The sequence below is a fragment of the Cherax quadricarinatus genome, chromosome 63 (assembly GCF_038502225.1).
Source record: "Cherax quadricarinatus isolate ZL_2023a chromosome 63, ASM3850222v1, whole genome shotgun sequence".
In the NCBI taxonomy this organism is placed as follows: domain Eukaryota; kingdom Metazoa; phylum Arthropoda; class Malacostraca; order Decapoda; family Parastacidae; genus Cherax; species Cherax quadricarinatus.
In genome coordinates this window covers 15,735,928-15,808,016 of record NC_091354.1, presented here as the reverse complement: position 1 = coordinate 15,808,016, position 72,089 = coordinate 15,735,928, and the positions used below count along the sequence as shown (strand labels likewise).

General features: G+C 42.0%; 2 protein-coding genes across 2 annotated transcripts in view; both read right to left on the bottom strand.

Moving 5' to 3' along the window:
- Positions 1-6,471, bottom strand: part of LOC128698156 (uncharacterized) — a 542,913-nt gene extending 536,442 nt beyond the window's left edge. Inside the window, exon 1 of the mRNA XM_070098656.1 lies at positions 6,162-6,471. The gene's annotated coding sequence lies outside the window, so the exon portion shown is untranslated. The remainder of the gene's footprint in view (positions 1-6,161) is intronic.
- Positions 6,472-37,054: 30,583 nt separating this feature from the next.
- On the bottom strand, positions 37,055-67,232 carry Sys1 (Sys1 golgi trafficking protein). The gene is made up of 5 exons (XM_053790270.2): positions 67,120-67,232; positions 64,019-64,094; positions 56,926-57,018; positions 40,704-40,771; positions 37,055-38,020 (listed from the first exon to the last, which is right to left on the bottom strand). Exons 2-5 carry the CDS (start codon positions 64,085-64,087, stop codon positions 37,783-37,785), a joined length of 468 nt encoding a protein of 155 aa, XP_053646245.1. The 5' UTR covers positions 64,088-64,094; positions 67,120-67,232; the 3' UTR covers positions 37,055-37,782.
- Between the last annotated feature and the right edge of the window lie 4,857 nt (positions 67,233-72,089).

The following is a 72,089-nucleotide window of genomic DNA, read 5'->3' as shown; positions in this document are numbered from 1 at the left end:
GTGTAACATATGGGGAGTGTACTGTCTGTGGTGTAACATATGGGGAGTGTACTGTTTGTGGTGTAACATATGGGGAGTGTACTGTTTGTGGTGTAACATATGGAGAGTGTACTGTTTGTGGTGTAACATATGGGGAGTGTACTGTTTGTGGTGTAACATATGGGGAGTGTACTGTTTGTGGTGTAACATACCTGGAGTTTACCTGGAGAGAGTTTCGGGGGTCAACGCCCCCGCGGCCCGGTCTGTGACCAGGCCTCCTGGTGGATCAGCGCCTGATCAACCAGGCTGTTGCTGCTGGCTGCACGCAAACCAACGTACGAGCCACAGCCCGGCTGATCAGGAACTGACTTTAGGTGCTTGTCCAGTGCCAGCTTGAAGACTGCCAGGGGTCTGTTGGTAATCCCCCTTATGTGTGCTGGGAGGCAGTTGAACAGTCTCGGTCCCCTGACACTTATTGTATGGTCTCTTAACGTGCTAGTGACACCCCTGCTTTTCATTGGGGGGATGGTGCATCGTCTGCCAAGTCTTTTGCTTTCGTAGTGAGTGATTTTCGTGTGCAAGTTCGGTACTAGTCCCTCTAGGATTTTCCAGGTGTATATAATCATGTATCTCTCCCTCCTGCGTTCCAGGGAATACAGGTTTAGAAACCTCAAGCGCTCCCAGTAATTGAGGTGTTTTATCTCCGTTATGCGCGCCGTGAAAGTTCTCTGTACATTTTCTAGGTCGGCAATTTCACCTGCCTTGAAAGGTGCTGTTAGAGTGCAGCAATATTCCAGCCTAGATAGAACAAGTGACCTGAAGAGTGTCATCATGGGCTTGGCCTCCCTAGTTTTGAAGGTTCTCATTATCCATCCTGTCATTTTTCTAGCAGATGCGATTGATACAATGTTATGGTCCTTGAAGGTGAGATCCTCCGACATAATCACTCCCAGGTCTTTGACGTTGGTGTTTCGCTCTATTTTGTGGCCAGAATTTGTTTTGTACTCTGATGAAGATTTAATTTCCTCATGTTTACCATATCTGAGTAATTGAAATTTCTCATCGTTGAACTTCATATTGTTTTCTGCAGCCCACTGAAAGATTTGGTTGATGTCCGCCTGGAGCCTTGCAGTGTCTGCAATGGAAGACACTGTCATGCAGATTCGGGTGTCATCTGCAAAGGAAGACACGGTGCTGTGGCTGACATCCTTGTCTATGTCGGATATGAGGATGAGGAACAAGATGGGAGCTAGTACTGTGCCTTGTGGAACAGAGCTTTTCACCGTAGCTGCCTCGGACTTTACTCTGTTGACGACTACTCTCTGTGTTCTGTTAGTGAGGAAATTATAGATCCATCGACCAACTTTTCCTGTTATTCCTTTAGCGCGCATTTTGTGCGCTATTACGCCATGGTCACACTTGTCGAAGGCTTTTGCAAAGTCTGTATATATTACATCTGCATTCTTTTTGTCTTCTAGTGCATTTAGGACCTTGTCGTAGTGATCCAGTAGTTGAGACAGACAGGAGCGACCTGTTCTAAACCCATGTTGCCCTGGGTTGTGTAACTGATGGGTTTCTAGATGGGTGGTGATCTTGCTTCTTAGGACCCTTTCAAAGATTTTTATGATATGGGATGTTAGTGCTATTGGTCTGTAGTTCTTTGCTGTTGCTTTACTGCCCCCTTTGTGGAGTGGGGCTATGTCTGTTGTTTTTAGTAACTGAGGGACGACCCCCGTGTCCATGCTCCCTCTCCATAGGATGGAAAAGGCTCGTGATAGGGGCTTCTTGCAGTTCTTGATGAACACAGAGTTCCATGAGTCTGGCCCTGGGGCAGAGTGCATGGGCATGTCATTTATCGCCTGTTCGAAGTCATTTGGCGTCAGGATAACATCGGATAGGCTTGTGTTAATCAAATTTTGTGGCTCTCTCATAAAAAATTCATTTTGATCTTCGACTCTCAGTCTGGTTAGCGGCTTGCTAAAAACTGAGTCATATTGGGACTTGAGTAGCTCACTCATTTCCTTGCTGTCATCTGTGTAGGACCCATCTTGTTTAAGTAGGGGCCCAATACTGGACGTTGTTCTCGATTTTGATTTGGCATAGGAGAAGAAATACTTTGGGTTTCTTTCGATTTCATTTATGGCTTTTAGTTCTTCCCGCGATTCCTGACTCCTAAAGGATTCTTTTAGCTTAAGTTCGATGCTTGCTATTTCTCTGACCAGTGTCTCCCTGCGCATTTCTGATATATTGACCTCTTTTAGCCGCTCTGTTATTCTTTTCCGTCGCCTGTAAAGGGAGCGCCTGTCTCTTTCTATTTTACATCTACTCCTCCTTTTTCTTAGAGGAATAAGCCTTGTGCATACATCGAGTGCCACCGAGTTAATCTGTTCTAGGCATAAGTTTGGGTCTGTGTTGCTTAGTATATCCTCCCAGCTTATATCGGTTAGGACTTGGTTTACTTGGTCCCACTTTATGTTTTTGTTATTGAAGTTGAATTTGGTGAATGCTCCCTCGTGACTAGTCTCATTTTGTCGGTCTGGGGCTCCACGCATACATGTCTGAACCTCAATTATGTTGTGATCTGAGTATATTGTTTTTGATATGGTGACATTTCTTATCAGATCATCATTGTTAGTGAAGATGAGGTCTAGTGTATTCTCCAGTCTAGTAGGCTCTATTATTTGCTGGTTTAAATTGAATTTTGTGCAGAGATTTAAAAGCTCGTGTGAGTGTGAGTTTTCATCATATGGGGAGTGTACTGTTTGTGGTGTAACATATGGAGAGTGTACTGTTTGTGGTGTAACATATGGGGAGTGTACTGTTTGTGGTGTAACATATGGGGAGTGTACTGTTTGTGGTGTAACATATGGGGAGTGTACTGTTTGTGGTGTAACATATGGGGAGTGTACTGTTTGTGGTGTTACATATGGGGAGTGTACTGTTTGTGGTGTAACATATGGGGAGTGTACTGTTTGTGGTGTAACATATGGGGAGTGTACTGTTTGTGGTGTAACATATGGGGAGTGTACTGTTTGTGGTGTAACATATGGGGAGTGTACTGTTTGTGGTGTAACATATGGGGAGTGTACTGTTTGTGGTGTAACATATGGAGAGTGTACTGTTTGTGGTGTAACGTATGGGGAGTGTACTGTTTATGGTGTAACATATGGGGAGTGTACTGTTTGTGGTGTAACATATGGGGAGTGTACTGTTTGTGGTGTAACATATGGGGAGTGTACTGTTTGTGGTGTAACATATGGGGAGTGTACTGTTTGTGGTGTAACATATGGGGAGTGTACTGTTTGTGGTGTAACATATGGGGAGTGTACTGTTTGTGGTGTAACATATGGGGAGTGTACTGTTTGTGGTGTAACATATGGGGAGTGTACTGTTTGTGAAGTAACGTATAGGAAGTGTATTGTTTGTGGTGTAACATATGGGGAGTGTACTGTTTGTGAAGTAACGTATAGGAAGTGTACTGTTTGTGGTGTAACATATGGGGAGTGTACTGTTTGTGAAGTAACGTATAGGAAGTGTATTGTTTGTGGTGTGACGTATGGGGAGTGTACTGTTTGTTGTGTAACATACTGGGAGTTTATTCTTCGTGGTGCAACGTGTGGGGAATGTATTGTTTGTGGTGTAACGTAAGCAGAATTTGTGGCGTAACGTAAGCAGTGTTATTATTTGAGTAATGTAAGCAGTATATTGTTTGTGTGATGTAAGCAGTATATAGTGTAAAGTAGGTGAGGTCTTGTTTGTGGTGTAACGTAAGTGGGATATTATTGGCAAAGGAATACTGGTGCAAAGGAAGAAGTGTATTGTTTGTGGAACACAGAAGTGTATAGTTTGTGGAACACCGGAAGTATATTGTTTGTGGCATAACGCAAGAAGTGTATTGTTTACCGTGTAACCAAAGCCACGTGAGTGTAAAGCAAGCACTGCGTATTGTTTGTGATGTAACGTAATCAGTGTATTAAGTAAGTAAGTAAGTAAATTTATTCAGGTATACACAATACAGTTACATAGAATTATCATACATAGCAGCATATGTGTAGAGAACCTAGGATAACCCAAAAAAGTCAGACAGTGACTTATTTCCATTGTTTATGCTGATTCGTAATCAGTATATTGTTTGTGGTTTAACGTAAGCAGAATGTATGGCGTTGGTGCAACTAAGCAAAAGGTATTCATTGCTTGTGGTATGATGTATGATAACGCATCACATATGGCATGGTGTACTGTAAGCCGTGTAATGTAATTTCATCGTGTGAAACCAGTTGTGGGCTGACCACAAGGAAGTAATGTTTGATTGTTTTTGTGTTGATGCATTCAAATTCACTTGAGTGTTACACTGCCTTTGTGATTCAGCACCAAGTGTGATGCTTGTATGAAGTTAGGTATAATGTTAGCTGCGTAGTGACGATATCACCGGATTAGTGATGCTATCAGCACGAAATCACATCACCCAAGTATATTTTTGAATTGCGTCGTCTATTTTACGTATCACCAATAATGTTCTGATGTCACTGTCTTTATACGGTTAACTAACATGTTATAAAAACATTATCTGAATATGGTTAACTAACATTTTTCATACATTTTGTTTGCACTGTACAGGTAACGAACATGTTGCCATGCTGATATACATTGTCTTTAAACTGTTGCCACACAATTTTTTATACACAACTGTCATACGGAATCCTTAATAACTCCCAAGTTACTTCGCATATACAGAAGAGCATTCAGTAAAACAAATTACCAGACAAACTGCACATATCGCGGGATATATAGTATTTATTCTTTCAACAGTAAGTGTAACATTTCACAAGGACAAAGTCCACAATTCTCACACGTCGAATTACAGGTTTTATTAACAAACAAAATTTATTTTCAGCTGTGGAGTGCATAAAATTTATATGTGATAGGCGAACTTCTTTTCTGGATACTAATTAATGAAATTAATCGCCTTTTCCGTAACCTACACGTTCAATTACCACATAAATAGAATGCAATACCAACATGTTGATGAATAAAACATGTGTAACTCTAGTTACCTTTATTAACGAAAGGTATTGTCTGCGAAACAGGCTTTATTAGTCGAATACAGAGAGATTAATTATAATCCTGGAGACAGGAGACGAAGTGGAGATAGCCTGAGGTAATCAATCCCTCAACTGTGTTGACTAAGAGACTGATTATCTTCCAAATAAGCTGAGAGACTGATTACGCCAAACTACCTCTTCACTTTACTTGTCTTCCAACTATGCTGAAGGACTGATTACGACAAAGTACCTCTTCATTTTATCTACTGTTTCCCAACTAGGATGAGGAACTGATTACCTCAAACTACCCCTCTAAGGAATGTAATTCTCTTTGTAGTTGACTAATGAAACCTGCAGAGAAGCTGAAACCAAGTGCTGCACATGTATCTTACTCATCATGTCTAATTAACTCTTCAATAATTATATGGCCTAGCAGTCAATTTATTCGTTTTCTGTTGTCTAACAGTCATTTCAATTAATTTGACAACCAAATGATTATATTTCTAAATACAAATTTTTTTTTCATTGTTTTAAACTAGTGTATACGACTGTATATGTGAGGTGAATCATACCATTGCACTTCTAATGTTAGCAGATGAAGGTTGGTTATTCAATATTAAAAGGCTAATCGTTTACAAAAATCTTAACCCATAAATATACACATTCAATTTTACGTGTAAACGTAAGCTATGTAATGCTTCTGCAAAGATTGCATCCACTGAAATATTAAACTTTTTATATACTGTTTATTTATCTCTTGACATTTACAGAATTTTGGTATTTATGAAAGTTTTAGAAAACGTAGGTGACAGGCTTGGAGAGTACCAGAAACCCTGAGTAACAAGTGCCTATTTTGCTGTGAATATTGTAACAATTCTTGGGTAAACAGTGCTTACAGTACTTTGTAGTGAATGTTGTATCAGACTGAGGCGACGAGTTACTACATTGCCTGGGGAATGGGAGGCAATAAGGTTTGACCCACGGCAAGGAATAAGCCTAGTTCCTTGGATCACGAGCCCTCACCGATACCAAGGCATCTCCTTAGAGTTGGGGAGGGGATGCTGTAACAGAAGACCCAGGTGACGAGTGCCTACCTTTCCGTGAATGCTGTACCTGAAGTCCTACGTGACATGTGCTTACCTTGCTATAAATTCTGTAACAGTGGGTGGGCTGCTTGCCAACCTCAGATACTGCAACAAGGGCTTCAAGTGTTGCTGTGCGAAAATCCCTAATATACACCACCACCCTCTTCCTTCCTCCCCGGGCACTACGCGAGGACGGCAACTCAGAGAACATATAAATGCTCACACTGTGTATCACACAAAAACGAGGGATGAATGGGGGAAATAAATTCCACACTGAAAGGCAAGGAGCTCCGGGAGCCACAAGGCAGACAACCTCTCTCGACCACAGTACAACAAAGACTCTGCCTCTGCTCAGCTGAGACTCCTTCATCTGGCACCCAGGCTTCGATCTCCAGGCCACCACCAGCCACACTAGTGACCCCCCCAGGCCACCACCAGCCACACTACTGACCCCCCCAGGCCACCACCAGCCACACTACTGACCCTAGGCCACCACCAGCCACACTAGTGACCCCCCCAGGCCACCACCAGCCACACTACTGACCCCCCCAGGCCACCACCAGCCACACTACTGACCCCCCCAGGCCACCACCAGCCACACTACTGACCCTAGGCCACCACCAGCCACACTAGTGACCCCCCAGGCCACCACCAGCCACACTACTGACCCTAGGCCACCACCAGCCACACTAGTGACCCCCAGGCCACCACCAGCCACACTACTGACCCTAGGCCACCACCAGCCACACTAGTGACCCCCCCCCAGGCCACCACCAGCCACACTAGTGACCCCCCCAGGCCACCACCAGCCACACTACTGACCCTAGGCCACCAGCAGCCACACTAGTGACCCCCAGGCCACCACCAGCCACATTATTGACCCCCAGGCCACCACCAGCCACACTAACGACCCCCAGGCCACCACCAGCCACACTAGTGACCCCCCCAGGTCACCACCAGCCACACTACTAACCCTAGGCCACCATCAGCCACACTAATGACCCCCAGGCCACCACCAGCCACACTAGTGACCCCCAAGCCACCACCAGCCACACTAGTTACCCTAGGCCACCATCAGCCGCACTAGTGACCCCCAGGCCACCACCAGCCACACTACTGACCCTAGGCCACCACCAGCCACACTAGTGACCCCCAGGCCACCACCAGCCACACTAGTGACCCCCAGGCCACCTCCAGCCACACTAATGACCCCAGGCCACCACCAGCCACACTAGTGACCCGCCAGGCCACCACCAGCCACACTACTGACCCTAGGCCACCATCAGCCACACTAGTGATCCCTAGGCCACCACCAGCCACACTAGTGACCCCCAAGCCACCACCAGCCACACTAGTTACCCTAGGCCACCATCAGCCGCACTAGTGACCCCCAGGCCACCACCAGCCACACTACTGACCCTAGGCCACCACCAGCCACACTAGTGACCCCCAGGCCACCTCCAGCCACACTAATGACCCCAGGCCACCACCAGCCACACTAGTGACCCCCCAGGCCACCACCAGCCACACTAGTGACCCCCAGGCCACCTACAGCCACACTAATGACCCCAGGCCACCACCAGCCACACTAGTGACCCCCCAGGCTACCACCAGCCACACTACTGACCCTAGGCCACCATCAGCCACACTAGTGACCCCTAGGCCACCACCAGCCACACTAGTGACCCCCAAGCCACCACCAGCCACACTAGTTACCCTAGGCCACCATCAGCCGCACTAGTGACCCCCAGGCCACCACCAGCCACACTACTGACCCTAGGCCACCACCAGCCAGTGACCCCCAGGCCACCACCAGCCACACTAGTGACCCCCAAGCCACCACCAGCCACACTAGTTATCCTAGGCCACCATCAGCCGCACTAGTGACCCCCAGGCCACCACCAGCCACACTAGTGACCCCAGGCCACCACCAGCCACACTAGTGACCCCCAGGCCACTAGCAGCCATACTAGTGACCCCCAGGCCACCACCAGCCACACTAATGACCCCCAGGTCACCACCAGCCACACTAGTGACCCCCCAGGCCACCACCAGCCACACTAGTGACCCCCAGACCACCAACAGCCACACTAGTGACCCCCAGGCCACCACTAGCCACACTAGTGACCCCAGGCCACCACCAACCACACTAGTGACCCACAGGCCACCAGCCACACTAGTGACCCCAGGCCACCACTAGCCACACTAGTGACCCCCAGGCCACCACTAGCCACACTAGTGACCCCAGGCCACCACCAACCACACTAGTGACCCACAGGCCACCAGCCACACTAGTGACCCCAGGCCACCACCAGCCACACTAGTGACCCCCAGGCCACCACCAGCCACACTAGCGACCCTAGGCCACCACCAGCTACACTAGTGACCCCCAGGCCACCACCAGCCACACTAGTAACCCCCAAGCCACCACCAATCACACTAGTGACCCCTAGGCCACCACCAGCCACACTAGCGACCCTAGGCCACCACCAGCTACACTAGCGACGCCCAGGCCACCACCAGCCACACTAGTAACCCCCAGGCCACCAGCAGCCACACTAGTGGTTCATTAACAAGGGTAGATACATGGGAGGCAACGGCAGATACATAGGAGGCATGGGTAGAAGGCATGAGAGGAAGGGTAGTACATGGGAGGCAGAGGTAGATACATGGGAGGCATGGGTAGATACATGGGAGGCAGAAGTAGATACATCGGAGGGGTAAATTCATGGAAGGCGGGGGTAGATACGTGGGAGGCAGGACAGATACATGGGAGGCAGAGGTAGATACATGGGAGGCAGAGGTAGATGCATGGGAGGCAGGATAGATACATGGGAGGCATTGGGTAGATACATGAGGTAGGGGTAGATACATGGGAGGCAGGGGTATATACATGAAAAGCATGGGCAGATACATGGGATGCAGTTTAGATACATTGGAGGCAGGGGCAGATGCGTGGGAGGCAGGGGTAGATACATGGGAGGCAGGGGTAGATACATGGAAGGCAGGGGTAGATACATGGGATGCAGGTTAGATACATTGGAGGCTGGGGCAGATGCGTGGGAGGCAGGGGTAGATATATGGGAGGCAGGGGTAGATACATGGGATGCAGGTTAGATGCATTGGAGGCAGGGGCAGATGCGTTGGAGGCAGGGGTAGATACATGGTAGGCAGGGGTAGATACATGGGAGGTAGGTTAGATACATTGGAGGCAGGGGCAGATGCGTGGGAGGCAGGGGTAGATGCGTGGGAGGCAGGGGTAGATGCGTGGGAGGCAGGAGTAGATACATGGGAGGCAGGGGTAGATACATGGGAGGCAGGGGTAGATACATGGGAGGCAGGGGTAGATACATTGGAGGCAGGGGCAGATGCATGGGAGGTAGGGGTAGATACATGAGGTAGGGGTAGATACATGGGAGGCAGAGGTAGATACATGGGATGCAGGTTAGATACATTGGAGGCAGGGGCAGATGCGTGGGAGGTAGGGGTAGATACATGAGAGACAGGGGTAGATGCGTGGGAGGCAGGGGTAGATGCGTGGGAGGCAGGAGTAGATACATGGGAGGCATGGGTAGATACATGGGAGGCAGGGGTAGATACATGGGAGGCAGGGGTAGATACATTGGAGGCAGGGGCAGATGCATGGGAAGAAAGCAAAAGACTTGGCAGACGATGCAACATCCCCCCAATGAAAAGCAGGGGTGTCACTAGCACGTTAAGAGACCATACAATAAGTGTCAGGTGCCCGAGACTATTCAACTGCCTCCCAGCACACATAAGGGGGATTACCAACAGACCCCTGGCAGTCTTCAAGCTGGCACTGGACAAGCACCTAAAGTCAGTTCCTGATCAGCCGGGCTGTGGCTCGTACGTTGGTTTGCGTGCAGCCAGCAGCAACAGCCTGGTTGATCAGGCTCTGATCCACCAGGAGGCCTGGTCACAGACCGGGCCGCGGGGGCGTTGACCCCCGGAACTCTCTCCAGGTAAACTCCAGAGGTAGATACATGGGAGACAGGGGTAGATGCGTGGGAGGTAGGAGTAGATACATGGGAGGCAGGGGTAGATACATGGGAGGCAGGGGTAGATACATGGGATGCAGGTTAGATATATTGGAGGCAGGGGCAGATGCGTGGGAGGCAGGGGTAGATACAAGAAAGGCAGAGGTAGATGCGTGGGAGGCAGGGGTAGATACAAGGAAGGCAGAGGTAGATGCGTGGGAGGCAGGGGTAGATGCGTGGGAGGCAGGGGTAGATACATGGGAGGCAGGGGTAGATGCGTGGGAGGCAGGGGTAGATGCGTGGGAGGCAGGGGTAGATGCGTGGGAGGCAGGGGTAGATACATGGGAGGCAGGGGTAGATACATGGGAGGCAAAGGTAGATACATGGGAAGCAGGGGTAGATACGTGGGAGGCAGGGGTAGATGCGTGGGAGGTAGGGGTAGATGCGTGGGAGGTAGGGGTAGATGCGTGGGAGGTAGGGGTAGATGCGTGGGAGGTAGGGGTAGATGCGTGGGAGGTAGGGGTCGATGCGTGGGAGGTAGAGGTCGATGCGTGGGAGGTAGAGGTAGATACGTGGGAGGTAGGGGTCGATGCGTGGGAGGTAGGGGTAGATACGTGGGAGGTAGGGGTAGATGCGTGGGAGGTAGGGGCAGATGCGTGGGAGGTAGGGGCAGATGCGTGGGAGGTAGGGGTAGATGCGTGGGAGGTAGGGGTAGATGCGTGGGAGGTAGGGGTAGATGCGTGGGAGGTAGGGGTAGATACGTGGGAGGTAGGGGTAGATGCGTGGGAGGTAGGGGCAGATGCGTGGGAGGTAGGGGTAGATGCGTGGAAGGTAGGGGTAGATGCGTGGGAGGTAGGGATAGATGCGTGGGAGGTAGGGGTAGATGCGTGGGAGGTAGGGGTAGATGCGTGGGAGGTAGGGGTCGATGCGTGGGAGGTAGGGGTAGATACGTGGGAGGTAGGGGTAGATGCGTGGGAGGTAGGGGCAGATGCGTGGGAGGTAAGGGCAGATGCGTGGGAGGTAGGGGTAGATGCGTGGGAGGTAGGGGTAGATGCGTGGGAGGTAGGGGTAGATGCGTGGGAGGTAGGGGTAGATACGTGGGAGGTAGGGGTAGATGCGTGGGAGGTAGGGGCAGATGCGTGGGAGGTAGGGGTAGATGCGTGGAAGGTAGGGGTAGATGCGTGGGAGGTAGGGGTAGATGCGTGGGAGGTAGGGGTAGATGCGTGGGAGGTAGGGGTAGATGCGTGGGAGGTAGGGGTAGATGCGTGGGAGGTAGGGGTAGATGCGTGGGAGGTAGGGGTAGATGCGTGGGAGGTAGGGGTAGATGCGTGGGAGGTAGGGGTAGATGCGTGGGAGGTAGGGGTAGATGCGTGGGAGGTAGGGGTAGATGCGTGGGAGGTAGGGGTAGATGCGTGGGAGGTAGGGGTAGATGCGTGGGAGGTAGGGGTAGATGCGTGGGAGGTAGGGGTAGATGCGTGGGAGGTAGGGGTAGATGCGTGGGAGGTAGGGGTAGATGCGTGGGAGGTAGGGGTAGATGCGTGGGAGGTAGGGGTAGATGCGTGGGAGGTAGGGGTAGATGCGTGGGAGGTAGGGGTAGATGCGTGGGAGGTAGGGGTAGATGCGTGGGAGGTAGGGGTAGATGCGTGGGAGGTAGGGGTAGATACGTGGGAGGTAGGGGTAGATGCGTGGGAGGTAGGGGTAGATACGTGGGAGGTAGGGGTAGATGCGTGGGAGGTAGGGGTAGATGCGTGGGAGGTAGGGGTAGATGCGTGGGAGGTAGGGGTAGATACATACACAGGAAAGTTTTAAAACCGCAAGAATGGAAGAGCACCATGGAAACTGGAGGTAATCAGTTTAGTATATGGTATATAATATATGTTATACGGGTTTACATGTAACAATGGAGTATTATCAAGTATTTCTGATACTTGAGAAGAGATACAAATAATTATTATTATTCATACTATAGGTAAATATTATGTCAAGAAGCGAATACACTGTTGACATGATGACCCACACTCTCTTGTATCTACATACATAGCCTACTCTCTCTCTCTCTCTCTCTCTCTCTCTCTCTCTCTCTCATACGAAGCCTATACATACACTTAAAGGTTTACACAGGGCAGTTAAATAAGAAAAATTAAGGAATTCACCACACAACCTATGTGCAGACTTACTCTTAAAGATATATTTTTTTAATTTATGTTAATGTAAAAATTATTAATTTTGTACCAAAAGTACCTTAGAAAACTTACCTAACCTTATTATAACAAGCACAGTTTAATTTAGCCTAATCCAACTAAATATATTTTAGATAAGTTTGCAATAATTTAATAATAAACAAACACAATGAGATATACTTTTTTTCGTTAGGTTCAGAATCATTTTTGCGAAATTATTGCATACAAAAGTTTTCGCTTGCAAGAAGAGCGTTGCTGTTTAAGCCATAATCGCAAGTTTTACCTATTCGGCACGACACACACACACACACACACACACACACACACACACACACACACACACACACACACACACACACACACACATATATATATATATATATATATATATATATATATATATATATATATATATATATATATATATATATATATATATATATATATATTAATAACAACACTGCGACTAGCCAAGGAGTCGAACCCATGCTGCTTTGGCGTGCCTCATGGTGGGCGAAAACTCATGACGCCTTAATCCACGGGACCACACAGTCCTTAAGAGTAACGCATCCAGCGGAACTGGATGTTGTACTTGCTACCCAAGGACAAACAGGGAGTAGAATGAAATTAGCCTAGAGTCATCCACACCAACGTACGTCCTTGGGTAGCGAGTACAACATCCAGTTCCGCTGGATGCGTTACTCTTAAGGACTGTGTAGTCCTGTGGATTAAGGCGTCATGAGCTTTCGCCCATCATGAGGCAGGCCAAAGCAACATGGGTTCGACTCCTTGGCTAGGCGCAGTGTTATTATTGATCAATACCACAAGAGAACTACGGTGCTCTTTGCACCTACTCCTAGGTTGAGGGACTGATTACCTCATCTTCTGTATATAGTCCTACTGTCTTCAAGTTATGTCCTGGAATTTGTATTGATAAAGCCACTGGATGGCGAAACGTCTACAATAAAGATACCCAGATGTTGCACGTGTCTTAATTTCACATCGGACAGTAATATTTTTTACCCTTCTCAGTTTGTTTCGTGCCAATATGTATGGCTTCCGTTTTCCCGAGGTGTAACGATAGTTTGTTGACTACTAACCATGTGCTGCAAGACTCCAGTTCCAGTGTTATTACATCAGCTCCATCTTGTGGGTCTTTACCTGACACTAACAGAGCACTGTCATTTGCATACAGTAGGAGTTTGCACTTGGCAGTGATGGGCATGTCGTTTGCATAACAGGAATAATAAGGGACCCAGAATACTACCTTGGGGAATTCCACATGCTATCGTTTTGATAGTTTATTTACTAGGAAAAACCCTAACACAGGCCAAGGTGGAGTAGCCAATGGTTCTATAGTGGTTCACGGAAGCAGCGACCACTGGTATATCGGTAAGGAAATCAGTGATCTGTGTTAGAAGGTAGAAATGTTATAACCTGTATTACAGAAACATAACCTGATCAAGCCAGTGTAGATAGGCCGGGATGAGTGGTGCTCATGAGGAGTCTCTGGATCATATACAGGAAATCAGATCTCATATCCTGCAGTGGAAAGCCTCAGTATGACTGATTGATTTAATAAATCAATTTAATAGTTAGTTGAATATCTTTATTGTACATTCCATACTCATACTGTGGACGGTAGTCAAAAGATTACAGAGACACATAATAGGTCCAGGGACTGGGCCACAAAGTTTAGATAGCTAAATAAGTTAGAGTGGTAATGAACTATTTACATGTTTATATCTGGTTACAGTTGTAATGAGTTATTAATGTAGATATGAATTAAGTTACTAAAATATTACAATGTAACTTGTACGTGGTTTTGAATTATTTATATTACCTTATATTTTAGCAAGGTATGGCTGAATTTAAACAAGTTTAAGTGGTTATGAGTTATTTACAATAGAAAAAAGTCAGGGTGTTTTTCCAGAATGAATAGATATGCCACTGGGGATGAAATACTCTGACATTTCTTTAGCATTTCTGAGTGAGTTGTTTCTAAATTCATTATTTTTATCGCTTTCCAACACATAATGACGCAAGGTGTAACAATAGTCTATAGAGTAGTTTACATCTGGTTATGTCTACATCACCTGGTGATGCATCCTTCCAGAGGTACTGTGTGGTAGTGACATCCAAGAATCTACTTATTTTATTGGACGCACCACAGACAAGTGGCTCCTCCAGTTTAGAATGATGGCAGGTGGAGTGACTGGTGTTAATCACCTTCAGTCTCAAGTCAGTGCAGTTCAGTTGAAGCTCTTTTCGGTGTCCTGTAGCTTGGTTGGTAGCACACTCAGCTCACACATGAGTGTCCGTGGTTCGATCCCCGGTATGGGTGGAAACATTGGGAGTGTTTCCTTAAGACACCCGCTGTCCCTGTTCACCTAGCAGTTAGTAGGTACCTGGGTGTTAGCCGACTGGTGTGGGTCGAATAACCAGGGACTATCTATATAGTATGTCCTTGATGTCAGCTAGGTCTGTATAAGTTGTATCATATATAAGTAGAAATAAAGATTCCTCTTATTATTATTAAATTACTAAATGGCAGCCCAGGACTGTAATCTACTCCCTCCTTGAGGGCCTATGCCTTTGCCATTTCATTCAGCTATCAAAACTTTGAACATTAAAGTGGTATAAAATACCGACAGGTTGTTAGGTAAGACACATATGCAACAGTTAGGTATCTTTATTTCGAAACGTTTCGCCTACACAGTAGGCTTCTTCAGTCGAGTACAGAAAAGTTGATAGAAGCAAAAGAGACTTGAAGACGATGTAATCAGTCCATCACCCTTAAAGTTTTGAGGTGGTCAGTCCCTCAGTCTGGAGAAGAGCATTGTTCCAAAGTCTGAAACAATATGGAGTTGAAGTGACAGGATGGAGCCTTATATAGCGCCAGGAGGTGAGACGTAGGTCACTAGTAGAACGCAGATGTTGGGAGGTCAGGTCCCTCTCAAATCCAGCCGTTCTCACTAGAAGAGGTTGTCGAAGTAGATTTCAGGTCTGTACCAAGATACCCTTATGAGAGGGACCTGACCTCCCAACATCTGCGTTCTACTAGTGACCTACGTCTCACCTCCTGGCGCTATATAAGGCTCCATCCTGTCACTTCAACTCCATATTGTTTCAGACTTTGGAACAATGCTCTTCTCCAGACTGAGGGACTGACCACCTCAAAACTTTAAGGGTGATGGACTGATTACATCGTCTTCAAGTCTCTGTTGCTTCTATCAATTTTTCTGTACTCGACTGAAGAAGCCTACTGTGTAGGCGAAACGTTTCGAAATAAAGATACCTAACTGTTGCGTATGTGTCTTACCTATCAAAACTTTGTGGCCCAGTCCCTGGACCCATTATGTACCTCTGAAATCTTTTGACTACCGCCCACAGGATGGGTATGGGGTACATAATAAACATATTAAACTAAAACTAAAAGCATTTCATTAGTACTGTCATACATCTGAAGACCTATGTGAGATGGAATCCACAGAAGCTGCCCCGTGGCCGTGTTCGTGGTTCGAACCCTGTCACCAGGGCCCGGTGGCCTGGTGGCTAAAGCTCCCGCTTCACACACGGAGGGCCCGGGTTCGATTCCCGGCGGGTGGAAATTCCGACACGTTTCCTTACACCTATTGTCCTGTTCACCTAGCAGCAAATAGGTACCTGGGTGTTAGTCGACTGGTGTGGGTCGCATCCTGGGGGACAAGATTAAGGACCCCAATGGAAATAAGTTAGACAGTCCTCGATGACGCACTGACTTTCTTGGGTTATCCTGGGTGGCTAACCCTCCGGGGTTAAAAATCCGAACGAAATCTTATCTTATCTTATCTTATCTTGTCACGGGTGGTAGAGTTGGGTACGTTGCCTTATACTTGCCTCTGTTCACCTAGCAGTAAGTAGGTGCCTGGGTGTTAGTTGATTGTTGTGGGTCGCATCCTGAGGGTGGTAATATACCTTACATAGGGCTGGGCTTTCAAATGAGCTGAGGTAGGATAGTAGCTCTTAGCCTGTAAAATTAATATGTGTAAAACAAAAGGTTTACCCTGACTCCACTGTCTACAATCCCACCTATCTGCTTTTGGTTTACTGACACCAGCATGCCACAATTGATATTTAGGGAGTTTTGAGCATATTATAATTACTGTACGTATTATTATAAAGAATCAGTTACAGGTATTAAACTTTAGATACGTGGACGTATTTGAGTGCAAGGAGTATAGCAAACAACTCAGTTTGAAGCCCAATTATTGATGCATGCTCCAATTTCTAAAGAGATATCACAATAAATGGCAACATAACGCATCTTAGATCAGGGACGAACACTGCCCTGACCTGCAGGGCCGCAGGTCAGGGCAGGTATACAAGGTCCTAAGAATGTAACGCAACTAATGGAGAGTAAGTTACAAAATAATAATAATAATAATAATAATAATAATAATAATAATAATAATAATAATAATAATAATAATAATTTACATTAATGACCTTGATGAAGGGATTACTAGTGACATGAGTAAGTTTGCTGATGATACAAAGATAGGCCGTATAATTCACTCTGAGGAGGATATCAATGAACTCCAGGACGATTTGAACAAATTAATGTCTTGGTCTGAAAAATGGCATCAATCTTGTAGAATGTACAGCATAGGGCCGTAGACGTGGCTTATATACTGTAGTGAGGTGAGGTGAAGCAGGCGGAGGCGGGGTCATAGTGGTACCATCCACTAGTCGAAGTAGGTCTTCGTCCAAAGGTTGAACAAGTGTTGAAGAATTCTTTGTAACAAGATCCCATGATGCTGCAGTGTCTGACAGTTGTGAAGAATGGTTTGAAAAACCGACAAGTTGAAGATTGAGACACTGTTACAAAGAATTCTTCAACACTTGTTCAACCTTTGGACGAAGACCTACTTCGACTAGTGGATGGTACCACTATGACCCCGCCTCCGCCTTCTTCACCTCACCTCACTACAGTATATAAGCCACGTCTACGGCCCTATGCTGTACATTCTACAAGATTGATGGACTGAACACATCGACTCCAGGCTGAGGGACTGATTACCTCATACTCCTCCTCTCCTTACGCCTTCCTCTTTGTATTGGACTGATGAAGCCACTGTGTGGCGAAACGTTTCCTGAATAAAGATTCCCATATGCTGCATAAGTGTCTCAATCTTCAGGCTGAGGTGAAGAGCTGGTTTGGACGTCAGGTGTTGGGAAGGGTGTTGTGTGTTTGGCTACACTTCGCTGGTGATGGAGCCACTCTTGAGTCTTTTGAAGTCTCTCTTGGACATGTGGAATAGTTGCATTCTGAGGTTGGAGCAGTTCAGATTCGTCACGAGGTAAGATAGTGCGTTTTCAAAAGGAATTTGGTGAGGTTTGGTGCAGGTGTACTTAACAGCTCCTTCTTTCATTAAGTGGAGCATATCAGCTGCGCTCATTTCGGTTGGGAGGTTGGGGGTGGTGTAGAAGGTTAGAGACCCATTAAAGGCTTGGCTTAGGTAACGGTTGCCTGTGGTTTCTTCTTCGACTACTACTTTGTCGTTGTCCGAGGGTTGTTCATAATGTTCTGGTACTATTTCGTCTTCTGTGACTGTGTTGAGAGGAGGCAGGGAGTGTTGGTCGGTTGTGATTTGTTGGGCTGGTGGTGGGTGGTGAGAGGTGGCAGTAGACGGTGGTGTTGGTTCTGGAGTAGAGTCTTGGTCAGAGATACGAGTAGGACCAGGGGTTGAGGTGAAGTTAACAATATCTGGAATTAGCTTGAGGAGGTCTTGTTGAACATTAAAATGGTATAAAATACCGACAGATTGTTAGGTAAGACACATATGCAACAGTTAGGTATCTTTAAACATTAAAATGGTATAAAATACCGACAGGTTGTTAGGTAAGACACATATGCAACAGTTAGGTATCTTTATTTCGAAACGTTTCGCCTACACAGTAGGCTTCTTCAGTCGAGTACAGAAAAGTTGATAGAAGCAGAAGATACTTGAAGACGATGTAATCAGTCCATCACCCTTAAAGTTTTGAGGTGGTCAGTCCCTCAGTCTGGAGAAGAGCATTGTTCCATAGTGGGAAACAATATGGAGATGAAGTGACAGGATGGAGCCTTATATAGCGCCAAGAGGTGAGACGTAGGTCACTAGAAGAGGTAAGAACTCAGATGTTGTGAGGTCAGGTCCCTCACAACAGGTGAGGTGAGGTGAGACCTACGTCTCACCTCTTGGCGCTATATAAGGCTCCATCCTGTCACTTCATCTCCATATTGTTTCATACTATGGAACAAAGCTCTTCTCCAGACTGAGGGACTGACCACCTCAAAACTTTAAGGGTGATGGACTGATTACATCGTCTTCAAGTATCTTCTGCTTCTATCAACTTTTTTGTACTCGACTGAAGAAGCCTACTGTGTAGGCGAAACGTTTCGAAATAAAGATACCTAACTGTTGCATATGTGTCTTACCTAACAACAGTTAGGTATGAACATTAAAATGGTATAAAATACCGACAGGTCGTTAGGTAAGACACATATGCAACAGTTAGGTATCTTTATTATGAAACGTTTCGCCTACACAGTAGGCTTCTTCAGTCAAGTACAGAAAAGTTGATAGAAGCAGAAGATGGACTGATTACATCGTCTTCAAGTATCTTCTGCTTCTATCAACTTTTCTGTACTCGACTGAAGAAGCCTACTGTGTAGGCGAAACGTTTCATAATAAAGATACCTAACTGTTGCATATGTGTCTAACCTAACGAACAGTTAGGTATCTTTATTTCGAAACGTTTCGCCTACACAGTAGGCTTCTTCAGTCGAGTACAGAAAAGTTGATAGAAGCAGAAGAGACTTGAAGACGATGTAATCAGTCCATCACCCTTAAAGTTTTGAGGTGGTCAGTCCCTTAGTCTGGAGAAGAGCATTGTTCCAAAAATTTGAAATAATATGGAGTTGAAGTAACGAACGAACGAACGAAAGTTCAGGTAAGATCCCAAATGGGATGAGCGGGGAAGACGGGACAGACAAAGAATAGTGCTGGAGAGGAGTGTTCTTAGTCGTAGAAATAGAGCCAGGGCTTAACCCAGCAGCAAAGGCGATCGTGGGACAGATATTGAAAAGAGAAATTCAGGTTCTTCTGTTGGGACTTCGGTGGGGTGAGCTGGGAGTAAGGGACATGCGACGTTTAGAGCTAGAGAGGAGTGCAGAACTGAGCCATGTCTTAACCCAAAAATGCTAAGGCGAACGTGGGTCAGAGAATGGTACCTGTCTTAGAAGGTACCTGTCAGCGGATCCAAGGTTATTTGTAAGTAGGGTTAGGAGCAGGATCATGCAAGGAGTAGAAAAGGTTGTGTTGGTTTGTGGGTCTGCGAATGTCTTCGTCAAGGAGAGAGGTCCAGTAGTCATGTCGTGTCTCAAGTTTGTCTATCTGTCTGTCACTGAGCCTCTTCCAGTACAGATTCAGCGCAGGGATGTCTAACTGGGCATGGAGAGACTCGCTTGTGGCGAAGTCCTCCCATCTGACATCAAGCACCCAGCGCAGCGCCTTGTTCTGGACACGCTGCAGTTTAAGTAAGTTTGTTTTTGCTGCAAGAGAGAGGGCTAGAGGAGAGTAAGTTATCAGAGGACGTATTAGGGATTTGTAGAGGTTTAGTTTGGTGCGTTGAGAGGCATGTTTCAGCTTGTAGAGGCCAGCAAGGGCCTTACTAGCTATTGCATGCCTTGAGTGAATGTGTCCGTGTAAACGAAGAAGGTAGTCAAGATTAACGCCAAGGACAGTGACAGATTGTGTGATAGGGAAGTAAGTGAGGGTGTCAGCTGTTCTGAGTTCGACAGGTAATGGAGGATCACGTTTCCTGTAGTTAAAATACGTAATGCTGGATTTTGCTGCATTGGTTTTGATCCTCCATTTTTGTTCCCAGATGGCTATCCTGTCAACCTCATTTTGTGTTTTGTGTGTGAGTGTATCTATATTGGCATTAGTGATAAGTTGTGTAATGTCGTCTGCATAGGCTAGTGTGATGGAGTTGTGGTATACAGGTGTTGGAATATCGTTAGTGTATAAAATGTAGAGGGTAGGGGAAAGGACAGATCCCTGGGGTACTCCAGCATTTAGTGTGAAGTAGTCAGAGTAACAGCCTTGGAATTTGATTCTCATGGTACGGCCGTCTAGGAAGTTGCAGAGGAGTTTACGAGTATTAAGAGGCAGGTTGAAGTTAGTGCAGAGTTTGTACTTGAGCCCTTCTTGCCACACAGTGTCAAAAGCTTTTTCAACGTCTTTTGCAACCAGGGCTGTCCTGTTTCTTTGTTTTGTGTTTATGTGGATGTAGTTGAGAATGATGTTAATGGCATCCTGTGTGGATCTGTGTGTTCTGAAGCCAAACTGGCCATCTGAAAGTAGAGAATTATGTTCCAGGTATCTGCGAAGGCGATGATTAATGAGTTTTTCAAAGAGTTTTCCTAAAGTTTCGAGGAGGCTGATAGGGCGATAGTTTCTAGGGTCAGAGTGGTCTTTATTGGGTTTAGGAAGGAGGATAGCAGTAGCAGCTTTGAAGAGGGAAGGGAAGTATCCAGAGGCAAGGGAGGCATTGAGGAGGTTTGTGTAGGCAGTAATGATAGAGTCAGGAAGGTGTTTCAGGATAATATGGTTTAGGCCAGGGGCACCAGGAGCCTTTGGAGGAAGGTGTCTGAGGAGAGTTTTAATGTCTGTGTTGGTGAAAGGAGTGTCGAGTTCTTGGGAGGAGGTAAGAGTGTCTAGATGTATGTGGCTGTCTGGTGTTGTTTCTTGTGTGTGTGCAGTGTTCCAGTGTTCTATGTTCTGAATGTGTTGAATAACGTTAGGGCGAGGTGGGTGAGGGTGGAAGATGTTCTCCCAGATGTGTTTGAAGATGTTAGTAGCAGCCTGTGGGTCTGAGATGTGTGTGTTGTTGTGGGTGATGTGTTTGAATTTGTTGGTGGGAGTAGTGCCTCTGATTTTTTTGATAAAGTTCCAGAAGGCTTTAGTGTTTTTAATACGCTGCTTGTCTGCTTGTTGTATTAGTTGTGACCAGTGATTGTTGTGGTCTTGGTCTAGGCTGTGTAAAATGTTGTTTCTAAGGTAAGTGAGATCTAATCGGACTTGATTAAATCTATGTGTGTTGTAGAGGAAGCGGTTGTGGTAGCAGATAATTAGTCTTCTTGTTCTGAGTGACGGTTTGAAGGAATAACGAGTGGTGTGAGTTTTCTTTGGTATTGCGATGTTGGCTGCTTGTGTAATGGTGTCCTGGATGAGATCAAGTTGAGTATCGATGTCAGAGATAGGTTTGTTGTTGTAGTCATAGGTGAGGTTAATATTGCCTATGTGTTGTTTGAAAGCATCCCAGTCAGCGTTCTTGTAGGAGAATGAAGGTGTGGTTGGAATGAGGATAGGGTTGGAGATGTGTAAGATGGCTGGGATGTGATCAGAGCCTGTAATAGGGCCAGGTGAGATATAATGTTGAAATAGAGAGCTGGCTCGGTTTGCCAGAATGATGTCTGGTTTGCCTTGGCCCGTGTGGTTGAAGGTATTGAAGTCTGGGCCAAGATGAATTAGGTGTTTATGGTTTGTGAAGTTGAGTAATTGGTGACCAAGTTGGTTGTTACTGGTGTGATGAAAGGCGGTGTGTTTGGCATTCATATCAGCTAGTAGGTAAGTTGGTGTGTTGGTGTAGTTGAAGACTAAGGAGAGGTCGTGTATGTTGAGAGTAGTGTTTGGGCGAGCATAGGTGGTGAAAAAGATAAAGGGGTCAAGGTGGGTGTGTATTCTGACCGCAAGACAGTGTTGGTGAATAAAAGGGATTGGGAGAAATTCATGTTTTATGTTGGAATTGACAAGGATGGCAACCCCATCGTGGGGATCATAGGGGACTGTAGTGCAGTATAACCATAATGGCGGATACATTGAGGGGCTTTGAGGCAGGTACTGTTTAGCAAAACAATATCTGGCCTCTCTGCTTCAAGGAGCTCGGCCAGTAGGTGTCTAATTGTAAAGTAAGAACGTACGTTGAACTGAATCACCTTAAACGTGATTTAATGGTTTCGTCTTAGCAAAGTTAATGTCGGGGAAGGAGTTTGGATTAAAGCCCGTGATAGTGGTGCCATCAGTGGATGTGTGTTTGTAGGTACTACGGACCCGTTTCCTGGAGGGGGAGGAAGAGATGGATCTGTTTTTATGTTCTTTGGTCTGTCCGTCAGAAGTTGGGGCAGGTTTAGGTTTGAGTGGATTTTGTCTGGAGGAGGTGGAGTTGGACCTGGATGAGGTTTTGGTTGTGGTGGAGTGGGCGAAGGTGGATGCAGAGGAAGTGGAAGTTTTGGTAAGGTATGAGGAAGTGGAAGCTTTGGAAGGGGATGAAGTGGGTAAGGAAGTGGGGGGAGGGGTGGTCGTAGCAGTAGCAGTAGGGGTGTTGGTGGGAGGTGTAGAAGTAGTGAAGAGAGGTAGGGGAGGAGGAGAGCTGGTGGGAGTAGGAAGTGGGGGGATGAGAGAGAGGAAGGAGGGAGAGGTTGTAGGAGGCTTGGAAGAGAAGCAGGAAGGAGGGATAATTAAAGAGGGAAGATTGTTAGCAGACAAGATTAGGTTAAGGACATGTGAGTAGTCTGATTGGTAAGCTTGTGAGATTACCATCGCAGAGTGGGCAGCAGTGGCAAGTTGACAGTTAGTTTTGTAGTCTAGTGTGGGTGTAGAAGGAGAAGTGCTTGTAGCCTGTGTGTTAGTGTTTGATGTGTGTAGAGTAGAAGAGGTAGACCAAGTGCGTGGGGAGGCCCAGGCATTGGGGGTAGGGGAGGGAGGTAAGGAAGGGGAGGGAGGAGCAGGGAAGGGGTTGGGGAGGGAGGGAGGTTGGCTTGCTCTGAGGGAGGAAAGAATGTGCTTTCTAGAAGGGCAGGAATTTGCAACTGCAGTATGTGACCCGCCGCAGTTAGAACATTTAAGGGGGAGGTTGCAAGTATTCCAGAAGTGGCCAGTTGCTGAACATCTGGAGCAGACTTGTGTAGATGTGCATGTGTTTTTGTCGTGGCCGAATTTGTAGCATTTAAGACATTGTGTGATTGGGTGGAAGTTCGGAGTGAAGAGAGTGTTTGGAGGAATGCGGATGGTCTTGGCAAAGATTCCTTGACTGAAGAGTGTAGAGGCGTCAGCAGGAGTAGAACAGCGTATTTTGAGAATGGTAGAGTTTTCTGGTCTGTAAATATCGTCAACAGAGACTTTGTTCTTAGTACTGATATCTTTTATTAAGTCTTCTTTGTCTGTGTCATAGGCTTTCAGGAGAGAGTAGTCTACGTGTTTAGCAATGACTGTGCTTTTGGCACGGTGCTCAGGAGTCCAAATAATGGTGAAGCTTGCGTTGAGAAGTTTTTGTCTGGTATCGCTTGAGGTGTACGCTTCGTAGGAATGTTTGTCAAGAAGGAGTTTGAAGCCTGAGTTAGTTTTGAAGACTTTAAGTTGAGGTGCACCAGTGATCTGATATAATAAATTTTCCGGACAGATAGTGGCATCAGGTTTAGAAAATTTGAGGTTTAGCGAGAAGGAATTGGATTTAGAAGAAGCAGAGGCAGGTGTGGGCGGTTGGGGGGAGTGGCAGGAGGGTGGGAGGTGGAAGGCAACGAAGGCATCGTCTAATTACGAAAAGATGTAATTGGAGGTGACAATCGGCCAAAAAGTGAGAGTACTCAGCTAGGCAAGTACGTGTAAGTAGACACACGTACTTGCCTGGCGCAGGACACTGAGGAGGTGAACTGTAGCTTGATGGAGCACTGTATATCCTGAGTGGCGGCGAGACTGGCTGTATGGCGTGCAGTCAACAGGCGAAGAGAATTCAGGCAGCAAGAGGCTTCCTGCCCTTCGGTCGGCAACCACCGACGCACCAATCCTGATGGTGGAGAGGAAGACGAAGGTCCAGCAAGCACTACTCAAAGCACTACTCAACACGGGGTAATTCGAGAGAGGCGAGATCGTCGATGTGTTAGGTAAGCACACGTCACCACTCGAGCTAAGTCGATGACCACCCATGGAGTTGAAGTGACAGGATGGAGCCTTATATAGCGCCAGGAGGTGAGACAGGTCACTAGTAGAACGCAGATGTTGGGAGGTCAGGTCCCTCTCAAATCCAGCCGCTCTCACTAGTAGAGGTAGTCGAAGTTGATTCCAGGTCTGTACCAAGATACCCTTGTGTTGCAGTGTCTGACAGATTGAACATTAAAATGGTATAAAATACCGACAGATTGTTAGGTAAGACACATATGCAACAGTTAGGTATCTTTATTTCGAAACGTTTCGCCTACACAGTAGGCTTCTTCAGTCGAGTACAGAAAAGTTGATAGAAGCAGAAGAGACTTGAAGACGATGTAATCAGTCCATCACCCTTAAAGTTTTGAGGTGGTCAGTCCCTCAGTCTGGAGAAGAGCATTGTTCCAAAGTTTGAAACAATATGGAGTTGAAGTATGTATGTATAATGTTCGTCAAGACCGTAGTCCTGGCACGGGTCTCAATCTTGCGATGACTCGTCTCTGGCTCCCGAGGGAGAAAGGTTTCTACAATGATGCGACATATGCTGTTCAAGCACTCTTCTGGTCAGTTCAACTGGTGCATCTCATAAGCGACAACACCGTATGTACTCCTAACTATGGACACTAGCGAGGAGGAGGATATGTCGTTATCACAGGTAACAGCTTGTCTGGTTCGTTGACTCCATGGTACACTAGTGTGGCCGCAGTCATCTCTGGTTCCTCTTCGGGAGGGAATATCACTCCTAGTTGCCTGCGGAGTGTCTCAGTAACTTCGCACTCTAGAAGATAGTGTGTTAGGGGCCGCTGGACAACGTGCTGACAGTACTGGCACATCTCCTCAGCCTTGTCTACCATCATCTTGGCTGTGGGAAAGCCCAAACGAAGCCGATGGATGGCGGTACACTGCGCTCTGGACCAGCTTCTATCATATGGAGGGGGTTCTCCCTGAGTCGCTGCTCGGTACCACTGTTGAGATGGGGTATCACCTAAGACCTCCCCCATAAGTTTCATGGCTCTGGCAGCCACCAGTTTGGTCTGTCGTAGGCTGATTGGGACAGTAATCCCAACATGTGGATAGTCTGTTGCTGCCTTGGCTGCATCATCTGCCGCCTCATTTCCCCGGATGCCAGCATGGCTGGGGATCCAGTTCAATGTCGATCTGTTACCCTGAACTTCTAAGGCTGTCATTATGCTCAGGATCGATGTGATGAGGTGAACATTGTCCTGTGGTTGAGGATGGGAGAGGGCATAGATTGCAGACGTGGAATCAACATGTATGACAGGTCGGAGTCGATGTCGTAGGGCATGTGACAATGCCTGCTGAATCGCCACCAGCTCAGCTTGAAGGATCGTGCAGTGGTCAGGGAGTCGCCAGCCTTGTGTGTGACCATTGTGGTACAGTCCAGCTGCTGCTCTCTTCCTGTCAGGGTCGACAGAACCATCTGTGAAATACACTGCACATGTGCCTCCCTCTGCCAGTGCCATGCTTGTCTCAGCATGATTGCTGAGAGTGTCTTGACTGCACAATCAAAGGCACTTCTCAGAGCTAACAACAACGTAACTATCTTTAACTACAATATCAGATCTTGAAGCAAGCATTATGATGACCTCCTAGCATTACTAAATTCCTTGCATGCCAATATGTCCATCATTACACTAACTGAAACCTGGCTAAAGCCTGATACTACAGATGTCTATGCCATTCCTGGTTACACAGCCATACACAACTGTAGGCCAGACCAACAAGGGGGTGGCACTGCTATATACTACTCAGACCAACTAGAATGTATCACTAATACTTGCACAAGGGATGAACATGGGGAATATATAATAGCTAAATTCAAATCCAAATACCTACAAAAACCTCTCACAGTGATAAACATCTACAGAGTTCCACAATCAAACATTAGCCAATTTAGTCAAAACCTAGGAAGTATGATAACTGATGCACGCATGAACAAAAATCACTTACTACTCTCAGGTGACTTCAATATAAATCTCCTGCAAGACCAGGACCCAAACGTTACTGAATTCACAAACACAATGAGTAAGTGCATGTTGCTACCAACAGTAACAAAACCTACAAGAGTTACATTGACTAGTGTTTCCCTACTTGACCACATCTGGACCAACACCATATCCCCTTTAAAATCAGGCATAATTACAGATAATACCACAGACCACTACCCTACTTTCCTCATAACAACTCTTGGTAAAATACCCCAAGACACTACTGAAGTCACCTTCAGACTTCACAATGAGGCAGCCATTAATAACTTCACAACAGCAGTAACAAACATTGACTGGCACACTGAGCTAGAAATCTATACAGATATTGACGAATGTTTTAATAATTTTCTAAAAAAGACCCAATACCTTTATAACAAGCACTGCCCTAAAAAAAATAAACAGATGACAGCTAAGAGACTGAACAGTCCCTGGCTAACACCCAGCATTCTCAAATCCATAAATACAAAACACCGATATGAAAAACAGTACAGAATGGGTCACATAACCAGAGACCAAACAAAACGTTACTCGTCAATCCTAACCAGCCTGATAAGAAGGGCAAAAAAATTGTATTATGAGAACAGATTATCCAACTTACGAGGTGATATAAAAAAGACCTGGAAGACCCTATCAGAAATTCTGGGAACAAAAAAGATATCACGACATAGCGAAATAAAATTAGCAAAATCAGATGAACCCCAACAGAAACAGCAAACAGACTCAATGATTTCTTCTCCACTATAGGTCAAAACCTTGCCAATAAAATCCCAAGCTCAGATACCCCACCAAATGACTACCTCACTGGCAACTACCCAAACACACTGTTCCTAGCTCCGACTAACCCATACGAAGTCTCCCTTATTATCAACGCACTGAAAAACAAGGCAGGAGATTTAAATACCTTACCACCCTTTATATACAAAAAAGCGTCACAAGTACTATCACCAATCATTGCAACACTCTTTAACAAATCCATTGAATCCTCCACCTTCCCTACAGTTCTCAAAATAGCAAGGGTCACCCTGATCCATAAAGGAGGAGACCAAACAGAGTTGAATAACTATAGGCCAATATCCAATTTACACCCTCTCTCAAAAATCTTCGAAAAATTAATTCATAAACGAATCTACTCCTACCTCATCTCCCAAAACATTCTCAACCCCTGCCAATTTGGATTCAGGCCTAATAAAAATACTAATGATGCTATTATACACATGCTAGAACATATATACACTGCAATAGAGAAAAAAGAAGTCCCACTGGGGATCTTCATTGACTTACGTAAAGCTTTTGATACAGTTGACCATGACTTGCTCCACGTAAAATTGTCACACTATGGTATTAGAGGGCACTCCCTCAACTACCTCAAGTCTTACCTCAGCAACAGAAGCCAATATGTGTACGCAAATGGGGCAAGCTCTTCCGCACAACCAATTACAGTTGGTGTCCCACAGAGAAGTGTCCTTGGCCCTCTTCTCTTTCTCCTATACATAAATGACCTACCAAATGCTTCGCAATTACTCAAACCCACACTTTTTGCAGATGACACTACATACGTCTTCTCTCACCCGAGCCCAGTCACGCTAGCCAATACTGTAAACACTGAATTACAGAAAATATCTACCTGGATGAGGACTAACAAACTTACACTAAACATTGACAAAACCTACTTCATTCAGTTTGGTAACAGAGCTACAGATGTACATCTTAACATAACAATAAACGGATCACCTATCACAAAGCTAACAGAGGGAAAATTCCTAGGAATCCACCTCGATAATAGACTCAAATTTCATACACATATACAACAAATTTCTAAGAAAATCTCCAAGACTGTAGGCATACTATCGAAGATACGGTATTATGTTCCACAGTCAGCCCTCCTGGCCCTTTATCACTCTCTTATTTACCCCTATCTCACCTATGGAATTTGTGCATGGGGCTCAACAACAATTAACCATCTCAGACCACTAATTACCCAACAAAAGGCTGCAGTTAGAATGATAACAAATTCTCACTACAGGCAACACACTCCACCAATATTCAAAACACTCAACCTACTCACCATACAAAACATCCATACTTATTATTGCACCTATTACATACATAGAACACTTAACTCTGATATTAACCCTCCCCTCAAACATCTCCTTGCCAACCTCAACAGAACACATGACCATAACACAAGGCACAGATCACTCTCTGATGTTCCTCGTGTCCATCTCACGCTATGCAAAAACTCAATGCACATAAAAGGCCCTAAAATCTGGAATTCATTACCTGTAAATATAAAAGAAACACTACCTGTTTATAAATTCAAGTCTCTTCTCAAAGATCATTTACTCACTCAAAACCAAATAAATACTGAATAACTGAACCTTATAAATTGTATATCCTATATGTTACTCACAATTATATCACACAAATGTTAAACCTAGGACCCAATCTAACTTTATTATTTTTTTAAATACACTACCTAACAGAATACTCCATTCGACTGAATGTACAGCAATGCAAGCAACCATATGACCTGTCTTTGTAATACTCATTTGTGCTTTATAGTTATCTGTTTACAATAATGTTTTATCACTGATTTCATCATTGCTTAGTTAATCTTAAGTTAATTTTAAGCCAGCCCGTAATGCTATGCATATAAGTGGCTTTGGCATGCTGCTCTTACCTGTATTTTTTGTACCTCTGTTTGTATGCTTAAATTACTAAATAAATAAATAAATAAATAAATAAATAAATTCACTTTTAATTTTCTTTTGCACACCCTACCAAATTCATCCACCAATCTCTGCAACTTCTCTTCAGAATCTCCCAAGAGCACAGTGTCATCAGCAAAGAGCAACTGTGACAACTCCCACTTTATGTGTGATTCCTTATCTTTTAACTCCACGCCTCTTGTCAAGACCCTCGCATTTACTTCTCTTACAACCCCATCTATAAATATATTAAACAACCACGGTGACATCACACATCCCTGTCTAAGGCCTACTTTTACTGGGAAATAATTTCCCTCTTTCCTATGTACTCTAACTTGAGCCTCACTATCCTCGTAAAAACTCTTCACTGCTTTCAGTAACCTACCTCCTACACCATACACCTGCAACATCTGCCACATTGCCCCCCTATCCACCCTGTCATACGCCTTTTCCAAATCCATAAATGCCACAAAGACCTCTTTAGCCTTATCTAAATACTGTTCACTTATATGTTTCACTGTAAACACCTGGTCCACACACCCCCTACCTTTCCTAAAGCCTCCTTGTTCATCTGCTATCCTATTCTCAGTCTTTTAATTCTTTCAATAATAACTCTACCATACACTTTACCAGGTATACTCAACAGACTTATCCCCCTATAATTTTTGCACTCTCTTTTGTCCCCTTTGCCTTTATACAAAGGAACTATGCATGTTCTCTGCCAATCCCTAGGTACCTTACCCTCTTCCATACATTTATTAAATAATTGCACCAACCACTCCAAAACTATATCCCCACCTGCTTTTAACATTTCTATCTTTATCCCATCAATCCCGGCTGCCTTACCCCCTTTCATTTTACCTACTGCCTCACGAAATTCCCCCACACTCACAACTGGCTCTTCCTCACTCCTACAAGATGTTATTCCTCCTTGCCCTATACACGAAATCACAGCTTCCCTATCTTCATCAACATTTAACAATTCCTCAAAATATTCCCTCCATCTTCCCAATACCTCTAACTCTCCATTTAATAACTCCCCTCTCCTATTTTTAACTGACAAATCCATTTGTTCTCTAGGCTTCCTTAACTTGTTAATCTCACTCCAAAACTTTTTCTTATTTTCAACAAAATTTGTTGATAACATCTCACCCACTCTCTCATTGCTCTTTTTACATTGCTTCACCACTCTCTTAACCTCTTTCTTTTTCTCCATATACTCTTCCCTCCTTGCATCACTTCTACTTTGTAAAAACTTCTCATATGCTAACTTTTTCTCCCTTACTACTCTCTTTACATCATCATTCCACCAATCGCTCCTCTTCCTTCCCACACCCACTTTCCTGTAACCACAAACTTCTGCTGAACACTCTAACACTACATTTTTAAACCTACCCCATACCTCTTCGACCCCATTGCCTATGCTCTCATTAGCCCATCTATCCTCCAATAGCTGTTTATATCTTTCCCTAACTGCCTCCTCTTTTAGTTTATAAACCTTCACCTCTCTCTTCCCTGATGCTTCTATTCTCCTTGTATCCCATCTACCTTTTACTCTCAGTGTAGCTACAACTAGAAAGTGATCTGATATATCTGTGGCCCCTCTATAAACATGTACATCCTGAAGTCTACTCAACAGTCTTTTATCTACCAATACATAATCCAACAAACTACTGCCATTTTGCCCTACATCATATCTTGTATACTTATTTATCCTCTTTTTCTTGAAATATGTATTACCTATAACTAAACCCCTTTCTATACAATGTTCAATCATTTACACCTGGCACCCCAAACTTACCTACCACACCCTCTCTAAAAGTTTCTCCTACTTTAGCATTCAGGTCCCCTACCACAATTACTCTCTCACTTGGTTCAAAGGCTCCTATACATTCACTTAACATCTCCCAAAATCTCTCTCTCTCCTCTACATTCCTCTCTTCTCCAGGTGCATACACGCTTATTATGACCCACTTCTCGCATCCAACCTTTACTTTAATCCACATAATCCTCTTTTAATACCCTTGTGATTTTAGTCCACAGATTTATCTCATTTGGGCATACCCAAAAACACTTCCCTGTTTTAATACTGCTTGTAGCTAGTTCTTGGATATCTGCACAAGGGGCGTTACACCAATTTCCACAAAAATGACAATTTATCCATGTGGAAGCCCGTTTGTTTGATTGACTGCAGACTATACAGAGCTTCATAATGATTTGAATGGTTGATTTACTGTAATTCTACTAGCAACCTCTTGAATACTCTATTAATAACCTCCTTAAATGAAGCTCTAGCTATTTGTATTTCTATTTCTAACTGTACTTGTATATTGGACAGCTTACCGTGTAAGTTCCTGATTTATATTTATTGTTTGTGTTTGATAAGGGTGCTTACAACCCCATCCGTTTACAGTCTGCTTTATTGTCCAACGAATCCATTTGTAACCAGTCAAGGGTTCGGACCATCAAGGGTTCGGACCAGTCGAGGGTTCGGACCAGTCGATCTGATCTGATCAGTGGGTCACTTATTTAAAACATACTGGTCGGTGATTTGGGCTAACACATGAAGGATCTACTTGAAATTATCTACCCAAGTAATATGTGATTTGATTGATACAAAAGTATAACTTGCGTGTTGAAGAACCGGTGATTTCTGGCAGCTCCTACAATGACGAACGGTCGAGCCTCAACCCTTGTTTATCAATCGCTGTATCTAGCTTTTCTAGTTTTTTTCGTCTCCACCACAATAAATGCTATATTATCACTATAGTTGACTGGTGGAAATTTTGGAGGAAGGACGCTTTTTCTGTAGTAATAATTGCTTCTTCTTGTGTATATTGCGACCGCTGGTAACTACAGGTTATATGAAATTCACAGTACACGTCTGGTATTTCAAGAAAAAAGAAACTAATGAAAGTCACTCCACTCCACTAAGTACCATTATAATACTGGTTAGTTGCTACTACAACACTGTATTCTGCTATTCACTGGTATCACTAGATTATATGCGAGTACATTAGCAGGCCAGGAAGATTATTAAAACAGCTGACCACTGTGGCAAGATTCTGGCGACTTCTGGCACCTGCCTCTATAGGCTTATCACTTCATTTACAAATTCACCTATTTTCAAATGACACTTTAGCCTTTATCATCTATATACTAGGGAGCCACTGTAGTATACACTATACACTATGTATACACACTGTTATCACGAGCCTTTTCCATCCTATGGAGAGGGAGCATGGACATGGGGGTCGTCCCACAGTTACTAAAAACAACAGACATAGCCCCACTCCACAAAGGGGGCAGTAAAGCAACAGCAAAGAACTACAGACTGATAGCACGAACATCCCATATCATAAAAATCTTTGAAAGGGTCCTAAGAAGCAAGATCACCACCCATCTAGAAACCCATCATTTACACAACCCAGGGCAACATGGGTTTAGAACAGGTCGCTCCTGTCTGTCTCAACTATTGGATCACTACGACAAGGTCCTAAATGCACTAGAAGACAAAAAGAATGCAGATGTAATATATACAGACTTTGCAAAAGCCTTCGACAAGTGTGACCATGGTGTAATAGCGCACAAAATGCATGCTAAAGGAATAACAGGAAAAGTCGGTCGATGGATCTATAATTTCCTCACTAACAGAACACAGAGAGTAGTTGTCAACAGAGTCAAGTCCGAGGCAGCTACGGTGAAAAGCTCTGTTCCACAAGACACAGTACTCGCTCCCATCTTGTTCCTCATCCTCCTATCTGACATAGACAAGGATGTCAGCCACAGCACCGTGTCTTCCTTTGCAGATGACACCTGAATCTGCATGACAGTGTCTTCCATTGCAGACACTGCAAGGCTCCAGGCAGACATCAACCAAATCTTTCAGTGGGCTGCAGAAAACAATATGAGGTTCAACGATGAGAAATTTCAATTACTCAGATATGGTAAACACGAGGAAATTAAATCTTCATCAGAGTACAAAACAAATTCTGGCCACAAAATAGAGCGAAACACCAGCGTCAAAGACCTGGGAGTGATCATGTCGGAGGATCTCACCTTCAAGGACCATAACACTGTATCAATCGCATCTGCTAGAAAAATGACAGGATGGATAATGAGAACCTTCAAAACTAGGGAGGCCAAGCCCATGATGACACTCTTCAGGTCACTTGTTCTATCTAGGCTGGAATATTGCTGCACACTAACAGCACCTTTCAAGGCAGGTGAAATTGCTGACCTAGAAAATGTACCGAGAACCTTCACGGCGCGCATAACGGAGATAAAACACCTCAATTACTGGGAGCGCTTGAGGTTCCTAAACCTGTATTCCCTGGAAAGTAGGCGGGAGAAATACATGATCATATACACCTGGAAAATCCTAGAGGGACTAGTACCGAACTTGCACAAGAAAATCACTCACTACGAAAGCAAAAGACTTCGCAGACGATGCAACATCCCCCCAATGAAAAGCAGGGGTGTCACTAGCACGTTAAGAGACCATACAATAAGTGTCAGGGGCCCAAGACTGTTCAACTGCCTCCCAGCATACATAAGGGGGATTACCAACAGACCCCTGGCAGTCTTCAAGCTGGCACTGGACAAGCACCTAAAGTCGGTTCCTGACCAGCCGGGCTGTGGCTCGTACGTTGGTTTGCATGCAGCCAGCAGCAACAGCCTGGTTGATCAGGCTCTGATCCACCAGGAGGCCTGGTCACAGACCGGGCCGCGGGGGCATTGACCCCTGGAACTCTCTCCAGGTAAACTCCAGGCTACACATCGTCAGTGTGACTTTGTTTATGCTGGAGTGAACATTAGTCTCCCTACTCTTCCAAACATTTCACAATAATTCAGCAGTTGAGGCAGTGGTATTTAATAACATATATGTTATAAATAATAATAGTACATGTTATTATTATTAACATGTATGTATTTAATAACATATGTTATAAATAATAATAGTACATATTATTAATAACATGTATTATTATTAACATGTATGTTATTAAATACCATTGCCTCAATCACTGCCTCTACTACTCCAGTCACACTCAATCTACAAGCACCAAACACAGTGAATTATTGTGAAATGTTTGGAAGAGCAGGGAGACTAATGTTCACTCCAGCATAAACAAAGTCACACTGACGATGTGTCAACCACTCCCTCGTATTTTTGTACAATTTCCTTCTTCAATTATATCATATTTATTATTATTATTATTATTACTATTGTTATTATTAGCTGTAGCAGAAATGTTTAATTCTTTGCAGTGTTCAAGAGTAAACACATGATGTCACTGTCTAATACCTGTCCGAATAGCCATTCCAATATGCAGTCATGAATGAGTTTACATTATTTATTCTGTAGTTTAATAGCAAATAATGAACAAACAAAACACTCACCACACTGAGTGGTGGGAGGGCTGGCTGCCAGTTGAGGGGGTCGGAGGGAGGGTAGTAGGGACTCGCAGGTGGCGGGAAACTTAAATATGATTTGGCGGCTGGGAATTTGGCGGTTGGAAATTCCCGAATGTGTGAAGCCCGTGAAAGTTGAAAACGTGAATGTTGAGGGAGACCTGTACACTAATAAAAATCCTTCTTATTGTATGATGAGGACAGTGATGATTTACTGGGAGGGAGTGAGGAAGAGGGAGAGAATGAAGAAGTGTTAGCTGCAACACTAAGTACATGTATATTTTTTTTTCATGGTGCTTCTATATGTGCGTTCATTTACAGAGAATGGGGTTCTTTTTATACTATGTGCCATGTGGCTATCTGCAGCTGTTTGACATTATGGACCGCAAAAGTAAATAATTATCATTATATTCATAAGTAAACTCTAAACCCATAGGAATCTTATGGCAAAGGCAGAGGTAAAAAGTATGGAAAAAAGTGCAGGATTATGTGGAGCACCCAGAAAGTCAAGTTTTGGCAGATTTGCTTTTGGATTTATTTTATTAAATTTCAAATATAATATACAGCATATATAATAAAAATCTCTAATCTCGATGGATTTTCAGATCCTGGATATGACTGATTGTACCTTTACAAATCAGAATGAAGCCTTTCTATCAAATACTAGATGTGTAATACCTACACATTATTATTATGGCCAAAATATAATCACTTCTACATATAAAATGTTTTATTAAATTCACACAGTAATTTCAGCCTTAAATACCCAGTATATTACAAACTAATATCTCTAAACTTTCATAATTCACAAATAAAGATCATGATTCCCTGCATTATTCAGATTCTCAAAATACAGTGGTACCTCGGTATACATCCGCTTTGGAATAAGTCCAACTTGGTATATATCCTCTTTGGACGCAAAAATTTTTGCTTGGTATATGACCTTGTTTGGAATATGACTCGCATGCTAGAACTTGTGTAGGTCAAAATGAGTCATGACATCGCACACTACCCTTGTTTACCTCTCTCTAGAGACAAAGCCATGACTGCCCACTGGCGTCAGTATGCCCATTGCTACCATTCAGTGAACAATCCGCGCTGTAACTCAGTGAATTTTCACTTGAATTTGTGAGTGGTGATGTGGAGGAGTTAGTGGAGGGGCACAGGGAAGAGCTGACCACTGAGGAGCTGCAGGAACTTGAGGAGCACAAGACTAAGATGGATGCACTCTCTTCAGGCTCGGAAGAGGAGGTAGAGGAAGCCCCTACTTCATTAATCAAGAAAATCTTTGCCAAATGGATGGACGTCAAAAACTTTGCAGAGAAGTACCACACCAACAAAGCCCAAACAAGCTGTAATAGCATTGTCTGGAATGACCAGACAATGTCACATTTCCGAAACATCCTGAGGAGAAGGCAGAAGCAAAGTTCTTTAGACAGACTTTTAGTAAAAGTCAAACCTGGTGAGCTTCAACCAGGTCCAAATAGGAAAAAAGAGACAGAAAAGAGAAGGGGACTCTCCTTCCAAACAAAAACATTTCCTCCTCCTCTCTTCTCAGCACTATCCTAGTAGGCACTTGACTCTTTTCAGCAGAGTAAAGTGAGGTTAAATTTGCATTTATTTCATCTAATTCTTTTGTATTTATGTATTTGAGTACATATTAAGCAGTGTTTAAATTATTTTATACAACCCCATCAGTGTATAATATGCCAATAACAATAGGATTTTTTTGTCATGGGAACAGATTAATCATTTTCCCTATATTTCTTATGGGAAAATTCATTTGGTATACATCCTCTTTGGTATAAGTCCAAGGTCCTGGAACGGATTAAGAATGTATACCGAGGTACCACTGTACTTAATAAATAAAAACTTCAAATTGTACTAGTGTTTATGACATATGCATAGTTCAAAATTGGAAGCATGTACTGTATATCAATTTTAGCGTATTAAAATAAGCAAACTAAAAACTAAGACAAACAGTTTTATTGTTAATGCATTAAATCACAGGTTACATATATATTATGGGCACCCCATGAACATACATAGGAATTCCTGAAAGAGGAAGAATAAAATAAAAAATGTAAAACAAAATAACATTTTGCCAAAAAGAAATGATTAAGTCAAGTATGTCATGATTCAGGAAACCTGTATGGGTCATTCAGCACAGGGAGTGGAGGAGGATCAATCCTCTGTCTGCTCATCTTGGTGTGGTTTCTGTTCTGTCAGGTTGTTGGCCATAAATACTTTTACTTGATTAAGAAAGATTTAAACCTGGCAAAAACAGGTTTAGCTTCACTAAATATATACATTAACTTTCACGTAGAGTACTGATTAGTCTTAGTGTATGTATGCTCGGGAATGAACACACTTTATTGCTAAACTTTGGTATACATCATATTACTTTAGCATTCCCAACATTTCATTAAACTATAAACAAATGCTGAGCTGCACTGGGACTAGTTAGGCAATATTTCATCCAAATTGTTTTACACAACCTGAGATTGCAGTGTGACTAAATGCATAACTTTACCAAATGCTAATATTTCAATCTGTAGCACTGATTTTGGAAACAATGTCAATAGAGGTAAATATAACTGGCATAAATTAATTGGACGGGACTGCCCAGGTCTGCACAATTTTCTTCTGCTCTATTATGTTAACAATTTCATTTACATATTCACTGCTGAACAATTAATGGGATACATCAATAGTTTTCCAAAACCTAGCAGTAAGCATACAAATGTAAACAAGCCTAATACAAATGCACATGCCATATTTACAAAATTTTATTTAAATTCATAAGAAAAGCACACTGGCAGTATTGAATAGCACTTAATGGTAACAGTATGTACAGAGAGGCTGCCCCTATTGTAAGCATACAAGAATCTAGTATTTAATAAAAATATAAATCTAAGTTCGCTTTTCCTATAACTAGTTCCTGTAAAAAAATTACCGTGTTAAACTTCTGACAAGAACCTTACTGTTGTACAAAATATCTGTGAAGATCCATGACTTAAACATACACATTTAAGATCATAAAAAGAAAATACTAATTCCTACACTTCATGTTGCCACCTGGCAAGTGCACTGTCAAATTCTTATATTTATGATTAAATAATTTATTGAATACAATATAAATAATCGTTTAGTACTGCTATTTACAAAAATATCACAAGCTAGTAAAATTTATAAATTACATATCCATTAAATGATGATCATATGGACAAGCATGAATATATTTCATATTTCATGAATGAGTATAGATTTAAGAATGTAAGCTGAATTTATGATTACATTTTTTACAGTCACAACACAGATAAATGTAATAAAAAGCCAGAATATAATGAAAGTTTTACAAATCCACTTTGGAACTCATTACTGGAATGTGCTGCATTTCAGTTCTCATGCACAAGTATTCACCAAGAACACACATTAATGTAATGGTGACGAGATTCAGCAGCCAAACAGAAGGTTGTGAAGGCAGATGGCCATTATATATCCAGCAACCCACCAAGTGGAGAAAATGGGCTGTTATTGTGAAGTCCAAACATTGCTTTGTGCGCTGAACAACCTTCCATAATCCTAATGACCTGTGGAGTATAAAGGTTATACAAATTACTACCTAAAACTGACAAGAGCACTGATGAACAGTGCAAAATAATTCAGTGTCGCTGACATCAAGCCTCATTTAGTTACCCAGAGTATATGACACACTGATAAAAACAAAGCCATATTATAACATGATCTGGCCAGAGGATGTATTACTATAAGTGAAGAATGGAGGTTTTGATAAATTAGACACATGTGCAACACTTGGGTATCTTTAAAGATACCCAAGTGTTGCACATGTGTCTAATTTATCAACTTGTTAGTTCTCTGAGCCATTTATCTACATTCAATGGAGGTTTTGCTTTGATTTTCGTCTCTACTGAGACATTTATCAGTTTTAAAGAAAATCTACAATCGATATTTCTGCTCAACATAATTTTTTTATTCATTGCATAAGCTGTACCACATAAACTAAAATAAGTGTACTTTCTAATAACCATCTGCAACATTTCATCCTCAGGCCTCATTATTGCTTTATAAAAATTTACTAATGAAATTGATTTCCACATTATATTGGTTATTTTTACAGCTCAGTGCCAGATATTTTAGGTTGTTACTGTATTTACAAAATTAAAATTCTGACATCTGAGGATTCTCCTTGGAAAATAGACTGGATTTAGGTTATAAGGCCTAATGTTAATGGAAGGGAAGTCTAATTATGAATTACACATCACTAAAAACATTAATGTATTTATTCTTCTTCTTTTCTTTCAACACCCCGGCCGTATCCCACCGAGGCAGGGTGGTGACCCAAAAAAACGAAAAACCCAAAAAAGAAAAATACCTACTCCGCCTTCCTTACCCTACAGATTTATACGCTCTCCAAGTCATTCTACTTTGTTCCATTCTTTCTAAATGACCAAACCACCTCAACAACCCCTTTTCAGACCTCTGACTAATACTTTTAGTAACCCCACACCTCCTCCTAATTTTCATTCTGAATTCTCTGCATAATATTTACACCACACATTGCCCTTAGACATGACATCTCCACCGCCTCCAGCCGCCTCCTCGCCGCAGCATTTACAACCCAAGCTTCACACCCATATAAGAGTGTTGGTACCACTATACTCTTATACATTCCCTTCTTTGTCCCATCTATCTTTGCCTATATACTGTAAAACTGACACATTTATTCTACTCTCACTATACAGTGGAACCTCGAGTTTCGGCCGTAATCCGTTCCAGAAGTTCGGCCGAAACTCAAATTGTTCAAAAGTCAAAGCAATATTTCCCACAAGAAATAATGGAGTCCTTGTGTGGGTGTTTCTGTGGGGTGTGTTTGCCCTTCCTCCTTGGTCAGGGTCCTGCTCATCTTCATCATTGCCTCTCGTTCCTCCTTTCGTCTTTGTACCCTCTCTTTCAGTATCATTCTTGTGTTCTGATGTGATCGAGGTACACTCTCTGGTTTGTCCCTCAGTCATGCTTTCTCCTGCAGGATCCTGGTTCAAGCTGATTCTTCCTTGAAAATTACTTTGACAGGCCATTTCCTTCCACTTGCAAACCACCCAATTCTCCGAAAATTTGTCACCTGGGTCATAGTGCTGAATGACTGATGGAACTGGATGTCTGATTGCCGGATTTGTGATGGTGGACTTGTACTGACAACTCTGCATCCACATCAGTTCAGTAGGTCCACATTTCTCTTTCAAGAAACCCATACTACCACAGTGTATGATAAGTTATACTGTAATAATTATCACCTGATGCAATATGTTGTAAAAAAAAAAAAATGTTTGGAAAATCTGGAGATATGTGGAGCCAGACCCAATTTTTCCCATTTACTTTTCACTTCAAGCACTGCAATTTTTAAACTGCATGCAGATTTTCAGGAATGTAACCTGTGCACTGAAAGAGTTTATTTGCTTCTGTAATATTTTTCTTTGATACGAACTAAAGAAATTCTTTAGTGTACATCTACATTTATTTAAGTGCTGTACTTGTAACACACAGCTGAAACTTTCAGTCACCTGAAACTTGAAATGGTCAGTGAAAAATTATCAAAACATCAAAGGTTTTGTCAGTTTTCATAAACCTTAATGTTCTAATAAACTCTTCAATTTACTGAAGACCTTAATAAGGATACTCCAACAAACCTTCATCAAAAAAGTTGGTTTTCATTTCTACACCTTCCCAATAGTAACACTTAATGTACAGTATATTTCTGTAAGTATGGTGCCAGTAATTCATTGGAGAAGATGAGTAGGTCTGCAAATAGCTTATTTACATCAAGAATTCAGTACACAAATAACCCGCACATAAAAGACAGAAGCTTACGACGACGTTTCGGTCCGACTTGGACCATTGACAAAGTCACACAGTGTGACTTTGTCAATGGTCCAAGTCGGACCGAAACGTCGTCGTAAGCTTCTGTCTTTTATGTGCGGGTTATTTGTGTATCGTTCCAGTCACGGTATTGTGCCTTTTTGTTATTTAATCAAGAATTCAGTTTTTACAACACAAATTATCTGATCACTTTTCCTTTCAGGAATGTAGCAACCACAATATACAAAAATTTACTTGAAATACCATCTCACGAATCTGAAAATATTTGACATTTCTAACAATTGCAAACAAGTCATTATATAAGCAACTCAGATTAAAATTATTATTATTATTATTATTATAAACTAAACTCCAGACTAGTAGAGTCTATTATCTTACCCTGTGAGAGCATTCAGAATAAAAGCTGCCATTATGGCCCGCCCATGAACTTCCTTTATTTGGAGCTCCTGTAATTAAAATAATATCGAATTAACATTAGCACTCAAAACTTATCCATATTACATACTCTGGAATAAGCATTAAAGTAATCTGAACTAGTATTAAGGATTCACGGACAAATACTATTTCTTCTTTCTTTCTTTCAACACACCGGCCGTATCCCACCAAGGCAGGGTGGCCCAAAAAGAAAAACGAAAGTTTCTCTTTTAAATTTAGTAATTTATACAGGAGAAGAGGTTACTAGCCCCTTGCTCCTGGCATTTTAGTCGCCTCTTACAACACGCATGGCTTACGGAGGAAGAATTCTGTTCCACTTCCCCATGGAGATAAGAGGAAATAAACAAGAACAAGAACTAGAAAGAAAATAGAAGAATACCCAGAGGGGTGTGTATATACAGTGGACCCCCGCATAACAATTACCTCCGAATGCGACCAATTATGTAAGTGTATTTATGTAAGTGCGTTTGTACGTGTATGTTTGGGGGTCTGAAATGGACTAATCTACTTCACAATATTCCTTATGTTAACAAATTCGGTCAGTACTGGCACCTGAATATACTTCTGGAGTGAAAAAATATCGTTAACCGGGGGTCCACTGTATATGCTTGTACATGTATGTGTAGTGTGACCTAAGTGCAAGAAGAAGTAACAAGACATACCTGAAATCTTGCATGTTTATGAGACAGACAAAAGACACCAGCAATCCTACCATCATGTAAAACAATTACAGGTTTTCGTTGTACACTCACTTGGTAGGACGGTAGTACCTCCCTGGGCAGTTGCTGTTTACCAACCTACTACCTAGGACAAATACTATTGTACTACCAAAATAAAAAATAATGTTTTAGGATATTTATATCATATAAAGAATGGATTTTCACTTGGTGACTATCATAGCTGCAAAAGGCATTGCCAGAGTAAGAGAGTAATCTCAACAATAAATAACTATTACATTCATGGAGAAAGTGCTAAACCCATAGTGGTCATACAAAACTTGGGAAAATGGGAGGTATTCATAAGAACATAAGAAAGAACGCTACAACAGGCCTACTGGCCTATGCGAGGCAGTTCCAATTCTCCCACCGGCTTAAGCCAATGCCTTGACCTAGTGAGGTCAGACACGTCACTTAAGGGAGGAGCAGTGCATCCGACCTAGTAGCACAAGCTAGTCAGGTCCAACTCACACCCACTCATGTATTTATCCAACCTATTTTTAAAACTACACAACATCTTAGCCTCTATGACAGTACTCGGGAGTAAGTTCCACTTATCCACAACTCTATTACCAAACCAGTGCTTTCCTATATCCTTCCTGAATCTGAATTTTTCCAATTTAAAGCCATTGCTGCAAGTCCTGTCTATGTTAGATATTTTTAGCACGCTATTTACATCCCCTTTAATAATTCCTGTTTTCCATTTATACACCTCAATCATATCCCCCCCTAATTCTACGCCTTTCTAGAGAGTGCAGGTTCAGGACCCTCAGTCTATCCTCATAGGGAAGATTTCTGATACATGGGATCAACTTTGTCATCCTCCTTTGTACATTTTCCAGAGCATTTATATCCATTCTGTAATACGGTGACCAAAACTGTGCAACATAATCTAAATGAGGCCTAACCAAAGATATACAGAGTTGAAGAACAACCTGAGGATTTCTATTATTTATACTTCTTGCTATGAAGCCAAGGATTCTGTTAGCTTTATTGCAAATACTAATGCACTGTTGTCTTGGTTTTAGATTACTACTACCAGAACCAGGCTCAATCCAAGAAAAGGGGTAGCAGAAAGATATCTATAAAAAGAACCTTTTATGACACTTGGTACAGGTCCACCATCACAAATCCGGCAATCAGTTATTCGGTTCCTTCAGTTATTCGGCACTAATTTTGGCTAGCATAATTTCAAATTTCCAGGGTCGCCACACCAACCTGTTGGTACTGTTTGGTGGCGCTACTTGCTGCATAAGTCATTCCAATTTCTTTTTCTCCATTTATTGTTTTAACCTGCTTACTTTTAGCCCTAGCCATGGTTCCAATGAATAAAAGAAATGCTTCTCATTATGTAAAGCACCTACACAGTACATTATCCATTAAAGACAAGGTGGCTTTGAAGCCACTGTCGGTTGTCATGAACTCAGTCTCATGAAGCAGGAGAATATGCTTTATTATTATGCTAATATCAACACTACAGCTTATTTGCCTATCACAATTGATCTAATATGACATAATAAACAATATAAATAACATAAAACATGTTAAATACTCCAGAATGAATAATATTTGGCATAACACCGAGCAGTTCGACAGAGTTATGAAAAGGATATGGTATACAAATACCATTCTCCTATCCTTGTCTTGGGGGGTTATATTAGAGAAAACGGAGTATAGCACAGGGCTAACTATGATATACACTCGTACTCCACCATAAACATGAAACAAAAAAGTTATTTTCTCTCTACAGATTATCACACATAGCAGCATATGTGTAGAGAACCTAGGATGACCCAGAAAAAGTCAACGTGGCTTATTTTTAGTACCTGGCTTGGGTTAGCCATATATGATTTTTGGTAAATATTTGATTCCCAGCCAGGGTAGAAACATTAGGCATGTTTCTTTACACCTGTTGTCTATGTTTACCCATCAGTAAATGGGTATCTGGGTGTTAGCCAACTAGTGTGGGTGTTATTCTGGGACACTGACCTAATTTTCTTGAAATACTCTGCATAACAAGCGGCTTTCTATAAAGTAGTACGTCACTGTTGTCAGCTAGGCCTGTATACCTTGTACATGTACGTGTAGTAAATAAAGATATTATTATTATTATTATTATTACATGTGTATTATTATTATTATTATTTATTATTATTATATTATTTTCTCAGTTGTTTGTTGGGTTATCTTATTCAAACTTGGGCAATATATGATGGAAAGATACTTCTTCACGTACACCAAAAATGAAAGAAATCAGACCATAAATAGCGGAGTTCACTTCTCAGCCATTAGCGGCTGCTTAGCAGTATATTTTTGTATGGTTTTTATGGTTATGTTCTCATTTTTTCGGTCTCATTTGATAGAATCAAAGATATATTACAGAAATAGATATGATTTTGATTGCTTTTATGATGAAAAGTACCTTGAAACTGCGCTCACAGTAGCTAAAATGTTCTATTCTTTAGTGAAGCTCAAGAGTAAACAAATGACGTCACCGTCCAATACCTGTCCGCCTGCCAGTCCAATACGGAGTCAAGAATGGCTTGACATTATTTATACAATTATTACAATAATGCAGTAGTCTGCATAACAGTAAATCTTCTATTTTTTTATGAATAAAAATTCCAAATGTTAAGCAAGAGTAATATAAGAAGGGCCTGTAGCCGTGACTAATGAACAGATAAAATGTTATTTTAGTGCCAGGAATGTCTGCATTATTTATTCTGGGCCCTATTTTGAAATTGGCATCTGTTGAAATTTGTGTGAAACCGGCCAAATTGCCAATTTCTGACCACTTTATTGGGTAGTTGAAATAAGTGAATGGGCGGTTTCTTGTACTCAGTTGACAGACTAGAAGTAAATAAGTTTATTCAGGTATACACAAATACAGTTACATAGATTATCATACATAGCAGTGTATGTATAGAGAACCTAGGATAACCCAGAAAAGTCAGTCAAAGTGACTTATTTCCAGTACCTGGCTTGGGCTTGCCATATATGATTTTTGGTAAATATTTTTTTTTCTTGGTTGTTTGTTGGGCTATCTCATTGAAACTTGGGCAATGTATGATGGAAAGATGCTTCTTAACGTACAACAAAAATAAAAAAGACGGGCGATAAATAAGGGAGTTAACTTCTCAGCCATTAGCCGCCTCTTTGCAGTATATTCTCGTATGGTTTTTATGGTTGTATTCTCATTTTTTTGGACTCATTTGATAGAATGGAAGATATATTACAGAAATAGACATGATTTTGATTGCTTTCATGACGAAAAGTACCTTGAAATTGAGCTCAAAGTAGCGGAAATGTTCGACTTTTGCCGATGTTCAATGAACTGTGTAAGTCAAGTTGGTTAATTTTATTAAGTGTATTCTAACCTAACCACTCTGTAATTCGGCAAACTCAGTAATCCGGCACACTACAGGTCCCAATGATGCCGGATTTGTGATGGAGGACCTGTACTGTATATGAATATTAAGATACAGTGGACCCCGCTTTACGATATTAATCCGCTCCTGAGAGCTCATTGTAAGCCGAAATTATCGTTAGCCGAATTAATTTTCCCCATAAGAAATAATGGAAATCAAATTAATCCATTCCTGACACCCCAAAGTATGAAAAAAGAAAATTTTTTACCACATGAAATATTAATTTTAATACACACAAACGTATGACAGGGTGGATAGGGGGGCAATGTGGCAGATGTTGCAAGTGTATGGTGTAGGAGGTAGGTTACTGAAAGCAGTGAAGAGTTTTTACGAGGATAGTAAGGCTCAAGTTAGAGTATGTAGGAAAGAGGGAAATTTTTTCCCAGTAAAAGTAGGCCTTAGACAAGGATGTGTGATGTCACCGTGGTTGTTTAATATATTTATAGATGGGGTTGTAAGAGAAGTAAATGCGAGGGTCTTGGCAAGAGGCGTGGAGTTAAAAGATAAAGAATCACACACAAAGTGGGAGTTGTCACAGCTGCTCTTTGCTGATGACACTGTGCTCTTGGGAGATTCTGAAGAGAAGTTGCAGAGATTGGTGGATGAATTTGGTAGGGTGTGCAAAAGAAGAAAATTAAAGGTGAATACAGGAAAGAGTAAGGTTATGAGGATAACAAAAAGATTAGGTGACGAAAGATTGAATATCAGATTGGAGGGAGAGAGTATGGAGGAGGTGAACGTATTCAGATATTTGGGAGTGGACGTGTCAGCGGATGGGTCTATGAAAGATGAGGTGAATCATAGAATTGATGAGGGAAAAAGAGTGAGTGGTGCACTTAGGAGTCTGTGGAGACAAAGAACTTTGTCCTTGGAGGCAAAGAGGGGAATGTATGAGAGTATAGTTTTACCAACGCTCTTATATGGGTGTGAAGCGTGGGTGATGAATGTTGCAGCGAGGAGAAGGCTGGAGGCAGTGGAGATGTCATGTCTGAGGGCAATGTGTGGTGTGAATATAATGCAGAGAATTCGTAGTTTGGAAGTTAGGAGGAGGTGCGGGATTACCAAAACTGTTGTCCAGAGGGCTGAGGAAGGGTTGTTGAGGTGGTTCGGACATGTAGAGAGAATGGAGCGAAACAGAATGACTTCAAGAGTGTATCAGTCTGTAGTGGAAGGAAGGCGGGGTAGGGGTCGGCCTAGGAAGGGTTGGAGGGAGGGGGTAAAGGAGGTTTTGTGTGCGAGGGGCTTGGACTTCCAGCAGGCATGCGTGAGCGTGTTTGATAGGAGTGAATGGAGACAAATGGTTTTTAATACTTGACGTGCTGTTGGAGTGTGAGCAAAGTAACATTTATGAAGGGATTCAGGGAAACCGGCAGGCCGGACTTGAGTCCTGGAGATGGGAAGTACAGTGCCTGCACTCTGAAGGAGGGGTGTTAATGTTGCAGTTTAAAAACTGTAGTGTAAAGCACCCTTCTGGCAAGACAGTGATGGAGTGAATGATGGTGAAAGTTTTTCTTTTTCGGGCCACCCTGCCTTGGTGGGAATCGGCCGGTGTGATAATAAAAAAAAATAATAAAAAATAACACACAAACTGAAGAAGACATGCACAATTACTACTCTACTAAGAATAGAATACATGACTCTTACCTTTATTGAAGATCTGGTGATGAATGATGGGATGGGAGGAGGGGAGAGTGTGGAAGTTATTGTTTAGAAGGGGAATCCCCTTCCATTAGGACTTTAGGTAGCAAGTCCTTTTCCGGGGTTACTTCCCTTCTTCTTTTAATGCCACTAGGACCAGCTTGAGAGTCACTGGACCTCTGTCGCACAACAAATCTGTCCATAGAGCTCTGTACCTCCCGTTCCTTTAAGACTTTCCTAAAATGGGCCATAACATTGTCATTGTACAGGTTGCCAACAAGGCTTGCAGTAGCTGTGTCAGGGTGATTTCATCCATAAAGGTTTGCAGTTCAACCCACTTTGCACACACCTCTTTTTTCAATTCCATACTAATTCTCGCCCTTTTTACCACAGGGATGGCACTAGAAGCTTTCTTGGGGTCCATGGTGACTTATTTTGCAGTTACAAGCACTAAAAGCACTGGGATAATGTGAAATGTACCGAATGAATGCGCAGATGCGACCGCACTGGCTGGCTTGTAAACACTGGTGCTGAGGCCACACCTGGGACGCGTCCCGGATGAATCACGTAAGGAGAGTTTTTTGCGAGGCGAGGCAAAATTTTTGCATTCAAATGCTTCGTATGGCGGATTTAACGTAACGCGATGCGTTTGTAAGGGGGGGGGGTCCACTGTATTACAGTGGAACCCCGAGTTTCAGCCATCCTGAGTATCGGCTGCTTCGAGTTCCGACCGCTTTTCTTTGGGCTAAATTTTGTCCCAAGTTTCGGCCTGTGCCCTGTGTTTTGGCCAGAGTACATGACCTGTCCGCCTGCCCATGCCTGCGCGCCTGCCTGTGCAGGCGTCTTGAGCCAGTCTAGCTTTGTTTATCCTTGAGTAAACATAACCCTGCATGCTCGTCCAAACATTTCACAATAAATTCATTGTGTTTAGTGCTAGTTTACTGATTGTGACTGAAATAAGCCACCATGGGCCCAAAGAAACTTCATAGTGGCATCCCTTTGGTAAAGAAAGTAAGAAACACGACAGAACTGAAGAAAGAAATTGTAGCAAAGTACCAAAGTGGAGGAGGGAGAGGGGAGAATGTGCCTTCTTTATATACAGTACAAATATAGTACAAATACAGCATGAGTCGATAAAGGCCATAGTGCCAGCCAACAATAAAGTGTAGCATTAAAAACAGTGTAGCAAGTATGTGATTAAGCGATAGAAAAATGATATGAAACTTAACTCCTCCATGTTGTTTGAGATATAAAGGGTGGCTCACAACACAACACACCACAAGTCATGACATACATAATGATGTATTTTATTCATTCTAGAGTATATGTCATGTTTCTATGTTATTGTTTATTATGTCATACCAGATGAATTATGATAGACAAATAACCAAGTGTCATACTTGAAGGACTATCTTGTCCTGCCTCCATACAGATTCTCCTGCCTCTCTTATATGCCAACAAGTCTTCAATAAAGGTAAAACTGATTTAAATGTTCATTTATCCATTAAAATTAGTGCTTTATATTTATTTCTCATTGTTTTCTGTAAAACTATAGTATTTATTCTTTAAAAAAAAATGAATTTTTTGTGAATATTTTGGGGTGGAACGGATTAACTGGATTTACATTATTTTTTATGGGAAATACACTGCTTTGACTTTAAGCCATTTCGACTTTAGGCCTAACCTAGCTCCTGGAATGGATTATGGCCAAAACTCGGGGTTCCACTGTACATATACAGTAACATGACACAAAGTGCAGTAAGAGGAAACTATTCAATACTGTACAAAATTTTGTTTCTACAACAGATTTTTTGTAACGTGTCTTCAGAATCTCCCGAAAGAAATGCATCATTAGCAAAGATCATCAGTGATGAATCTTACTTTGTATAAATATAAATTACAGTGGACTCTAGGATTAAGTTGTCATCGGAATAAGTAATATTCTGAATAGTAACGCTTTTTCATCAAAATATTGGCTCGGTGAAAGTCACTGAACTCGGTATAAGCTATTTATTTTATTTATTTAATGTCTTTGCAAACAGTACATTGAGATTGTGTATATACAATAGTGGGTTGCAATGCAAAGAGAGCCTCTATTATGCCTAGGCATTATGGGCCAACTTAACATTATTGGCTTACAGTCTTCTAATGCTAAGGAGTAGTATATCATAGTTGTACAGTAGGAAAGTAATTATTTCATAGTTGTACAGTAGAATATTAATTATAAATGAATCAAAATTTGTATAATACAAAGATATATTTATATTCTAAAATGCTTTTGTGAAAAACAATGATTCAATTATATTCCTGTCAACAATGGATAAAGGGTTCAATGTGATTGTTTCAGTTATGATGTGGGAGTACATAGGTGAGTAAATGTGTACTGAGTATTTAGCATTTAGTCTAGGGTGATTAAGTGGCTTTTGAGAAGAGTCTTAAATTGATTTTCAGACTGGGTTACTTTAATATCTTCTGGTAATGAATTCCATATTTTGGGGCCCTTTATGTGCATAGAGTTTTTACACAGTGTGATATGGACACGAGGTATATCAAAAAGAGATCTGTGTCTTGTGTTGTGGTCATGTGTCCTGTTTAGGTTGGTGAGGAAAAGTTTGAGTGGGGGGTTTATATTTGAGTGTATTGTTTTGTGTATGTAGTAGGCACATGAATAAGTATGGATGTTCTTAATGGTAAGCAGATTCAGACTTTTGAAAATTGGTGGAGTATGCTGGCATGAGTGGGAATTTGTTATCATTCTTACTGCTGCCTTTTGCTGGGTTATTAGGGGTTTTAGGTGATTGGATGTTGTTGATCCCCATGCACAAATTCCATATGTAAGACAAGGGTATATGAGTGAATGGTACAGTGCCAGGAGAGCTGATTGTGGAACATAGTACCTTCTCTTTGATAGTATGCCTGCAGTCTTGGAGATTTCCTTGGTGATTTGTTGCATGTGTGTCTGGAACTTAAGGCTACTGTCAAGGTGGATACCTAGGAATTTTTCCTCTTTGAGTCTTGTGACTGATGATCCATTTAGCGTTATGTTAATTGGATCATTTGCAGCTTTGTTTCCATACTGAATGAAATAGGTTTTATCAGTGTTCAGGGTAAGTTTGTTAGTCATCATCCAGGCAGATATTTTCTGTAATTCAGCATTGACTGTGTTTGCTAGTATGACTGCGTTTGGGTGGGAAAATACATATGTAGTGTCATCTGCAAACAATATGAGTTTGAGTAGCTGTGATGCATTCGGTAGATCATTGATGTAGATGAGAAAGAGGAGTGGTCCAAGGACGCTTCCTTGTGGGACTCCTACTGTGATTGGTTGGGTGGAGGAGTTTGCATCATTTGCATACACATATTGAGTTCTGTTACTAAGGTATGACTTTAGGTAGTTGAGGGAGTGGCCTCTGATACCATAGCGCATTAATTTGGAGTACAGTAGTTCATGGTCAACTGTATCAAAAGCTTTACGTAAATCAATGAAAATGCCCAGCGGGACTTCTTTCTTTTCAAGTGCGGTATACATTAGTTCTAGCATGTGTATGATAGCGTCATTTGTGCTTTTATTATTTCTGAACCCAAACTGACAAGGGTTTAATATGTTGTGTGTAATGAGGTAGGAATAGCTCTGTCTATGAATTAATTTTTCAAAGATTTTAGAGAGCAGTGGTAAGTTAGATATTGGTCTATAGTTATTCAAGTCAGCTTGGTCACCTCCTTTATGGATCGGAGTGACCCTCGCTATTTTGAGGATTGTTGGGAAGGTAGACGATTCAATGGATTTGTTAAAAAGCGTTGCAATAATTGGTGACAATACTTGCTCCTGGCATTTAAGTTGCCTCTGACACCACGCATAGCTTACGGAGAAAGAATTCTGTTCCACTTCCCCATGGAGGTAAGAGGAAATAAACAAGAACAAGAACTAGTAAGAAAATAGAAGAAAACCCAGAGGGGTGTGTGTATATATATGCTTGTACATGTATGTGTAGTGTGACCTAAGTGTAAGTAGAAGTAGCAAGACGTACCTGAAACCTTGCATGTTTATGAGACAGAAAAATGGACACCAGCAATCCTACCATCATGTAAAACAATTGCAGGCTTTCGTTTTACACTCACTTGGCAGGACGGTAGTACCTCCCTGGGCGGTTGCTGTCTACCAACCTACTACCTAGAATTAGATGAATTGTGCTAGATAAATAAGCCATAGAGCTGATATTAGTGTCATGTTGAAGGACTATCTTGTCCTATCTCCTAACACAATTCCTAACACATGCCAGAAACAGACCTCTCTGGAACACTTTTTTGAGCGACAGGGGTCCAGTGACTCTCAAGTTGGTCCCAGTGGTATTAAAAAACAAAGAAGGGAAGTAACCCAGGATAAGGACTTGGTACCTGAAGTCTTTATGGAAGGAGATTCCCCTTCCAAACAATTGTAAACTCCATCCTTTCCCCTCCCTCCCATCTTCCATTCATCACTATGTCTTCAATAAAGGTAAGTGTGATGTTATTATTGTTTTATTCTTCAAGTATCATCATTTTCTGTGTAGGTAAATGTATATGTCATGTAGAAAACATATTTTTAATACTTTTGGGTGTCTGAAACAGACTAATTACATTTCCATTATTTCTCAAGGGAAAAATTAATTCGGAATAAGCCAGATTTGGGAGAGTCACTCTCTCTCTGGAACAGATTAATTATGAAATCCGGAGGTCCACTGTATATTAAAATTTAAAGATGTCTAAATATAAAACAAAAATTACAGTTTAAGAGTTATTTAGAATTAAAACATTCTGTACAAATAATACATATGGATAAATTCAAATATTGTACTCTACACAGATAAGATATGGATAAATTCAAATACAGTATTATACAGGAGGGCCCCACTTATACGGCGGGTTAGGTTCCAGGCTACCGCCGTAAAGCGGAAACCGCCGTAAAGTGGAACACCCTTTTTTTCCACTTACAAATGCATACAAACACTAGATAACAAGTTTACACTAACATATATTAAGTTAGCAATAGAACCAGGCATCAAAAAACAATAAAAAAGTACAATACACACATAGTGCACTCATTACTTATCTTAAAATATTTATAGTCTTAATCTTAATCTAGGGTGAGACAAGTAGTATTTATTGTAAGAAATCAAGTGTGGTATGTATGGTAGTCAGCCAGGCTACCATACCAGGCCAACCCACCCACACATACTATTCTATGATATTTAAGCATCCCAGAGCGATAAAATGTATATACAGTTCACTCATTACTTACCTTAAAATATAGGGTGAGATGAGTAGTATTCATTGTAAAAAATCAAGTGTGGTATGTATGGTAGTCAGCCAGGCTACCATACCAGAGAGAAAGAATGAGTGTGCAAGAAAGGTATAAAATACCGACAATATGAAAGTTAAGACACATGTGCAACATCTGGATATCTTTATTGTAGACGTTTCGCCAACCAGTGGCTTTATCAATACAGATTCTAGGACATAATAGGAAGACAGTAGAACTATATACAAAAGATGAGGTAATCAGTCCCTCGGCCTTGGAGTTAGTGTTCACAGCATCGTGGTGGAGGAGAATCTGGAGAAAAGGCAAGAAGACTGGCGGTTATATACGCGTCAGTGGATAGGGACGGGCAGCAGACGAGGGCAGTCACTGGTAGGCGGGATTCCCCAGTGGAAGTAGGTCCTTCCCAAAGAGATAAAACTAACCCATCTCTTTGGGAAGGACCTACTTCCACTGGGGAATCCCGCCTACCAGTGACTGCCCTCGTCTGCTGCCCGTCCCTATCCACTGACGCGTATATAACCGCCAGTCTTCTTGCCTTTTCTCCAGATTCTCCTCCACCACGATGCTGTGAACACTAACTCCAAGGCCGAGGGACTGATTACCTCATCTTTTGTATATAGTTCTACTGTCTTCCTATTATGTCCTAGAATCTGTATTGATAAAGCCACTGGTTGGCGAAACGTCTACAATAAAGATATCCAGATGTTGCACATGTGTCTTAACTTTCAAAGAATGAGTGCATGAGAGAGGACAGGCGCAGAGTTATGTAAACAAACCAGGCGAAGGTAAGTTTTGTAAACAGTGTACACGTCTGGTTTGTGTACAAGTTACATTGTGTACAGGTTGTCTCTACATTGATACGGTAGAATAAATAAAGAAGAACACTCCCATTCTCATGTAACATCATTTTGAGAAGAAATGATGCTCTGAGTGAAAGCAATGGAAGTAAGTCACTCTGGCTTTTTTGGGTTATCCTAGGTTCTCTACACATATGTTGTTATGTATTTATGTTATGTATCGTGTTTATTATATAATTTTGAAAAAAATATCACGGATGGATTAATGAAAATGTGTATATTAACGTAATATACAACATTTAATGATACACCAAGCTCAGACAGCGTAAACAAACTGAACAGGTTGTGGACGATCACTCGGTCAGGCGAAATAGACGATATTAATACATGTCCAGTTTTAGTTCATTCATGTACATTTGTAAGAGTTTGTGAAACTTTTACCTTATAATATTTTTATTATTATTATAATAATTAAATCACGAAACAAATACTCTTACACTGTGTACAAGTTAGTACAGAATTATAGCTATAAAGTGAAGGCATACGAAAGGAATATTTTTCTACAGTTATCCCTAGTAACAGGTGATGGGCTAGAGAAAACGTAATTCTTCCGACACTTCTACAAACCGTTTGGTAAACATCTCATATATATTTGTATAAATTTTTATACTGTGGGTGCATGTATCATGTTTGTGTGTTACATAATGTGTTTCTTATATAATTTTGAAAAAAATATCATAGATAGATTAAGGGAAATGTCTATATTAACGTAATATGCGACATTAATGCGCCCAAGAGATTATTATTATTACTATTATTATTATTATTATTATTGCATCAAGAGTAGAGAGACTCTTAGTGATTTTAATGTGTACCTACATGCCAGCACAGTGTGTAAGTTTATTTAGGTACAGGTGTACACAAGTTTAATTATCAAGTACAATACATATAAAATATACAATAACTTTAAAACACTTGAAATTTTGGAAAGTTTCCAGACATAATAAGGAGATGTGCTTAGGGAGAATGTAAACAAACTCGGTGGGCCGCTGTGACCGTATTAGAAAGACAGGTGGGGGGAGCCGTATAGCGAGTTTTGGTCATAATTTGAAATGTCCGTATTAGCGGAATGCCGTAAAGCGAAACGCCGTAAAGCGGGGCCCTGCTGTAATCTACACAGATAAGAGAAAATTAGTTTTACAGATACAGTAAAGAATAAAAAGTTACACTGTAATAACAACAGCACAGCAATAACAACAGATAATGCTGCATTCAAGTGAATTGAAACTAGTATTTTTTTCTTACAAAATGTGTGTTGTATAAACAATCCTTATGCATGGCACCTTCAGATGGAATAAGTTTAACTTACTTAACAAACATTTTGCCCTTCAAATAGAAAGCTCTTGCTCCAAGAAATTAGGAGTGTTAGTACAGTGGATCCTGGGGTAACGACATTAATCCGTTCCAGAGAGCTTGTCTTTAACTGATTTTTTCGTTATCTGAATTAATTTTCCCCAAAAGAAATAATGGAAATCCAATTAATCCGTTCTAGACACCCAAAAGTATTAAACAAAATAATTTTTTTCATGAAATATACATTTCCCTACACAGAAAACAATGAGACATGCAGAATAAACAATACTGAAATGACACTTACCTTTATTGAGGACTTGTTGATGAGTGATGAGATGGGAGGAGGGCAGAGGATAGAGGAGTTTACAATTGTTTGGAAGGGGAATCCCCTTCCATAAAAACTTTAGGTAACAAGCCCTTTTCTGGGGTTACCTCCCTTCTTTGTTTTTTAATGCCACTAGGACCAGCTTGAGAGTCACTGGACCCCTGTCGCACCAAAAAACTGTTCAGAGAGCTCCGTTTCTGGTGTTTCTTTAAGATTTCCCTAAAATGGGACACAATATTGCCATTGTACATGTTGCCAATACGGCCTACAACAGCTGTGTCAAGGTAATGTTCATCAATAAAAGTTTGCACTTCAGTCCACTTTGCACAAATGTCCTTAATCTCTGAAGAAGGCAACTTCCTCCATCTCTCTTCCTCCTCCTAAGAAGGAAATTCCAGAGCTGTGGTCTGTTGCTGTTGCACCTCAAGCTCTTGCAGCTCTGTAGTCGTTAGCTCCTCATCGTCATCCTCTACCAACTCTTCCACATCCTTGCCACTAACCTCCAATGCCACAACAGATACCACAACTGGCATAGGCTCCTCAGGGTTAGCCCCAAACCCTTCAAAATCCCTCTCTTGTAAACATTCTGGCCACAATTTTCTCCAAGCAGAGCTCAAAGTCCTGGAAGTCACTCCCTCCCAAGCCTTACCTATAAGGTTTATGCAACTGAGGATACTGAAGTGATCTTTCCAGAACTCTCTTAGGGTCAATTCAGTGTCTGAGGTCACTTCAAAGCACTTTTGAAACACTGCTTTGATGTACAGTTTTTTGAAGCTTGAAATGACCTGCTGGTCCATGGGCTGGAGGAGAGGAGTGGTGTTAGGAGGCAAAAACTTGACTTTGATGAAACTAAACTCCCCCACAATTCGCTCTTCCAAGTCTTGAGGATGAGCAGGAGCACTGTCCGTTAACAAGAGGCACTGGAGTGGCAATTTATTTTCCAGGAGGTATTTTTTCACACTGGGGCCAAACATGTCATAGAACCAACTGAGGAAAATGCCCCAAGTGACCCATGCCTTACTGTTTGCTCTCCACATCACACACAATTTAGTCTTGATAACACTGTTTTTCTTGAAAACACTGGTAGTTTCAGAGTGATACACAAGTCAAGGCTTCACTTTGCAATCCCCACTAGCATTACTACAAAACACAAGAGTTAGCTTGTCTTTCATAGGCTTGTGTCCTGGGAGTGCCTTTTCCTCCTGAGTAATGTAGGTCCTGTTTGGTATTTTCTTCCAAAACAGGTCTGTTTCGTCACAATTGATCACTTGTTGGGGTTTTAATTGTTCAGCCTCTATGTACCCCTTAAAGTCCTGCACATATTTTTTCAGCTGCTTTTTTGTCAGAACTGGCAGCCTCACCATGCCTTATCACACTGTGTATGCCACTACGATTCTTAAATCTCCCAAACCAGCCTTTGCTGGCCTTAAATTCATCATTATGAGCACTATTTGGAGGCATTTTCTCAATGAGATCCGCATGCAACTGTCTTGCCTTTTCACATATTACTGACTGAGAAACACTATCTCCTGATAATTATTTCTCGTTAATCCACACCAACAACAGTCTCTCCACATCTTCAAGTATTTGTGATCTCTGTTTTGTAAGCATACTTGCACCTTTCGCAACAACAGCTTCCTTCATTGCCTTTTTGTTGGCCAAGATAGTAGCGATGGTTGAATGGGGTTTGTTATATAACCTGACCAACTCGGAGACACACACTCCACTTTCGTATTTTGCGATGATCTCTTTCTTCAATTCAATAGTATTTCTCACCCTCTTTACCAGAGGGATGGCACTATAAGCTTTCTTTGGGCCCATGGTGGCTTATTTAGCAGTTACAAGCACTAAAAACAATGGAATAATACAAAATGTATCGGATGTACGTGTGGAATCATCCTCACTGGCTTGTAAACAATGGCACACTAGCTGTACATGGACTGGCCAGGCCACTCAGGACACGCGGACACGTTCGGGGCGTAAGTCCTTAACCGAGTTCTTTTTCGGTAAATGAGCCAATATTTTGATGCAAAACCTTGTCGCTATCTGATTTTTTTCGTTATCCAATGACATCGTTACCAGAGGGTCCACTGTAATCTCTTCTCCTGTATATATGGTAGTACCTCGAATATGTATCAGCAGAAATTCGTTCCAGAAGGCCTGGTCACAGACCGGGCCGCAGGGGCGTTGACCCCTGGAACTCTCTCCAGGTAAACTCCAGGAGTGTCGTTACCAAACGAATTTGTTCCCCCAAGGAATAATGTAAATTAGATTAGTCCGTTTCAGATCCCCAAAAATACACTTACAAAAATACACTTAAATAATTGTTCGAGTTGGAAGTTGTTCGAAATTCAAGGTACCACTGTATTACTAAATTTAAAGAGAGGAACTTTTGTTTTTCTTTTTGGGACACCCTACCTAAGTAGGATACAGCCAGTGTATTGCGAGAAAGAAGAATAGTAAAATAATAATAACAGAGAAACTTTTGTTTTTCTTTTGAGGTCACCTTTCTGTGGTGGGATATGACCAGTTCATTGAAAAAACAACAATAAAAATAATAATAATAATAATAATAATAATAATAATAATAATAATGAAAACATTCTTACCTGGTATTTGAAGATGCTGTCCAGCGATCGATGATGGCCGGTAAAGAGATCAAGAATAGCTATCCATATGCCAAGTCCTACATAATAAACAGCCTGAAGAAAAAAGGGAGTATTACTTACCATTCAGTCTCACTTGAAATCAAGTTTAATTTCATTTCATTATACTATATGCTGTAATATGCATTACAGCTAGCCCTCCACTTTCGTGAGCTTCGAACATTTGCGAATGCCCAGCCGCCCAGTCATATTTACCACACAAATGTGGGAAAAAAGTACGGGAAAATGCAGATCCAGATATGAGTGTCACTCAATACTGGAAGAAATTCACCATTGCAGACTGCCTCTCAATAGTGCATGAGAGTGCCAAGGATTTGTGCCCTCAGACAGTGAAGGGTTGTTGGAGGGCTTTTTGGCCAGTGTGTGCTTGTGATTTTGTTGGATTTGGTCCTCAGGACGAGGTTAACAAAGCCATGAGGAAGACTTTGAGGTTAGCAAGGCTAGCTGGTGGTGAAGGGTTCAAGAACATGCAAGAGGGTGAGGTGAGAGAACTGGTTGAAAAACATGCACTGGGCCTAAATGATGAAGAATTGTTGGTGATTGTGCAGACAGAGAGTGAAGATGAAGATCAGGAGAGTGTTGCTGAGGCCAGTTAACCTCAAGCCCTCACCCTTGAAAAACTAGGGCAAGTAATGACAATGACAGCACAGCTCAAAACAATTTTCTTACAACATAAACCCATCGACGTTGAGGGCTTTGAAGGTGATGAGCGACACTGATAGGACCATAATTCCCTACAAAACTGTTTGTAGATATGAAGAGGAATTGGTCTCAGTTGCCCATCACAATGTTCTTCACCAGGAAGCCTGCCACCACCCCTGCCGCTACCCCTACCACCTCACCTGAACCTCAACTCGTGGCAGAATCTGGCTCCATTGCTAACTCTGACTCTAGCAATGTCAGCAGTGATGCTGGCAGTGAAGAGCTAGAATCCACACACTAGACTCATCATGCCATGCAGTTACACTCCATATAATCAACTCCATTCAACTGTCATCAGTAACACGTTATCATCACCATCATCGTCGTCATTGTCATCATCATCACAAGTCATCAGAGTTCGTCTGCCTAACCTTACAAGTGGTGAGTGTTTTGTTTGTTCATTATTTGTTATTAAACCATAACATGTATATACAATATTTTACAAAGTTTTCATGTCTTTTATGATTGTTCTTGGTTCAATAATGGAAATAAGTCACTCTGGCTAACTTTTTTGAGTTATCCTAGGTACTTTACACATATGCTGCCATGTATGATAATCTATGTAACTGTATTTGTGTATACCTGAATAAACTTACTTACAAAGGAAGTAGTATTGTTAGGCTAAGTAAATGCTATTATTATATTTCCCTACAAGATATTTGCGCATCAAAACATACACGAACGCTACAGTACAGTATTATTATATTTCCCTACATCATATTTGAGCACCAAACATTCATGAATTTTCAAGATTCACGAGGTTCTTGATCCCCTAACCCTCGCAAATGTGGAAGGCCTCTTGTATATTTAAGAAGCCTCAATGGCAAAAATATGTGATGTGTATACAGATCACTGCCAGTGGAAAATGTTCTACATACACTGTCTTATTGTACTGTTATGAGGGCCACTTAGTGATAAACAGCAGATTGCAGATGCTATGAGTGTTGTGTAATGAAATCTGGTATATTAATGTTTTAGAGATTTCAAATAGCACTGTTTGAATTCCACATAAATTATGTACACTACTCTTATTATTATTCACATTACAAACTTATCAAGTACGTATTTAGCTGGATTTACATACAGTATTTAAAAATATTAGTAATTAGAATTGATGAGGGGAAAAAGGTGAGTGGTGCACTGAGGAGTCTGTGGAGACAAAGAACTTTGTCCATGGAAGCAAAGAGGGGAATGTATGAGAGTATAGTTGTACCAATGCTCTTGTATAGGTGTAAAACATGGGTGGTGAATGTTGTAACAAGAAGGCTGGAGGCAGTGGAGATGTCATGTCTGAGGGCAATGTGTGGTATGAATATAATGCAGAGAATTCGTAGTTTGGAAATTAAGAAGAGGTGCGGGATTACCAAAACTATTATTGTGAGGGCTGAGGAGGGGTTGTTGAGGTGGTTCAGACATGCAGAGAAGCTGGAACAAAATAGAATGACTTCAAGTGTATAAATCTGTAGTGGAGGGAAGATGGGGTAGGGGTCGGCCTAGGAAAAGTTGGAGGGAGGGGATAAAAGAGGTTTTGTGTGTGAGGGGCTTGGACTTCCAGCAAGCGTGCGTGAACGTGTTTGATAGGAGTGAATGGAGACAAATGGTTTTTAGGACTTGACATGCTGTTGGAGTGTAAGCATGGTAACATTCATGAAGGGATTCAGGGAAACTGGCAGGCCGGACTTGAGTCCTGGAGATGGGAAGTAGTGTCTGAACTCTGAAGGAGGGGTGTTAATGTTGTGGTTTTATAACTGTATTGTAAGAGTGCCAGTGGCAAGACAGTGATGGCGTGAATGATGACGAAAGTTTTCTTTTTTGGGCCACCCTGCCTTGGTGGGAGACGGCCGATTTGTCAATAAAAAAAATAATAAAATAATATTTGTTGTAATATTTAAATTTCCATTAACTTATTATAGTATGACCAAAAGGGTGTACAAATCTTGGGTGAAAGGAAGGAAGGAGGCATAGGGGTCATCCTTGGAATGGTTGGAGGGACGTGGTAAAAATTCTGAGTGCTAGAGGATTGAGTATCCAACAGGCTAGTGTGCATATGTCAGATAAGAGTGAGTGGTAACAAGTGATTTTTATGACTTGCTATGCTGCTGGAATGTGCACGGTAACATTTGGTGTGTAGTACAATGCATGCACTCTGAAGGATGGATGAGGATATTACAGTTCAGAGGATCATTTGACGTGTGATGTCTGTGCATTTCTGGTAAGACAGCTACTGAATTAATGATGGTGAATGAGTTTCTTTTCCTGGGGTCATCCTATCTTGGTGGGAAATGGTCAGTGTGGTTAAAAATAAGGGTGCTGTAATTTAAAAGATTTATTAAAAACTAGTTTCCCTCTTAAATTTAAATTTATTACCATCATTACAGGATATTTATCAATTTAAACTTTATAACAATATTTAAATTGTTTCCCTACCTGAAATCTGATCACACTATCTATAGTACAATATACTGTATTATAGTATACTAGCACATCACCTTCAATTTGGACATTGGTAGATTTTCACGTCATTAGGAATATTTTTATTATGCAAGTGCATTTACTCTATACTACAGTGGACCCTTGTTTTTCGCAAGCTTTGGAAGTCGTAATTTTCGAAAATCATAACTTTTTTTCATCAAAACATTGACTTGCGAATTGTCATTTGACTCGCAAATAGTCGTTCATCCCAGACGTGTATGCATGGCCCTGAGCAACCCCACACTCCATTCCCAGCCAGTGTGCCACTCTTTATCAGCGAGCGAGGACGATCCCACACGTTCATACGATATATTCCATTCGTTTTAGTGCTTGCAACTGCTCAATAAGTCACCATGGCTCCAAAGAAAGCCCCTAGTGTCAGGCCTTTGGTAAAGAAGGTGAGAAACACAATAGAATTCAAGAAAGACATCATTGAAAAATATGAAAGTGGACTGCATATCACAGAGCTTGCCAGGTTGTATTACAAACCCCATACAACCATCTCTTCCATCATGGCCAAGAAAAAGGAAATCAAGGAAGCTGTTGTTGCAAAAGGAGTAAATATGCTCACAAAAATGAGATCGCAAGTGCTCAAAGATGTTGAGAAGTTATTGTTGGTGTGGATCAATGAGAAACAATTAGCAGGAGATAGTGTTATGCAGTCAATAATTTGTGAAAAGGCAAGGCAGTTGCATGACGATCTCAAAGAAAATGCCTGCAACGAGTGCTGATGTTAGTGAATTTAAGGCCAACAAAGGCTGGTTTGAGAGATTTAGGAAGTGCAGTGGCATACACAGTGTGGTAAGGCATGGTGAGGCTGCCAGTTCTGACAAATATGTGCGTGAATTCAAGGGGTACATAGAGGCTGAAGAATTCAAACCCCAACAAGGGTTCAATTGCGATGAAAATGCCAAGGAGGACTTACATCACGCAGGAGGAAAAGGCACTACCAGGACAAGCCTATGAAAGACAGGCTTACTCTTTTGTTCTGTAGTAATGCTAGTGGGGATTTCAAAGTGAAGCCTTTACTGGTGTATCACTCTGAAAATCCCAGAGTGTTCAAGAAAAACAGTGTCACCAAGAGTAAATTGTGTGTGATGTGGAAGGCTAACAGTAAGGCATGGGTCACAAGGGAAATTTTCCTTGATTGGTTCAATGAAGTGTTTGGCCCCAGTGTGAAGAAAAACCTCCTGGAAAATAAATTGGAACTCAAGTGCCTCCTGGTAATGGACAATGCACCTGCTCATCCTCCAGACTTGGACAACCAAATTGTGGAGTTTCGTTTCATCACAGTGAAGTTCCTGCCCCCTAATACCACTCCTTTCATCCAGCCCATGGACCAGTAGATCATTTCAAACTTCAAAAAACTCTACAGCAATGTTTCAAAGGTGCTTTGATGTGATCTCAGACATTCAATTGACCCTAAGAGAGTTTTGGAAAGATCACTTCAGTATTCTCCATTGCATAAACCTTACAGGTAAGGCTTTGGAGGGAGTGACTGCCAGGACTTTGTACTCTGCTTGGGGAAAATTGTGACCAGATTGTGTCCAAAAGAGGGATTTTAAAGGGTTTGGGCTGACCCTGAGGACCCTATGCCAGTTGTGGAATCTATTGTGGAACTGGGGAATTCCATGGGGCAGGATGCGAGTAGTGAGGATGTGGAAGAATTGGTGGAAGACCACAATGAAAAGCTAACCACTGAAGAACTGCAAGAGCTTCATCTGCAACAGAAACAGACCACAGCTCAGGAAATTGCTTCAGAGGAGAAGGGAGAGAGATGGAAGAAGGTGCCTTCTTCAGAGATTAAGGAGATTTGTACAATTTGGAGTAGGATGTAAAGATTTGTGGAGGAACATCACCCTGACAAAGCTCTTGCAAGCCGTGTTGGCAACATGTACAATGACAAAATCTTGTCCCATTTTAGGGAAATTTTAAAGAGATCCCAGAAACAGAGCTCTCTGGACAGATATTTGGTGTCACAGGTGTACATTGACTCTCAAGCTGGTCCTAGTGGCATTAAAAAACAAAAAAAGGGAAGTAACCCCAGAAAAGCACTTGGTACTTGAAGTCTTTATTGAAGGGGATTCCCCTTCCAAACAGTAATTAATCCATCCTCTCCCCTCCTCCCGTCTTCCACATACTAAGAAGAATCGTCAATAAAGGTAAGTGTCATACTATTATTGTTTATTCTTCATGTCTCATTGTTTACTGTGTAGGTAAATGTATATTTCATGTAAAAAAATTATTTTGTTTTAATACTTTTGGGTATCTTGAACGGATTAATTGGATTTACGTTATTTCTTATGGGGAAAATGGTTTTGCAAATCGTCAGTTTCAATATTAGTCACTCTCTCTGGAACAGATTAATTACAAAAAATGAGGGTCCACTGTAACTAGCAGATTATCATGCTTTTATGATTTTAAGTGCGCTTATATTGTTAGTGGATGAGTTTGGTAGGGTATGTAAAAGAAGAAAATTAAAAGTGAATATAGGAAAGAGTAAGGTGATGAGGATAACAAAAAAAATTAGGTAATGAAAGATTGGATATCAGATTGCAGGGAGAGAGTATGGAGGAGGTGAATGTATTCAGATATTTAGGAGTGGACATGTCAGTGGACATGAAAGATGAGGTGAATCATAGACTGATGAGGGGGAAAAGGTGAGTGATGCACTGAGGAGTCTGTGGAGACAAAGAACTCTGTCCATGGAAGCAAAGAGGGGAATGTATGAGAGTATAGTTATACCAATGCTCTTATATGGGTGCGAAGCATGGGTGGCGAATGTTGCAACAAGGAGAAGGCTGGAGGCAGTGGAGATGTCATGTCTGAGGGCAATGTGTGGTGTAAATATAACGCAGAGAACTCAGGTGTGGGAGGAGGAGGTGTGGGATTACCAAAACTATTATCCAGAGAGGTGAGGAGGGGTTGTTGAGGTGGTTCGGACATGCAGAGAGGATGGAACTAAATAGAGTGTATAAATCTGTAGTGGAGCGATGGCAGGGTAGAGATCAGCCTAGGAAAGGATGGAGGGAGGGGGTAAAGGAGGTTTTGTGTGCGAGGGGCTTGGACTTCCAGCAGGCATGCGTGAGTGTGATAGATAGGCGTGAATGGAGACAAATGGTTTTTAGGACTTGACATGCTGTTGGAGTGTGAGTAGGGTAAGGGTAATACTTATGAAGGGATTCAGGGAACCCAGCAGGCCGGACCTGAGTCATAGAGATGGGAAGTACAGTGCCTGCACTCTGAAGGAGGGATGTTAATGTTGCAGTTTTATAATTGTAGTGTAAACACACCTCTGACAAGACAGTGATGGAGTGAATGATGGTGAAAGTTTTTCTTTTTTGGGCCAATGTGCCTTGGTGGGAAATGGCCTGTGTTAATAAAAATAATAATAAAATTATACTGTGTTAATTTCCTAAACTGTTTATTAAAATTATTTTCATTATTATTTTCAGCACTTTTATTATTAATGCCAGCTTACTCTAAAAGTTTTATGTGAATAAAAGTGCTGAAAATCTGGAATAAATTACCAAATTAAGCCAAAAAAAATTTCATTTAAAATATGATAAAATACTGTGTACATAACTAATGTAATCAAATTCCTTAGCTCCATGAATTTTCAGCGACTTTAATTGCTATTAAGCTTTTATTTTTATACCTGGAGAGGGTTTCGGGGGTCAATGCCCCCACAACTCGGTCTGAGACTTTGCTTTCTTGGCTTTCTTGTAAAATTTAGCTCCTTAGCTTTATCTTTTTATATATTTTTTATATATGAGGGCATCTCACACACACACTCACTCTTCAGTTTGTATTTAAAATGTAATGCAAGGTTGACCTTAAACAATTTTACTAGAGACCATACCTGCATAGTAATTATCTGAGATATGATGAGTGGTGGGTCCCATATCTTATATCGGAAACTTCCAGCCATTATTAACCTGAAAAGCAATTAAAAACTAAGAATTGAAGACAAAAAAAAAAAAAAAAAAGAAAATACATAGGTGAGGTTTGGATTACTTGAAAGCTAAGATTCATATAAACAGGTTCATAGTCAGGGATAATAGACTAAACTGACAGTCAGTTTTGGATAAATTAAGAACTGGGTGGATAAAATATATGGTGATAATGCATACATTAGGTCAGGTGAAAGAGCTTACAACAGGTATTATTATTATTATTCTTATAATCATAAAAATAATTTCTATGAAGTACATGATACAACCAATACAGACTTAGTTGACATTATTGGCATACCGTGGATATGCAGAGCATTTCAGGAAGCCAAGATGCGATGCACAACTCTCAGCAAACACCAAAGTACCTACTTACCGCTAGATGAACAGGGGCAGAAGTTGTGAATACACATACCCAATGTTTCATCTGTGCTGGAGATCTATCCTGCACCCTCAGTGTGAGAGATGAGATTGCTACCAACCAAGCTATTAGTTGTTTTATAATGAGAGTGTTGAAGAAGTTGGCACGTCTGGAGGTTTTTGCATCCTCACTAATGAGTTCCATATTTTGGGGCCATTAATTTACAAGGAGATTCTAAACAGGTTAAGTTGAGCATGTGGTATGTGAAAATGATACTTGTTCTTTGCATTTAATTTGCATGAAGATTCTAAACAGGTAAAGTCAACCATGTGGTACTTCAAAGAGATACTTGTTCTTTGCATTGTGTCTATGCATCAATATACAGCTCTCCAAGAAGAGTCTGAACAATGGGTCAATGTTAGAGTTGAGTGTTCTGTAAACAGTAGCCACAGTAGTGTGAATATTATGTAAGTTGAGGAAGTTTAAACTTTTGATAATAGTGGGTATTTTTTTGTGTTACAAACCGAGTCAAGCACAATTAAAAAGTATCTTGTGGAGTGGTAGCACATTTGGTTCGCAACCAAATGAGGCAGGACATATAAGAAATAGTCTTAATCTCTACTGCCCATACTTTATTGTGATTTACACCCTGGGAAAGACCTTAAAATGAATCCCGAAAGAAATAAGTCACAATGCTTGACTTTCTTGGGTTAACCTGGGTTGCTGTTATCTTGGGGTTATGAACCCTAGTCTACCCAAAAATGCATAGTATAAGTACAGTGGACCCCCGCATACCATACGCATCGCATACCGTTCAATCCACATACCGCTCGCTTTTATCGCAAAAATTTTGCCTCGCATACCGCCCAAAAACCCGCTCACCGCTCTTCGTCCGAGACGCGTCCAATGTGCAACCTTAGCCAGCCTCACATGTGCCGCCGGTGGCATTGTTTACCAGCCAGCCTCCGCGGTAACATCCAAGCATACAATCGGAACATTCATATTATTACAGTGTTTTTGGTGATTTTTTCTGGAAAATAAGTGACCATGGGCCCCAAGAAAGCTTCTAGTGCCAACCCTACAGCAATAAAGGTGAGAATTACTATAGAGATGAAGAAAAAGATCATTGATAAGTATGAAAGTGGAGCGCGTGTCTCCGAGCTGGCCAGGTTGTATAATAAACCCCAATCAACCATCGCTACTATTGGTGGTACAGCTGCTGCTGCTGTTGTACCACCGTCAGCTGCTGCTGCTGCTGCTGTAGCACCGTTGTTGGTGTGGCTTATTGAGAATACCAAGAAACAATTAACCCCAGAGGATTTGCCACCCAGGATAACCCAAAAAAGTCAGTGTCATTGAAGACTGTCTAACTTATTTCCATTGGGGTCCTTAATCTTGTCTCCCAGGATGCAACCCACACCAGTCGACTAACACCCAGGTGAACAGGGAAAAATGCCTGGAACTAGTGCTCATATTGGTGAATTTAAAGCCAGCAAAGGTTGGTTTGAGAGATTTAAGAATCGTAGTGGCATACACAGTGTGATAAGGCCTGTTCTGGAAGAAAATGCCAAACAGGACCTACAGTACTCAGGAGGAAAAGGCACTCCCAGGACACAGTGTCTCATCAGTCATTGCTGCATCTTCAATAAAGGTAAGTGTCATTTATTCTTCATTTAGTAGAGTAGTACATGCACAATATATATTGTGCATGTACTACTCTACTATTGTGCATGTATCCTTCTCTTTGTGTGTAGGAAAATGTATATTTCATGTGGTAAAAATTTTTTTTTCATACTTTTGGGTGTCTTGCACGGATTAATTTGATTTCCATTATTTCTTATGGGGAAAATTCATTCGCATACCGATCATTTCGCATAACAATCAGCCCTCTTGCACGGATTAAAGTCACTATGCGGGGGTCCACTGTATAGGTTTTCCCTTATATAGCACCATCTCTGTAATACATCAGTATCCAGTACATCTTGCTGCCACGTTTGTCAAGGTTGGGAACCAAAACCAGTATGGTACTACTGAGAGGGAACACAATTTTATAGTACCTACAGTAGGTTGTCAAGTCTCAAACACCTTTTATTATACAGCAATAAAAGAGTGGAACAAACTGTCTGTACATGTCAAAGCCAGTTCTAGCATGAGGCAGTTCAGGAAGAGAGCTAAAAGGTACCTAATGAATGAAACTACAAAACGGGAGGAGAGTGATTTCTTATGTAGTAAACATTGCTGTACCTTTTATTGTAAGTTGATACTCTCTTTAATGTCCACGTAAATAACTCGGTTCACTTTATTGCTAATGTATCACCTTTTACTGTAACTGATTTTCAAAAATTGAGTTACTTATTTATATTATAACCTTACAGTTAGGCTTTAAATAATAAGATATTGCAAAGACCCCATTGAAAATAAGTCACTCTGTATGACTTTTTTGGGGTTATCCTAGATTATTTACACTGTGTATAATTATATTTACGTGTATCTGAACCTAAATAAACTTATTAATATGGGATTACCAAGGCGTCGCCCAATTTAATTGTATCTCAACCAAAAAAAAAAAAAAAACAGAAATAGACCACACACGTGACTCACAGAAAAACATTTCTAACAAAGAATACTTCTAATAAGGTTGAAACTTACGATAATTAAGAAATTTTTCTTCAAGATATACGTATCGGTCTGAGAGTTTACACTGCCACTTGGTCACTGTTGTTGTGGTTCATCCTCAGGGACACACTATATAAACTTCCTCCTGAAAATTACCTCTAGATTTTAGTAAATATATTCTACACGTGTCAATAGAGAAAATTTCTTATTGATATTATCACCTTTTCTGTATTAATTGATTAGTATTTTATAATAGAGCAAAGTATATTTTTATATACTTAATTCTTGAAGCAATTTCCAACGATGTTTTTCTTAAGTAAAATTATTAAGGTACAGGTTAACATAAGTACGGTTTTCATACATAGTAACATATGTGTAAATTATCTAGGAGAAGGTAAGATATGATTTGTTGGGTTCTTTTTTTTATCCCGGGGAGGGTTAGTCACCCGGGATAACCCAAGTCAGTGCGTCTTCGAGAACCCTTTTTTTAACATCTTTATTTGCTACAAATACAAGGTATACAGTCCTAGCTAACATCAATGACATACTACTATATAGAAAGCCGCTTGTTATGCAGAGCATTACGGGCAAATTAGGTCAGTTTTATCCCGGGATGTGACCCACACCAGTCGACCCAGGTACCCATTTTAAACTGATGAGTGAACATGGACAACCAGTGTGAGGAAACACGTCCAATATTTCCATCCCTTCGCCGGGAATCGAACCCAGACCCTCACCGTGTGAAGCGAGAGCTTTTGCCACCAGACCACGGGGAACCTCCCCTCAAGGGAGGTTCCTTGACGCTGGTGAGGGGGCTCTTGATCTAGGGAATTGGATCTGTGCTCTAATTCCCTGAACCGAGCCTGAATACCATCTTTTTTTTTTTTTTTTTTTTATTCGCCGGTATTCTCCCGGCCCGGGTCTTTTCCAAGTAGTGGTGACCCGGCCTTGGCTCCCTATCTGGGGAGTGTCTCGAGACTTAAGTCTCCCATGGGAGGAGGCACAAGTACCTCCTCATCTTTGGGACCAACTGTCCCCAGGCCTAGCCACATTCCCCGCCCTCACGGGGCTTGTAGGGAGAAGCTAGGCCTCTGGTCTTCCCCCTTCACAGGCGCTGTATAATCCCTACGGGTTTAGTGCTCCATAATAATGCTGTCTTATTTCTATTGAGGTCGTTCAATTTTGTCCCCCAGGATGCGACCCACACCACATACGTTACTATGTATTATAATTTGTGTAACTATATTTAAATATGTGTACCTGTGCCTAAATAAACTTACCTACTTACTGCTAGGTAATGACCCCAGTGGAAATAAGTCACAATGACTTTTTTGGGTTACCCTAGGTAATGTATCATTGTGCTGCTCTGTATGATAATTTATGTAACTGTATTTATGTGTACCTATACATGAATAACCTTATTTTACTTAGGTAAACAGGGACAGCGGCCGTAAGAAAACATGCCCAACATTTTCACTCAATATTGACCCAGGTCACTTGTTCTATCTAGGCTGGAATATTGCTGCACACTAACAGCACCTTTCAAGGCAGGTGAAATTGCTGACCTAGAAAATGTACAGAGAACCTTCACGGCGCGCATAACGGAGATAAAACACCTCAATTACTGGGAGCGCTTGAGGTTCCTAAACCTGTATTCCCTGGAACGCAGGAGGGAGAGATACATGATTATATACACCTGGAAAATCCTAGAGGGACTAGTACCGAACTTGCACACGAAAATCACTCACTACGAAAGCAAAAGACTTGGCAGACGATGCAACATCCCCCCAATGAAAAGCAGGGGTGTCACTAGCACGTTAAGAGACCATACAATAAGTGTCAGGGGCCCGAGACTGTTCAACTGCCTCCCAGCATACATAAGGGGGATTACCAACAGACCCCTGGCAGTCTTCAAGCTGGCACTGGACAAGCACCTAAAGTCGGTTCCTGACCAGCCGGGCTGTGGCTCGTACGTTGGTTTGCGTGCAGCCAGCAGCAACAGCCTTGTTGATCAGGCTCTGATCCACCAGGAGGCCTGGTCACAGACCGGGCCGCGGGGGCGTTGACCCCCGGAACTCTCTCCAGGTAAACTCCAGGTAAACTCATGCCGAGGATTGAACCACGGACACTGTATGAGGCGAGTGCGTCATCGACTGAGTCATAGGACCCGAATGGAACTAAGTCGCTTTGTCTGACATTTTTTGGGGAGTTATCGTAGGTAATTTACACTATGTATGATAACTATACTTACGTATACCTGTGCCTAAATAAATTGACTTACATTATAAAGCTTAGTGTTGTCACTGCTGTACTCACTTATATGTGGCTGCAGAGGTCTAATCTTAGCTCCTGGCCCCACCTCTCAACTTGCCTTTTGACAGATTCACTCTCCTAGCCTCGTGGACCCTATCATACCTATTCTTCAAGCTATGTATGGAGTCTCCCCACCACTTCTTTACCAAGGTCATTCCACTTCCCGACCACTCATGTTTTCCCCTGATCCTTCTGTCCTCCAGGGTCGTTAGATTAAATTCCTTCCTTTAGCCTTTCTTCATAGCTCATATCCCTTAGTTCTTGAACTAGTCTCGTTGCATGCGTCTGCACATATTTCAAGTGGTGTCCCATAGCTTGATTGCTAACGCATTCAGCTTACACACTGAAGTCTCTAGTTCAATACCAGGTACGGGTGGAAACATTAGGATGTGTTACCTTTTAAGTCACCTGCTGTTCTTGTTCACCTACCAGTAAAATAGGTATCTGGGTATTTGTCAATTGGTGTGGGTTGCATCCTGGGGACAAAATTAACCTAATTTACCCAAAATGCTCTGCATAACAAGGGGCTTTCTATATAGTAGTATGTTACTGATTTCAGCTAGGCCTGTATACATTGTACATGTACTTGTAGAAATTAAGATTATTATTATTATGTGTGGGTTCCATACTGGTGCTATGTACTCCAAGATGGGTCTGACATATCTTGAATAAAGCACCCAGAATAACTCTTTGTTGAAATTCCTGAAGGCCACTTTCAGATTTGCCAGGCGAGTATTGTTTGCAGAGGTTATTCGGTTGATATGAGCCACTGGAAATATGATAGGCGCTGTGACTACCCACAGGTCCTTCTCTTTGAACAGGGTTAGCAGCCTTTGTTTCCCCGAACCTATACTCAATGTAGGGTCTTCTGGTCCCTTCCCCAATGTTCATAATTTTTTATTTGCTGGGGTTCAATTCAGTTAGCATTTCTTCGTCCTCATTTGCTTTTATGTCTCATTAGTTTTACATTAGCAAATAGAGATACAGCTGACTTATTTCCATCTGGTGTAACATTCACATAAATCAGAAACAGCACTTTTGTTACCCTTTTGTTGGTTCAGTGATGTATGGTAACAGTAATGGTATGTAATACCGACAAGATAATGTATATGTGGAAAACCTGGGTATCTTATTTATAGAGATATTTTGCCAGGCAGCGGCTTTATTAATTTAGAACAGAGATTATTTGAAGGTGTTGAAACTGAAGACAGTAGAAGACAAGATATTCAGTCTCTCGGCCTAGATGAAGGTGTTTACCACCGAAATCATAATGAATCTGAAACAAAGGCAGGAAGATGGTCACTTATACGGGAGTTAGATGAGGTGCAGCAGTAGAAGACATCACCACAGGCGGGCACAAATGGAAGTAGGTAATGCACATGAATTGGGCCAGAGGTTAGCAAACAGGTTGTCTTCTACTGCTTGGACAGCCAACAGGCTTGTGTGAGTGTTAGGAGTGAGTGGAGGCAAGTGATTTCATGATTTGGGGTGTTGTTGAGTGTAGGAAGGGATTCAGGGGAAAGTGGTTACCTGGAGGTTATTCCGGGGATCAACGCCCCCGCGGCCCGGTCCATGACCAGGCCTCCCGATGGATCAGGGCCTGATCAACTAGGCTGTTACTGCTGGCCGCACGTAGTCCAACGTACGAGCCACAGCCCGGCTGATCCGGCACTGACTTTAGGTATCTGTCCAGCTCTCTCTTGAAGGCAGCCAGGGGTTTATTGGCAATTCCCCTAATGCTTGATGGGAGGCTGTTGAACAGTCTTGGGCCCCGGACACTTATGTTGTTTTCCCTTAGTGTACCAATGGCGCCCCTACTTTCTATTGGGGGCATTTTGCATCGCCTGCCCAGTCTTTTACTTTCGTAGGGAGTGATTTCTGTGTGCAGATTTGGGACCATTCCTTCCAGGATTTTCCAAGTGTAGATTATGATATATCTCTCCCTCCTGCGTTCCAACGAGTACAAGTCAAGTGCTTCCAATCATTCCCAGTAGTTAAGGTGCTTGACAAAACTTATACTGCAGTAAAGGATCTCTGTACACTCTCTAGATTTGCGATTTCACCTGCTTTGAATGGAGATGTTAATGTACAGCAGTATTCCAGCCTAGAGAGAACAAATGATTTGAAAAGGATCATCATTGGCTTGGCATCTCTTGTTTTGAACGTTCTCATTATCCATCCTATCATTTTCTTTGCATGTGCGATCGTGGCACTGTTGTGATCCTTGAAAGTGAGATCCTCAGACATTAGTACTCACAGGTCCGTTACATTATTTTTCCACTCTATTGTATGGCCAGAGTCTGTAGTGTACATACTCTGTTCTAGTTATTATCTCCTCCAGTTTTCCATAACGGAGTAGTTGGAATTTGTCCTCATTGAACATCGTATTGTTTACCGTTGCCCACTGGAAAACTTTGTTTATATCTTCTTGGAGGTTAACCGCGTCCTCAGCAGATGACAGCCTCATGCAGATCCTAGTGTCATCCGCAAAGGATGATACGGTGCTGTGATGTATATCTCTGTCTATGTCTGATATGAGGATGAGGAATAAGATGGGGGCGAGTACTGTGCCTTGTGGAACAGCTCTTCACTATGGCAGCCTCCGATTTAACTCTGGTGAAGCTGGAGGTGCTGTCCTGGGAGACAGTAATGGTGAAGCTGGAGGTGCTGTCCTGGGAGACAGTAATGGT

Bases quoted from the DNA above. Each gene is read 5' to 3' on its own strand.
- Sys1 (XM_053790270.2), bottom strand. From the start codon at position 64,087: ATGGCTGGAAGTTTCCGATATAAGATATGGGACCCACCACTCATCATA. The intron at 57,019-64,018 runs GTATGGTCTCTA...TTTTTTCTTCAG, and splicing joins CTCAGATAATTACTATGCAG to GCTGTTTATTATGTAGGACT. The intron at 40,772-56,925 runs GTAAGAATGTTT...TTTTAATTACAG, and splicing joins ACAGCATCTTCAAATACCAG to GAGCTCCAAATAAAGGAAGT.